Source organism: Drosophila guanche, unplaced genomic scaffold, assembly GCF_900245975.1.
Source record: "Drosophila guanche unplaced genomic scaffold, DGUA_6, whole genome shotgun sequence".
NCBI classification, from domain to species: Eukaryota; Metazoa; Arthropoda; class Insecta; order Diptera; family Drosophilidae; genus Drosophila; species Drosophila guanche.
This window is the reverse complement of record NW_022995764.1, coordinates 358,693-430,781: the sequence shown is the minus strand read 5'-3', so window position 1 is coordinate 430,781 and position 72,089 is coordinate 358,693. Positions and strand designations below refer to the sequence as shown.

The 72,089-nt window shown below is 41.6% G+C and overlaps 2 protein-coding genes and 2 long non-coding RNA genes across 4 annotated transcripts; 3 read left to right on the top strand and 1 right to left on the bottom strand.

Annotated features, from left to right (window-relative positions):
* The first annotated feature begins 16,757 nt into the window (after positions 1–16,757).
* Positions 16,758–17,681, top strand: LOC117591080. The gene is made up of 3 exons (XR_004574350.1): positions 16,758–16,784; positions 16,845–17,456; positions 17,543–17,681. It is a non-coding gene; the product is annotated as an uncharacterized LOC117591080 (long non-coding RNA).
* A 12,382-nt stretch (positions 17,682–30,063) lies between these two features.
* LOC117591079 (prolyl endopeptidase) lies at positions 30,064–42,242 on the top strand. Its single transcript, XM_034284182.1, has 3 exons — positions 30,064–32,307; positions 37,530–37,533; positions 42,224–42,242. The coding sequence occupies exon 1, from the start codon at positions 30,085–30,087 to the stop codon at positions 32,284–32,286; it is 2,202 nt and encodes a 733-aa protein (XP_034140073.1). The 5' UTR covers positions 30,064–30,084; the 3' UTR covers positions 32,287–32,307; positions 37,530–37,533; positions 42,224–42,242.
* Positions 42,243–48,709: 6,467 nt separating this feature from the next.
* LOC117591082 lies at positions 48,710–58,838 on the bottom strand. Its single transcript, XR_004574351.1, has 2 exons — positions 58,751–58,838; positions 48,710–48,754 (listed from the first exon to the last, which is right to left on the bottom strand). It is a non-coding gene; the product is annotated as an uncharacterized LOC117591082 (long non-coding RNA).
* LOC117591081 (phospholipase A1 2) lies at positions 50,403–51,824 on the top strand. Its single transcript, XM_034284183.1, has 2 exons — positions 50,403–50,513; positions 50,583–51,824. Exons 1-2 carry the CDS (start codon positions 50,468–50,470, stop codon positions 51,719–51,721), a joined length of 1,185 nt encoding a protein of 394 aa, XP_034140074.1. The 5' UTR covers positions 50,403–50,467; the 3' UTR covers positions 51,722–51,824.
* Positions 58,839–72,089: the final 13,251 nt, after the last annotated feature.

Sequence of the window (72,089 nt, the reverse complement as noted above, 5' to 3'; positions counted from 1 at the left end):
TGTCTGTGGCTGTCTCTCTCACTGTATGGGTGTTGGAGTTGTGTTTGTATTGCAGCTGGTCAAAACGATTGCCTCGCGGGTGGCGAGGAAATGGAGACTACGCTGACGGCGCTGCTCGCGTCTCTGTCGCTTAAATCAAGGTTATTTATTGAAATTGAAAATGAATCAATGCAATGGCAGGAAGGTGGGGGGGTGGTGATGTTGGGCAGGACTAGGGTTGGAAAGTCAGGTAGTCGCACGCATTGCTAAATTTTAAAAAGTTACCACATCACGATAAGGTGAATTAATGCCATTATTTTGCATTTGACTAAAAGTTTTCTACTCCCTTTCTCTCTCCACCACAAAATAAGTGAGAAAGGGGAGAGAACAATTGTTGCATGCAGGAGAATAAGAGGAATGTGTGTCATGTTAGAGAATGGGATATTTTTGAGTAAGGAAATATGTACAACATACATGCAAACTGGTCGGAATTGAAACAGGTGTGGGAAAGAGATTACGGGCAGCTTAAACGTTACTTTTAGGAGGTTTTACTCTGAAATGGACGTTTTCTTTTCGAAGTGGTTCAATATTTACCCTCTTCTCTTCATTCTTTCCATTCCCTCTGTTTCTTTTCATACGATTTTCTTATCCTTTTCGCCTACTGTAATTATTTTCCAATATTTGTGCGCAGACAGCCATTACGCATCTTTATTAGTTTCAGTTTCGTCTTCAGACCGTTTCATAAGTATCAAGACGGTGGAAAAAATAAGAGAGAAAAGCTTTTTATGGAGAACGAAGTTTCTGGTACGCTTAAGGATCTATGTATATCCTGGGTAGATGAATATGTATCTGTTTATGTACATATGTATGTAGGATATAGTCACTAATTTTGGCGGAAACCATATTTTCACATTAACGAATTTTCCAGCATAAGGTATACTGAATTAGATATGAATATTCAGCTATGTATACATATGTATGTAAATACTCTTTCTGAAGGGTATACAAAATAATTCTTAGGCAACCATCCGTTGTCTGACTTTCTTTCCTGTTCCAGTCTCATTGTTCCATTAATTATGAATAACAAGAGTGAAATAACCTTAAAAAGAGTATAAAATATAATAATGCATCCGTACTCGTTCTCTCTATTTCGTGTTCCCTTTTCATTATTCAACTAAACCATAGCCCTAAAAAAGGTTAAGTATACGCAGGGTTACATTTTATGTGTGAAACAGGATTCCTCGCAAGGATTTCCTTTGGCTTGCATTGCAATCCATATTAACTCCCCAAAACTCCCCCCATATTGCAGCCCTTTAATTTAATGCGTTCTACTTTTTCGCTTGGGGACTTAAAGCCACCCCACCCCATAGCTACCGCTCGCTTACCCCTCTCATAAGACTACTCGACAAAATCGAATATTTTTCCCGCTTCGAACCAAACCGATTTTTTCTGATAGACTGGCTGCTTTTCATTTTTTTAAAGAAGTATGGTTTTTTTATGGCAGAACTCTTTTTTTAAAGAATTTTTAAAGTCTGGTATTTTTTGTAATGTATAATGTATACCCTCTCGTTGGGGTTGAACAATTTTAGCTCAGCCGTCTCTCAATAGATTTTGAAGAGCAATACCTTAAACGACTCCCAATTATTGCACCTATTCATACAAAAATAGTGGACACATGATTGATTTTTTTTTTCGACTTTTCGCGAGTTATTGAATTCAATAATTCGTAAAAAATACCTCACCAAAATACACATTTTTTCATATCCAAGCTTAATATTTCACAAATGATAAGCTAAACCCACAAAGTGTTTGGGTACACTTTGTAGATGCGTTCATCAGCTTAATAAAATGACTAAGTTTATTACAACCAGATTTAAGACTTTAGTTGAGTGAAAAAAGAAGCACTATCTCTAAAAAAAGTGATAAAAAAAAACGGATTTTTTATATTGTATTAAAAAAGTCCTGCCATAGAAACAACAAATATTTGTATCAAACCACTTCTAAGCCCCATATCTTTCATAAAAAGTTGGTCTGGATCGAAGCGGCAAAATCGTGTCGAGTAGTGTAATCATACACTTTTTGACCATCAATAGAATATGTACAGATATATGACTCAAATCGCATTGACAGGAGCTCGAATATCTCGACACCTGACAATTGTGGCCAAAATACAGCGCCAACTGCTGTCACCCATCAAAACTTGGACAAGCTCTGCGAGTTTCTCTGTGTGAGTGCTTTTCACCCGGTACTCGAAGAGTAAATAGGGTATATGTTTGTATATATTTGTGCGAAATAACGGATGTATGTAACGCACAGAAGGGAACGTTTTCGACCCCATAAAGTATATATTTTCTTGATCAGCATCAATAGACGAGTCGATTGAGCCATGTTTGTCTGTCCGTCCGTCTTGTTGAGCGCCGGGTTCTCAGAGACTATAATAGCTAGAGCCACCAAATTTTGCATCCAGATGGCTGTATGCTCACACTGTTACAAGTGTAGTTCAAAATTGAGCCCCGCCCCCTTCCGACCCCACATCCTCAATTTTGAAGGTAAAAGAAAACTACCCATTTCGTAGGGAAGGACTATATGTATCAGATCGGCGAATTGGGATCAGATTGGATCATTATTATAGCCAGAATGAAGAAATTAATTTGCAGTGCCTGCGCCCGTGTTGGTGTGAGAAGTGTTGAAGATGTAGATGGCATACATATGAAGAACAAATTTACAATTAAAAAAAAAAAACCGGTAAGGTACAGATGTAGTACTGAGTACCGGGTATAAAAGTTGTGACGCGTAAGAAGCGTCTGAAACGTCCGTTCTCGTTTTTATTGGTTTCCTTTTTTGTACTATTGTGGTCTAGAAAAGTGACAACGAAATGCAAACCCCACTTTTGGAAGTTGCAACAATGTTGCAAAAGATGCAAATGGAGAGTTGAAGGATGGAGAATCGCAGATGCATTGAATGAAATCAGTGTGGGTTTTTCTTCAATTTAAACTCAATTAATTTATGTGTTTACATTAATTTTATGGCTTCTTTCTCCCAAAACATTCCTTTAAGTGAACCCACATCCTAATGAAAACCTCCCTTTATATTGAAATTCCCCTTTATTCCAACATAAAAACTCCTACTCTCTCTTCGCCCTCTCCGAAATTCCTTGCACTTCACTCACGAGTTTGCTGCAACACTGCAGACGGCCGACCATCCACTGGAAGCTGCCAATTCGCTGCCACAAAATGTCATGTATCGCGTCCGTTTTTTCTATTGCAATAGAAGAGGGGAAAAAAAGAATTGGTCGATCCGCGCTCCCATCATTGTGTAGCGTGTTTGTTGTTGTTGTTTAGGGAGCGGTTAACGTCTACAAATCGAATTGACACATGGATTTTTATCACAAGTTGCAAATTCCCAGCGACCCGTCCCGGCCTCCTCGTCCTCCCCCGACTTGCACCGTTATGGCATTGCCATCTCCAGTCCATCTGTCAAAAAATGCAGAATGCAAAAATATCCCCCAACACCTATCTACCCATCCAGGCAGCGCCTGGTGACGGACATCCAGACGACAACGAGAACCGGAACGACCAAAGCGACGCCACCATAAAAATCCAGGCGCCAGTTGTTCCTCTGTCACCCGCTGACTCTTTATCATCTGCACCACAGCTCTCTCTTTCTCCTGCCCCATGCCCCTTTATAAATTTAGACGCAGATATTATACAACTTTCAGATACATTCTGCATATGGACAACATTTTGAATGGCACGTGAAAGGAGAAGCAAAGAGAAGTAACAGTGGGAGTTGGAGTCAAAAGCTAAATATAATCTATCCAACAATTTACACACACAAACGCATGCAGAAACACAAACAATTATTGTTTTTGGCAATTGTTTATGAGTTGTGGTTAAAAGTATCTGTCAGAATTTTATGTAAATTTTTGTGGACAGCCGCGGGTTGTTTTTGTACCATACAAATGTTCTACTTCCACTCCTACTTTTCAATGGAGATTGCAATTAATTCTGTTACAGATGGCTTACCATGTTGATGTAAGGAAGGTTTGCATTCCCCACGTGTCATCTACTCTGTGAAAGATCAACAGTGCACGATTTGTGTGTGCTACTTTGAGATACATTTAAGGTTATGTTTTTGTATTTGTATATTTATGTTAAAATATTTATTCATACGCTCAGGTATATTTTTTATTAGTACGGAACAACTTTAAAGTATTCTTCAAATAATTGTTAGTAATTGTTTATATATTTTCTAAGATTTCTTGTGACATTTTAAACTATTTTCTGGATGAAAAGTTTTCAGGATATTTCTAAGATTTTTACTAATTTAAACATATACAACATACTTCGAAAATGTTCAAAGATGAATAAATATTCTTCCAGGAATTATTTTTAGAATTTATTTATTGGTTATGTTTTGTTTCTTCTCTCTTTTTTATTGAATTATATTTCTTTTTGTTTTTCTTTATTCCGTTATTTTATCGAAAAAATGCCCATTAAACATCCATGAAAACTTCATTTAAGATAGACAATACTACTCCCAGAAAACACAACCAGCCCCAATTATCGATTGGCTTTGTATAATCGCTCGGTAAAACAATTTAATATTAAGTTATACTCTACATAACCACAACTTATAGTCACATTATGGAAAGCTTAGCAAACAGCAAAAAGGATACCCAAGGATACGAGTATATCCACTGCATGCCGTCTGGCAATCCAGAATCCAGAGCCCCGACAAAAACACAACTCAAAATACAATTCATCTGCATAAACATTTGTGGAGCAATTGAAAAACAAACAACACGAAGGAACGAACGAACAGAGCCGAACAGAGGCAACAGCTACACGACAAATAACACAGGCCCCAAATTGCATGTGAGTGGTGCAGAATAGAAGAGTAGATGAATGGTCATCTGTAGCCCCCCCCCAGCCCAGCACATAATAAGCCCAAGTCCCCGGCCCAACATCTATCGCTAAACAAATTAACAGGAACACACAACAAGGAGTTGAAGAGTGCCCCGATGAATGGGTGTATGTGGTGTGTGGCCATTCATCAAGTGTGTGGTGTTCTGGCTTCTGGCTGGCAAGGATAGTTGTGACCGTTAACTATGCAATTGCCATTGCCAAAAGACAATGGGAAGCAAGGCGTTTGAAAGGGAAAGTTTATGTTCCACCTCCCCACCAGAATGTGATGAAATTCAAATGGTGAATAGGAGCGTGCCACAGATGAGGGTGAGGCATGCAGCAGAAGTGAGGAGTGGAGGGGTTGCATATGCTTCGCACACATAACGAGCCCAAAACACTAAACTCCAAAACTGAATGAATGAGTGTCAAGTGTGATATATCACCGCAAAAACATGACCATAAGCATGAGTGATAAACGCTGTTGAGCTTCGGTTAGCGCACTGCAGAACACACACAGATACACACTCATATGCACTGTCAGAGAAACACACACACACCATCGCACATATGGAGGCAGTCATAGACATGTCAACATGTTGATGATGGTAACTAACTAGAGCAAGAGCTACAGCTCCACTACGAAGTGGAGACCGGCTGACTGCTATCCAGAGGCTGGTGGAATTTTTGGATTGGTAGGAAGAGAGATCCCTGCCCAGTGGCTGTGGAAGTGGTACTACCATCCAGAGGCCGGAGCCAAAGCTGAGGCGCGATAAAGCGATGAGGACAACAGAAAGAGGTGGCACGGCTGACATTCAGAAGCGGGTTAGAGCATTGTAGAGGGAGTCATGGCTGGCAGGCAGGCAACAGAACGAGGCAGCTCTAAACACATTCAAAGTGGTGCACAGTGGTTTAAAGTCGGTAGGGAGTTGTCAAAGTTGCTCGGCACACTGCAAAATTATCTTCGTCTGTCTTGGGCTCTAAATCCAGCAACAAAATACACAATCTTTTTGACGTTTAAAAGTGTGAAATAATCATTTAAAATAAAGAAAGGGCAATGTGGTTTACAGATTACTCATTCATTTTAGAAAATAAATTATATTTTCTGGAGTGAGTTTGGATACAATCTTTGATTGGAGGACAGGATGACTCAAAGACGCTTCGAACGCTCTCATCCCAAGCCGCAAAGCAGCACCAACCGAGGTTATCGGGGCATAACGCGCTGCAATTTTTTTACAATTTGAAGCCACTTTTTGGGCCCTGTGCAATGTTGTGTGCAACATACTGCGGCAATCACAAGTGATGAACTGCAAAATGTCACAAAGCGGAAATGGGTTTTGAAGCGAGAAACACAGATACAGAGAGAGAGAGAGAGAGAGACGAGTTTTTGGAATAGAAAGCCACTGTGGCCGCTGTTGTGTGATGCCCTCTGATGGCCGCCTGTCCTTCAGTGTTGTTCCGTGTAGTGTTCTAGTTGATGTTTTTTGGTCGTCACAAAAAGGCGTCAAGGCGTTTAAGCCGAAAACAAAAACTGGAAACTAGGAATTCATTGGCCAAAAACAATGCAATTAATTTCACTTACCCGTCACCACCGTCACACAGTCACCATCATACAGTCACCGTGAATGATGATGATGCTGCTACAGTTGTCTGACGGAGTTTTTGCATCTACACCGTAGAAAAGGGAAACATTTTTGGGGGTGTTCATGGAGTGATTACCCACACATATCATAATTGTTTTGCTGAGTGTAGCATTGCCCTGATCCAAATCCAGTTGCAACTTTATACACTCGTCCAAAAACTCCAAAGCGAAGCGGAAGTGTCAACGAGGCTAGGCTTTTCTACTGCTACGACGAAGAGCGTTGATGAATTTCATGGTTGTTGATTTTATGATTGCCTGTTGTCGGTTGTTGCTGTTTGCTGCTCTCTTTCTTTTTCTCTGGCTGGTTATTTTCCGTTGCTTTAGCTGATTGTTAGCCATCAGTGTAGAGCCGAGTGTAGAAAATGGAGATTGGAGACTGGGGCAGTTCAGTTCAGTCTCTCACATGTGCCTTGACTTTTTACAATTGTCAACTTCAATTTTATTGCTGTTCCAGCCTGGTGGCTGTTGTTGTTGCTGCTGTTATCTGATGCTGTTGCTATCCTTGTTGCTGTCAGCACCAGTTTTAGTTTTGGATTTTATACCCGGTACTCGAAGAATAAATAGGGTATATGGTATTTGTGGTGGAAAGTGGATGTATGTAACGTGGATCAGCATCAGCTGCCGATTTGATATAGCCATGTCTGTCCGTCCGTCTGTCCATCCGTCTGTCCGTCCGTCTGTTCGTCTTGTTTGACGCCTCGTTCTCAGAGACCATAAGAGCTAGAGTTACCAAAGTTTGTGTTAAGACTCATGTAATACACACTGAATTTAGTTTCTCTCAAAATTTCGCACCGCCCATTCCGCCCCCACAAAAGGTAAAAATCTGCTGTATCAATTTTGAAGATAAACGAAAGTAAATTGGGATTAGATTGGATCATTGTTATAACCAGAATCAGGAAATTAATTTTCAGTGGCTACCCCCACCCCTTCGAGCAGATTTCCTCATTTAGTTGCTCATTCTCTCTCGCTCGCATTCGATGCCTCATGCAGTGTACATCACTGGGGGAGGGTGGAGAGCTAAAAGGGCGAAGGAGAAGTGAAGTAGATCTGGATGACAGATGTAGTAAAAAATTAAATATTAAAATAAAAAAAAACTACCAAGTTACAGATATACTGTCTGAGTACCTGTTATAAAAGTTGTGACGCGTACGAAGCGTTTCACAAACGTTCTTACTCCTTTCGTATCCATACCCATTAATTGTAGTTCTCTGGGGTGTCTAATGGATACTTAGGAGTGTATGCAACAGGCTTGCATACTTTTGACGGACATTAAGAACTGCATATGTTGTTGCTCTGTTTCAGTGAAAGTATCGCTAGAAAACTGTGGTATCCACACTTTTAAGGATACGGCGTTCCACTTTGTTAGATCAATAAATAGAAGAAACTTGTACATCAATATCCAAATTCTTTATAATTGGTTAATGTTTACAGTTGGAAAAATGTAAGGCAGCTTTAATATTCAATATCTTTACTTATAAATGATTACAGATTAATACCGTTTGCAGCCATATACATTAATAAATTAATACAATCTTCCAATGCTTAGCTTTATAAATTCCAAATGTCCACTAATATTTCCTCTTATATTCCTCCTTTACTTCCTCCGTTTCTTCCTCCTTTTCAGTAACATTTTCTCTTATATTCCTCCATTTTTGTATATTTGAACTCCTTGTAGAGGGTATTTTTTAATACACACAAATGCTTAGTTTTCCTTTTGTTTTTTTAATATCCGGTACTCGACGAGTAAATAGGGTATATTGTTACACACAGAAGGAAGCGTTTCCGACCCTACAAAATTTATATATATTCTTGATCAGCATCAATAGCCGAGTCTATTGAGCCATGTCTGTCTGTCCGTCCGCCTTGTCTAGCGCCTGGTTCTCAGAGACTATAAGAGCTAGAGCCACCAAATTTTAAATCCAGATGGCTGTATGCTCACACTGTTACAAGTGTGTTTCAAAATTGAGCCCCGCCCCCTTCCGCCACACAAAGAGCGATATAGATAAAAGAAATCTACGCCATTCCGTAGGGAATGACCATATCTATCAGATTACCAAATTGGGATCCGATTGGATCATTATTATAGCCAGAATGAAGAAATTAATGTGAAGTGTCTGCGTCCACTCCGACCAGCTCTTTTTGTTTTTTCACATTCTCTCATGCATTCTCTTCAGTGGCTCTGCAGTGTGCGGCTATAGGAGAGGGGGCGAGCTTAAAGGGCGTGTTGGTGTGAGAAGTGATGTAAATGAAGATGACATATGTAGAAAAAATGTAATATTTGAAAAAAAACTACTAAAAAGATTTCCTACTGAGTACCGGGTATAAAAGTTGTGACGCGTAAGAAGCGTCTCAAACGTCCCTTTCGTTTTGTTTCTATATTTTGTTTTTTTTTATCACATTTGCTTGTAGTTTAGCTGTGGAGCACACAACATTATGGCCGCATGTCAGGGGCGGACGGACATTGTCACATCGTGAATCCTTCAACGCCAACTGTGGACAGGCGACACCCATCTGGTTGGTGGGTCAGGTGTCCTGTCAGGTTGTGGGTATGGGTATGGGATCGGGTACAGGGGTAGGGGTATTGAGGCACCATGTCGAGTGTCGCTTTGTGGTCTAAACGAAACTCTAAGCCATTGGCATTGTTGTTGACTGTTGACCGACCTCAAAGACCCGCCTTCCTGCCTGCCTGCCATCAACCTCTGCCTGCCACCGTTCTGATTGTTCTTGTCGTCAGCATTTGAAATCAACATTTTCAACCATACTATGCGCCATTGTGGGTTGATGTTTTTGGCGGACAAACCCAGTTTTCGCAGCGACATTTGATTTGTCAAAGAGGTGAAAGAATAGTTTAAACAGGAATTGAAAACGATGAAGGTTTTGTGATTGACATGACGTGACTTTGAGCTTAGCTTGAAGGTGTTTGAACCAAGGTTTAGCTTTCTTTTTTTAGCAAACAGTTCTGCCAGAGCTGTAGAGCCTAAAGAGACGCCCGTAAAAGCATTAAACCCATTTTAATCTCTAGTTACAATGTCATCCTCTGTGATCTTTTGTGGCTTGCATCTAATATTTATAGACCACAGTGTAACGCCTACCCCAAAGACCTGGCTATGGGGTATTAATTTTACTCATAAGATCACCGCTTAAAGAGAAACCAACAGAGGCCAGATGCAAAGATCCAAAGCGACTCAGACAACACACAAACAGGTGACAAATGACATGCTGGACTCAAAGTAATTTCTTTCAATTAGACGATGTGCAGGCGCAAAAGATCTTTCTGTCGTCTTTGTGGCTGTACTTGGGCGACAGTGGCTACTACTGAGCACTTTTGTCTGTCGTTGACATTGACATAGCGCGTGCAGCGTGATCGCCCAGAGGACTGAGTCTCGGTCAGGTCTCTCCTGATGGCACGAATCAAATCAAGCCCCTGTCTGGCTGGTAGTTATTTATGTTGCACATTTTGCGCCTTAATGGCTAATTCAAAAGTTGACAGATGTGCGTAATTTATTTGCACCTCTCTCTGCAGCTATTCCTGATCCTTCTTCTGTGTCTTCTTAGCTTCCTTCTCCTCCTCTCTGTGGCACTTGATAAACGATCCTCGTACTGTGGTGTTGAAAAATGTTGCAGGCGCAAAAAATAAGTAGAAGGCAAATATGGCTGCAGATAACCAATGAGACATGGGACCACAAAATGAAAGAGAAGAAAGATCTTTTGAGTTGAAAAATATCAAAATATGGCAGAGGAATAAGTGGAAGCAGCGAAACGATTACTAAGAGGAGAGATTGCCCCTTCTTTAAGCGAATAAATTGTGAAGAGATATTCTGAAGGAATCCATCATTAAATCTTCAACATATTCCATGCAAAATGAAACCAAAATAAATTCAAATGTTACCATTTATATTTCTTAAATTTCCGCACACACATACTTTACACTTTCTATTCCACATTTCCAATGCAATTTTACGCACATTAACAATTCCACTAAATGTGATTTTCCCCATGAATTGGGCGCATATTTAATGTAGTCAAACTGAGGTGAGTGCCTGGGAGCTGAGTGGTGTGGCTGTGGAAATGCTAATTTTACCATCAGGGCCAGTTAAAGGATGGAAAAGAGCGTAGAGCACACTCGAAATTAAAACCAGAGTGGTTACAACTTAAATTAAAACACTCAAGAATGATTAAGAAATGCGCAAAATAAATGGGGAGCGGGGAGGGAAGTGCGGGAAAAGTGAACACAAAAGCAAAAAAAAAAAACCCAAAATGAAATGGGAAAGAGATCCCCAAGACCAAGCCAAGTCAGTGATGGAGCGGATGATATGCCCGCGGGAATTGCTGCTGCTTAAGAAGATGAGAGTAGACCAAGGACCAAAAAGCACAAGGAGGGGCTGGCCAACCTTCCTTCAAGCAGCCAAAAAGAAAACCAGGAAAAATGCAAAAAGCCAAAAGAAAAACGAACAACCAGTGGAAAATGAGAGGAACGAAATTTTGTAATAATTTCATTTTGCAAATGACGTGCGAGTAACGAAACAAAAGAAATTAAATTTAACATACAAAGGAAAATGGGAAGAAAGTCTCTCAAAATAGGAATGAGAATTAGGGAATACGAACGGGGAATGGGAATCGCTGGCATTGCCTGGGAGCCTTATGCATTATGAATCGGTATGTCTTGGAAGCTTGCAGCTTCGGGGCGTTAACAAAAACTATTTCTGCAGATGAAATGCGGAACGCGAATTGCCTCTTCTGTTTTTTTTTTAATGTCAACACCGAGTGCCCTGTGGGCGAGACATTTAGAATTTTATTATGAATGAAATATAAATAGAAACATCAAACAGCAAAAGCGTGATATGGAGGACGGTGTGGAGAGCAACAGCTCCATAGGAACAGAGGTGCAATAAAATTTTGTTTCACTAATGTAACCCCCTGACGGACCCGTACCGCGGCCCTCTCGCCAATGACCACCAGATGTGGCCACGGCGATAGCCCACAGATAGACGTTGATAAAAACTCATTTCAACTGATGGCCCCGAAGTTCGCAGTGTGGAGTTTTTTTGTTTGTTTTTTCTACTAACCAAGAAACGGTGGGCGAAGGCTATGAGAAGAGTGTGGTATTTGAAAAACTATGTGAGTATTTTAAATTAATTTTTAAAAGTTGTTTTGATTTTTTGATTTTAACCTTGTACTAAAATCTTTCTGCATAGACTATTTATTTATTTTTTAGTGTAGACTTGTTGTTTGAAATATAAAATTAGTGATAAATTATTTTATTATCATTTAATATTTTGATAACCAATGTATTCGATTCAAGTATATTTTTCGACAGTAAAACCCTAAGCAATTTATTTCTGAATTAAAATTTAAAATTATTGTTTTTACTTAAACAGTTTTTCCTTTAAATTCCATAAGAAAATATTATCTTAAATTTTAAATCTAAAATACTTTTTCAAAATTAAAAACTGCTACTTGTCATTAAATGTCCTTAAAATCTTCACACTTCTTTCCCATTTCCCCTTCGGATCTACTATTAGTTATACAATTAATTCAATTTTCTATTGCCTTTGTACCACTGTGCACTGGGCAACCAATGGACCATGGACTCCTTACGCTTGACGTACGAATGCTGGTGGAGGGCACACTTTGACGACTACTGACATGACGGGTGTGAATGACCAATACTAGTAACCAGTACCAGACGTTGGCTCGCCCAAGACCCCATGCTACACACACACCCCTTGCCACACTGTTGCTGCTCCTGCTGCTGCAGCGTTGGCAACGTGTTTTGCTCTGGTTCTCGTCCTTGTTCTGGTCGTCGTCGCCATCGTTGCGTTATATTTTAATATATTTGATACAGACCATTACTTTTAACGATTATTTTCTAAAGTAATTACGTTTCAAGTATGAGAAATATGAAGAAGCAAAAGTCGGGACAGCGGGCAGCGCCATCATCCACTCTATAGACCCCACCCAACCTCTCACATGGCCTCACAGTCGCCGCATTAAAATGAAAAGAGCTTAGAGTTCAGATCTCTCTATAGCCTCCTGGCTCTGTTCCTGGCTAACGACAGCATTACGAGGCACAAACCCCAAACCCCTTTGACGAACCATGAATTAAATTTGTAGACAAAAAAAAAAAAAAAAAAAAAAAAAAAAAAAAAAAAAAACAACAAACGAACGAGCCAAAAGATAGGTAGAAATTCTCATCAAGTTGCTGGGCTCGTTTTTATTAGCATTCTTAATTAATATTGCTTTCGGTTGTTAGTATTTGATTGTTCAGAAAACCCTCAGCTGAAGGTATGAGTGGGATTAGCTAAACGTCCTGATACCTTAAGACACTCAAACTATTTTGAGGAGGACTTTATTAGCAATTGAGGTGGTGTATGTTTTGAGGTGAGAACAGGTCATAACTGCAGATGGGTTTTGGTAAAAATTTGTTGGGTGTATTCAAAGCTCAAATAGTAAACCTAAATTGTATAAATTGTTTTAAGAATACCCATATATTCCACCACTTTAATTCCTCATATCGATTTATTGAATACATTTTATTCTCTTCCACTGCCCAAAAATCGTTCGCCTCAGTTGACGGGTCATCTCTCAAGTGAGAGCTGACAAAAGACCCAAGCTCTAAACTGAAGCTTGAACATAAAGAAAAAACTAAATAAATATACGAGTATGGGATGGGGAAAAAATTAGAAACAAAAACGTATGTGGGATGGCTTGCATGTCTCCGGAGTTTGATGCAATGGGTAAGGTATAGATAACCAAAGGACTAACAATGAAGGAAGCATCTTAATTATACCGCTGAGAGTAATTTACGTTGCCTTCCTTCTTTATTATATGTACGGCACAAGCGAGGAGATAGTCCAACAACAACAAAATAACCAAACCGAACTCCGAACCCTTTTTACCCACAACTTCGTCCAGTGCCAGTTAGTGGTCCAAAAATTTCATGATGTATTTTTTGTCCCCTCCAGGTCCAGTCCGGGCATGCCAGCCTCACCTCAAATGTCCATGTCGATGTCCATTACCTCTCCTATAGCCGCCTGTGTCTGAGTCTATCCCTCTCTTTCTATCCCCTCTCTCTGTGGTGGGGGGAGGGCGGTGATTTGGGCTTGGGTGTTGTTTATGGTTGTGTGTTGTGGGTGATTTACAGACCCTTTGAGGTCCGTCCAGGGTGACGCTTGACCCATTAGTGGGCGAAAGCCCAAAAGAATCAACCCTTGACTGGAGTGAAGGTTGTCTTTTGTTGTGTATGAATGGATTCGTATGTCGAGCAGAGACTGTAGAGTGTAGAGACCAAATCATGAAATCATTGTTCATGATGATGACCAATACATTATCCATTCAAACGGACCTCAAACGGCTTTTGCTGTTCTACAACTATGCACGAAACTGTCTGTGTGTGTCTTTGTCCTTCTGACTGTGTGTGAGTGAGTGTGAATGATTTCAGCTGGCGTCGGTCCTACTGGGACCCATTCTGCTGCTCGTGTTGCTGTTCTCTGGTGCTGCATACTCGTAAAAATTGTATGAAATGTGGGGTGGAATAATAATTTGAAATAAGTTTTTGGGTTTTATAACTTTGGCCCAAAATGCCAATGGTTTTTGATTAAAACGAAGTCTATACTTGGCTTAAAAATAGTGTACCAATAATTATAAAACTCTCCAAATTATTTAAATATGAAAAAACTTAACTGGACACTCTGAGCTGAAGGAAATATTTTTCGACCCTCTTCCAAGGCACATTTACAATCAAAAATTAATTGTAAATAACACTATATCCCTTGGAATTTACCACCTATTTGAAGTAGTTGAAAACTAATTCTTAATAATACTCGAAGAGTAAATAGGGTACATTTTATTTGTGGGGAATAACGGATGTATATATGTAACGCACAGAAGGAAACGTTTCCGACCCCATAAAGTATATACATATATTCTTGATCACCACCAATAGCCGTGTCTATATATGCATGTAAGTCTGTCCGTTCGTCTTGTTGAGCGCCTGGATCTCAGAGACTATAAAAGCCAGAGCCACCAAATTTAGTGTGAAGACTCTTTTGATATCACAACGCTACAAGCGTATTTCAAAATTTCGTAAGCCTCCTTCCGCACCCACAAAGGGCGAAAATCTTCCACAGCTACAATTTTAGAGATAAGAGAAGAAAAGATAATTATAGAGAATAGCCATATCTATCAGATCATCGAGTAAGGATACGATTGGATCATTATTATAGCCAGAATAAAGAAATTAATTTGCAGTGGCTTAACCCACCCCGTCCAGCAGTTTTTTGTTTTGTTGCACATTCTCTCACCCACACTCTGCTTCGTGTAGTGTGTGGCTCTATGGGAGGGGGCGAGCTAAAACAGCGTGTTGGCGTAAGAAGTGATGTTGATTTAGATGACAGATGAAGAAAAAATGTAAAGTTTGAAAAAAACCGCTTAGGTACAGATGTAGTATTGAGTGCCGGGTATAAAAGTTGTGACGCGTAAGAAGTGTCTAACACGTCCCTTCTCGTTTTAATTAAAAATTGTATAACACTAATTATACAATTCGCCAATTGATATAACTGCAGTTAAAAAGCAGCAACGCCACTCAGTTTATGTAATTTTACCTTGACGCGTATGCGATATAATTTGTGAGCATTTGGTTTGCTGGGTAGTGTGATACATAAATATGTATTAAGGGATTTTTTCTAGGGATGGGGATGGGTGCTAGCCACTGCAAATGCATTTCGTCACTCTGGCTATAATAATTGTCCAATCTTATCCTTATTCGGTGATTTGATAGATTTGGATATTCTCTATCTTTCCCTTCTCTTATCTTCTCTTACCCCTCAAATTGTAGCTGTGGGAGATTTTCGCCCTTTGTTTGGGCAAAAGGAGGCGGGGCGAAGTTTTCAAATACGCTTGTAACATTGTGATATCACAAGAGCCTTCACACTGAAATTGGTGGCTATAGCTTCTGTAGTCATTGGATCCAGGCGCTCATCAAGACGAACGGACAGACTTACATAGATATATCGACACGGCTATTGATGCTGATCAAGAATATATATACTCTATGGGGTCTGTGCGTTGCATACATACACTAGCGGGTACAATAATCAGATAACAACATTATAGCCCCTGTATTCTCCCACCCATCCAAGGTACTTAAAAGGTCTAATTCCCATACAAAACCCCCCAAGAAACTGAACCTCTTCAGTCTTAACCTCAATCTATTGTCTTGCCCCCTGTGTTAACATCACGTTCATAGTGCTGTGGCTCAAGACAAGACAATAGTTCAAAGCGCCAGACAGGTCACAAAACAATTGGACTTGAACCTTCGTTGGAGGGGTTTGAGGTTTTCTTCTGATATGGGAACTGATTGGTAGCTGGCGACAAAGCCGTAGACGTTTTCGGTGAGACAAAAGGCAACATCTTCGAGTGCAATTGGCTAATTGATTTCGATTCGTGCCCTTGCATTGTACGGTTCACACGTACCACTAACGCAGCATTGTAAAGGGGGAGGGCGATAGATAAAAGCAAACGTTAGCAGGACCTTTGGCTTGTCATTATTTGTCCTTGTCCATCTGAGATTTGTCTTCATCTAAGAGATTTTTTCCCACTTTTTTTGTTCTTTTTCCCCTTGCTGATTTTATTCTATAGCTAATTCGGCAAAAGACGCAGACACGGCAGCAATCGTTAGATATCGGTTACATGTTCTCAAATATTGAGATACTTCAGCGTTACCAATCAAAAACTTTGCGACACATTGTCAATGCTCCGTTTTATGTATCTAATGCAAATATCCACGAAGATCTTAATATTCCAACCATTAAAGAAGAAATAAGAAAAAAATAGTAAGAAATACATCGAAAGATGTAGGGGCCGAAAGTAGGGAGATGGCATAGAGCATCACTGATAAACATAATTGCATGTTCAGTAGAGCTTAAAAGTGCATTCCGAAAGAGAACTCCGAAAGTGGATCGTAAGCGCAAGCTTTACGCTGAGCTTACGAAAGAGAGTCGCTGCAGTGTTAGAAAATGCAAGCGAGAGCGTGCGCTTATCTTAAAGAAGAGAATAAGGTATCGAGAGCATAGAATAAGCCCTTGAAGTTTGACCGAAATTCCACTCAATTCAGCGAAAGATCATACGATTGTCCCGTTAAAGCTCTTAAACGTCATCAGATCTTCGAGCTTTATGTTCGGTACAGCATAGCTTCACTGGGATGAGTTTTGCTGGAGTTATTAGCAAAAAATCGATCGACAAAACCAGACGCGATTGTGGTAAGTCTTATATATGTAGATATAACCTACACTAAACTTATATAATCCCTCGTGGTGAAGTTTTCTTGCAAGCCATAAATTCAAAGGAATCTGTGTTGATCTGTGCTAGTGCCTAGTGAAAACAATAATCAACCAAGGACAAAGGTCAGGAGCCCTATCTTTCTTAGCAGCCTAAGTGCGCATAAGTGCATATACGAGAGGCGTATCACCGAAGTCATCCCCAAATCCACAAGGGGTATAATTCGATTCCCCCCTCTTCTGCTCCGAAACGCCGAGCATCGAAAACCTCTGACTTGGGTCAACTTTAGTGAGGCGTAGCATCCCTTAGGAAGCTCAGCGCGTTAGGCGGCGCCTCGGAACCTTTCACCAGCGCCACTGAGACCACCAGTTTGTCGCGCACTTTAGTGCTTATGTAAGCGGCAGATCGACATCAAGCCGGATGTTCCACATTTTAGCCCAGTGTCCAGAGCTAGAACATTGGGCGTGATTTTGACGGACCTGACTACAGAGGAGCCACTGCCAACAGCAGGACAGATGTCCGGAGTTATGCTGTGTTAATTTGCACATTTTCTGGGACTAAGTTCAATATGCCATTTTAAGGCCAATTCTCTGGCGGTTACGTATATGTATATTCAAGCATCGGGAATCATGAGTGTTTGTAGAAAAGAGTGGGTTGAAATAATAAATTGAAATTATCAAATCGTACTTGCAGGTACATTCGTGTGCATATATTGTTAAAACTTTATATTTTTCCCCAGATACCAGCACCTACGTCATCCTTGAGCTCAACGATTACGAAAGGAGTAAGGGTATTAGAATACCAAAACCAAAAGAAAACTGTGAGTTTGTAAACTTAAAACCATATATGCACAGAGTATAAACGTAACCTGCGTGTTACTAAATATTTAATCATAACCGTAATGGGTTAATATATCTCGCCCCCTTTTATTCTATTACCTACCTATGATTTTTAGTCTTTATACGCGCAACAGACAAGCAAGGTCGAAGTGGTAGGATGAAAACTGCCTGATTGTTCTAGGGTCTATACGGTTCAATTTACCAGTATAGCATAAGTTGGGAGGGTAGAGAAGAGGGATTCTCGACGACACCGGAGTTTCCCGTGACTTGAAAAGAGTAGTTGATATCATCATCCCCCTTTTTCTCAACAACAAATAATTAATCCACTTCCCATACATTCAGTCCAGTTTAACCTGTGTTCTGCTTTTGATTTTTGATTATTTTTTAAATGTGCACCTAAAACATTATGCGAGTGTGTGTCAGTACATAATATAGGAGAGAGTAGAACGAACCCCGACAATCCGGCGAGCTTAGCTAGAGCATAGCTATAGGTGCACACGAAATCTCTTTGTACTTGCTTGGGTAAAAATACATCTATCCCACACCTGCACGCTACAAAGACTCCACAACTACGAAAATAATTTAGCCGTAAGTCTATTAGACAATAGCTTAACAGTAAGAAGACTGAAAAGATACCACATTCTCGATCTCCCCGGTAGATAAATCCAACAAACTGAAAATATTTTATATATAATAGCAGGGCTCATTGGAAAACTGCTATTTCTGTTAATTTAATATTAATTATACAATTTACTTATTGTTTAAACAAACAGATTGTAAATATAAAGAAAGAGAGAAAAAATAAATAAATGTTCGCCGGAAAGGTACTGTCCGATCCGGTCGAAAATAATTCGTCTTTGGGTTGGTTGCTCATTGATTAAAATGCTCTTGAGAACATTCCCTCGCCTGTCTGTCTGTGTCTCTGCTACGCTTCAAGTTCTGGTTTCCCTCTTAACATTTTGGCTGAAAGAATGTGTTGGTACAAGTTTTTCTTTTAACTGAAATTGTCATCAAGTGTCTGAGCAATTTCGATGTGTGCAAACAAGTGCATGTCCCGCCGAGAGTCTCTGTCGCATCCTCATCCAGATTCGCATTCTCAAACCCTCAATCTCCTCTCTTGGCCAACATGTTCACTGCACTGCTTTTAATTACAGTCGACAACAACTTGAATCGCATTGGCCAAGTCCAAGTCAAAGTCCAAGTCTAAGGCATCAGCGTCGTTCGGTTGCATCATCAGCAAAAGCACGAGACATAGAAATTGGAGTGGAAGAGAGAGAGGAGTGTCATTGAACATCTGTGTGTGGCTTCTAAGGCAGGCAGAGACATGGCAAAAAGGGGAATAACGCAGGAGTGCAGCGGTTTGTATGCACTTATATATTTTCTTAGGATATCATCTTGGAATATATTGTTTGATGTTCTCATATTTGTGATACAAATTCATTAAATGAGTGGAAACAAATGGGGGGTTGGCAGTGGATTCTTATATATGGGGAAGGGAAAGGTAAGGTTTCTTTGGTCTTTGATTAAATTTATTTTTGGTGCACTCCTAAGGCTGTATATGAAGGAACTTTAAGTTTCTTACTATTTTTACAGAGTTAATAAATGTTTTTGTATTTACTACATTAATTTTCCGTTTAAGAACACTAGAAATTATCAGCTTAACAGTGGGTATTTAAATTAAAAACTAGAAAATATTAGAAAATTATGTGTTAAATAAACATAATTTTCTTGTCATTTTAAAATAATATATTTATACCACTCTCCCAGAAAATCCCCTTCGTATAACCGTCCCTGCCTCTAGGAAAACAATGAAAAGTAAGTGCAGATACATACATATGTACATATGTATATGTATATATTTTCAATTTCATTTCCCCAGCAATCTTCGTCTTTCGTTGACTTTTGATGGGGCGTAAACCCAAAAGCAAAGAAGATTCTATTCTGGTTACTTTCGAAATTCTTCCCTTGTTCACCCATCCCCACAGCAACTTCCTTGTGCTATGCAGGTCCTTTCAAACATTTTGCACAGGGGATAGGGAGAAGCAAGCAACTGGGAGAACTGGAACTGGAGATGGCATTTCATTTCACACAATACCCACGAATTGATGCGAAAATTGATTCAGTTGCATGTGACATGTTTACCGAATTGTTTCATTGCTGACAGCAGCAACATACAACAGCAACAAAATTGAAAAGGATCTCTTTTAATTATTGTGAGAAATGCAATCCAACCGAAAAGTTGCCCCTTTTCTTCTCCGTGTTTTAAGGTATCGCGCGCAAATCTTTTACAAATCAAAAGCATACCAAATGTGGCATTGAGGCTAATTAGTGCGGTCACTCGGCTCGTTTCCTATTTCCTTTTTCCTTATTTTTAATTAGAGGAAAAAGAAAAGACAAAGATGCGTTAGGACAGTGGCAGGCGGGGCAGCCAGGCAGGCAGGCAGCAGGAGCGTGTGGACAAACAAAAGATATCAAGAATTTCATGGCTAAGACGGCAATTGAATCTGTGAAGAGGAAAGAGCAAAACGACGACAACGGTCATCACTAGAGGAAGTTCGGGTGCTACCACTACGCATTTGGCTAAAATAAGGGAAATGCCAACGAATTAGCAGACAGCCACAAGAAGGAGGAGGAGCAGGCAGCGGAGGCCCACCAGACGGAGTATGTATTTCCCATGTCCAAAGTCGTCTAACATTCTTCTTTTTCTTGGCCTTCCCTTTCCTCTTTTTTGTGTGTTTTTTTGTCGAGATTCGCTCTAAAATTCCACTGATAAGAGCTAAAGGCGACAGGCGGACCCACGGCGAACCGAGGAGCGGACTCCAGAAGGCGTCAGTGTCAGCGGCAGGCATAAGAAATGTGTCCCAAGCAATTAGTGTCCCCATTGGCCCCTTGGTGGTGACTGGAACACAGGGTGCAGCAGTAAGTAGAGGCATCTTCTAAATCTCTAAATTCGCTAAGATCAGTGGGAAGTAGGAGTAAATATGATTGAAAAGTGTTTGTGGGGTGCAGAATGGTATAGAATAGAAAGTGATTTTCGTGATTGAAATGTTGGAAAGCGCGAGGAATTGGAATTTAAAAGGTTTCATGAGCAGGGATTGGTGTAAATGGCTTGATTAAGCTAATGAAATATAACTTTTTTTTCTCATTTGCAATAGTTTCTTAACGGTGTTACGATGTTGATGTGCTGTTTACCAGTCGGTACCATTTTCAATGTTCCTTAATGGAATGGAAATTGTTATAACTCTTATAAATAATTTTTTCTTCAACGATTTCTCTTTAAATACCAACACTCATATTTCTTAAATAAATTCTGGCAAAGCAATGAAAACAAAACGCAACAAAAATCCATCAGCACAATCAATGGAAAAACTCAAAAGATTGATACACTTGAGCAGTCCAAAATCCACATTCATTGGAAGATCAATTTTAATTGCTGTTTTATATCATAACGATGGAGGGAACGGCTGAAAAGTGATTGCCAAATGCACGAATAAATTATAATTCATAAATTAAGAAAGAAAAATACTCATACGGCTCGCACTTTCGCTGGGGCATGTCTGCTTGCCCCCCAAAAATTATACAGACAGAGATCTCGACAGACACACACAAATATTGGCATAATTTATCCCTTCTCTGGGGTGCGAAGCGATGTTTGCCCCCAAATAAACAAATCATCAATCAAGAGATCCACCAGGCAGCGGTAGGAGCGAGTGCCTCTACTGCCAGTGGTGGCAACAAGCTGTGGAGATATCTTTTACAGTTTGGACCCACTAAAATAAGCACAAGATTTGAGAATACCACCAGCAGCTGCGATACTCAATTCCACTAAAGCAATCAACAGGAGCGCGCGCTCCTCGAAGAGTCCCAGCAATAACATTCCCTCTCGCATTCTTTCACTGTCTCTCTACAGCATCACATCTTAGGTGGTTATGTGTTGTGGGAGCTGCACCGACATCTCTCCATGGCGATCGACGATCCGCAATTCATGGATGCTCCACAGCAGTTGGCACTCTTGGCAGGAATCACCATTCTCCACTGATAGATGTTCGCGAGTGTGTAGGCCAAACGAAAAGATGCTCAACAGTGCGAGACACAACTTTAGGTAAGGGAAATATAATTGCTTTAGATTTAAGATATGCAGAATATCAAGAAAACGGAGGGGCGCTGCTGCACTACCGTATGAATGCTCATACATACAATGCATGATGAATTTTGACGTGAGTAGTCAGAGAAGTATTTAAATTATATTTCAAAAAAATGTATTGCATGTATTCAAAATATTGTAATATATTTTTAATTTAAGCGCAAATCTCTTTTAATAGGGTCAAACATTTTCTTTTCTGATCTTTATTTTATTTGCACATTAAAAATAACCCATTCCCATTCGAATTATTTCTCTTACTCTATTGTCCCGCACTGTTGAAATTTCCGATTAAACACATACACTCACACAAATCTATGGCCTGTGGGATTTTTTTTCCCCAGCCACAACAACAACATTTTCTCCTAGGAAAAACACCCAAGTTTCCACCGCAAGACATGCAATTATGAAAACTCAAATCAAGTGCCTCGACAGCCCTCACAGATGGATGGCGGAAAGGAGTGGAGTCGCGGACGGGACGGGACCTCAACCTCGTAACAGTCCTGACAGCCTTGGCGATCGAATCAATATCGCGCCTCGTATGCGTGTGGTCACAAACGGAACCGGCATCGGCATCGGCATCGGAATTGGAATTCTCTTTCTCCATCCACACAGACGCGAAATGATTTGTTTATTATTTCTCATAGAGTGTTTTTGTTTGGCATGCGATTACATTTCCTCTCGGGGTTTCTTGCTTTTTTTCTGCTGTTTCTTTTAACTCGGTGATGACAACGAGACAACGAGACGCAAGTTCATATCGACAGAGATGGAGCGAGAAGGAGAGGTCCGGTTAGATTCGATCCAGGAATGAACAATGTTCAACCTAAGTCCGAGGCTACACGTATCCACCAATAAGATGCGGCTACTGCGCTCTACTAGGAAACATCTCAAAATGTTGACATTTGGGCTGGTCCCAAAAACGAAGACAATGGGGAGAAGAACATCCCATCAGGGCAGGTCTGCTGCTCCACGAACAGCCCATCAGGGCAGTGCTGCTATATCCTATCAGGAGAATGTTGCTCTGCAATGCCATCAGCGACTGCTGGTGCTCTGCTGGCCAATGGGTAAAGTGCCTCCTCAGAAAGTGGCACCCATCCCCCCATACCATTGCCCATTGCCCATTCTCCTGCTTGGCATTGATACATTGCCGGGCTTTAACTTTTGATCGCTTTGTGGCTCTGCTCTGTAGCTCTGCCATTGTTACAGTTTTGCGGCTCAGGCTCAGGTTTTTCACTCTCTCTCTCTCTCTCTCTCTCTCTCTTTGTTTCGCCCTCTCTCTTTGCTTTTGCGTTGCGACAAAAGACACTCGACTGGTTTTTTGTGCATTGGAATGCTACTGTTTTGCTGCTTATTGGCTGCGATCCATAGGCACTCGATCCATTAATCGAAGGTTTTGGTAGTTTGAGGCGGAAGAAACATGAATAAGGTTGGACCCTGCAATTGGAGGAAGAACAAAACTGATTGCAGCTTCCTACGGTATTTGTGAGTTTGGGAATGCAATATACTTGGAGGATTGAAAAGAAAATCAAATCATCAAATAACACCAAAACATTGCCACTTGAGAACTTTTAAAGGCAACATAAAAGGCGTAATTTTGTCTACAATTTTCTATGGTTTAATCAGCTTTCCGAATCAATATTAGTATGCAAAAAAATGAATGAAATATTTTAAATATAGGCATACATATTTATGTTCTAATTAACTCTAAAGAATAATCATAATTCCATAATAAGTATTAACAGACAGAACAGACTTATGTCTGTAAACCATTATATTTCCATGTATTTCTTACATTGAAAATAAAAATATTTCATAAAATAACATATGACAGGATTCCCCATCTCAATTAATCGAATTTTAAGTTAAAGTTATTTTCGTTACTGCGTTTTAATGGCATTTTTCCGTGAAAAGCTTTCCCCAATTCCACACTTTACACTCTCTGCCACCCTGCAGATTGATTGTTTATTAGAGAACACTCCTGTAATAGGTCGCTGGTGTCAATGATGATGCACTTGTACATGCCTGCCCCTACTGTGCTGTGCCTTGTGCCCGTGCCACCGTGTGTCCGTGCCCCTGTGTGTCCGTGGCAACTGTTTTGTCGGATTGTAAACCCATCGACAGCACATTAGGGCACTCAGCGTCCAATTGATTTACAACAACAGGTGACGCTCCTCGAATGACTGGGGTATGCTGAAAGGCTGGCTCGGGGCGCGCTACACACTGCACAGGCCACACAATTGTGGCCAAAAAGTGGCCCACAACAGCATCATGGGCATCCCCCCTGCGGGCCCAAGTGGCGATGGAAATAATTCAAATATCGACAAAACACACATACACAGACAAGCAGGAGCACAGAACGAAACAGCGGCAGCCACAAATCGCGGCTTGTTCGCATCCAAAAGATCCACAAAACTGCAATATACCAATCGCCCCTATCCGATTGTGCTGTTTATTTCTTTGTTTCAAGTGTGAAATGTTGGATTGACTGATGGCAAGGCAGGTCTTTGAGTTCTGTGTCGCCTGTGAGGGACATACGCCTGGAGATATATTCCCTATTTTCTTGGAATGAAAAGTATCTTAATTGCATTCCAGGAAATCTTTCACGTGCATTCTCTTTTGCAGAATTCGCTTGTGCAAATCGAATCGCTCTTTTGTTATTTTTGCAATTCTCTGGCCTTTTCTTCTACACAATTTCGCTTGTGCGTGTCGAGCATAAATCTGCCGCAGTTCTAGAGCTTTCAATGTTATTTTCTTGGAATGGAAAGAATCCTAAAACCATTAAAATTTTTCTAAATAAGTAAAGTAAAGTAAGTAAACAATAATCTTTCCCATAGCAATTCAAACCCTCTTTAATCCTTTGTTTTCATAAATATTTTCCTCAAACCACACCCAAATTTAGTAACCCCTTTCTTGATCTATAAACTATCTTGTTTAATAAATGTTGTTTTTAATGAAATTCTCAATTTTTGCTCGTATAGTTTTAACCTTCGAATATGTTGCAATAAATTGTGCATCGTAAAAATTATTATTTATCGTTAACGCGTTAACGTTAATTTTGGTCTGTTGTTGTCTGGAACCATAAATTGCCGTTACACTCTCTCTCTCCCCCACTTTACACATGAGATGGCAAATCTTCTCGCCCTGGCCTATTGTCAGAGGCAATTTTGCTGAGATTTTCCATGCACGAAATCTGCGAAAAGCAAAAAAGAAAAAAATAGCAGTCGAAGAAAGGAAGGGAAATATTTATGTTTACAAACTGATTTATTTCAACTGCGTCTCGCTATCTCTCGAAACGGAACGGAAAAGAACGGATCTCTGTGCTCGTTTCATGCCTCAAATTTATTTTGACAGCCACAGACACAGTGTAAATGTATCTGTAAGTGTTGCTGTAGCTGTACCTGTGAGCCATGCACATGTGCATCTTGCATCCGTTTCAAATCTGACTTGGCATCTTTGTGGAGTCTCTTGTATAGTCTATGCAAATTGTGTTCGTCCACCAAGGAATTTCCGTCTCTAATGGTTACCAATGTGTTCTTAAATTGGTTCACAATAGATTGACCCAAACGACTGGCCATATTGTATATACCTATCGATCGATCTAAAATTTTAATCAACTTTCTCGAGAGCGAAAGAAAAAAAAAACAATGGAAAAGTGTGCTTTCCTGAAATCCCCCGATCGATACAGCTCTCTCTCTCTCTCTCTTGTTATCTACTGGATTTTACCATTAAAAAAGTTAACCATCATAAAGTCAATGCAGAGAAGGACCCAGTGCCAAGCATTGGCAAATCCAGTGCAAGTGGCAGTGGAGTGCCAACCAAAACCCAAATACAATGGACAATGAGCACATAAATCAGTGTAATTAATAGAAAAGCTAGTAGCCAAAAGACCGACCCCTAAACCGAAGCAAAACGAATCGAACGAAACCGATCCCCACGCATGACCACCACGTTTCCAAAGTCCACTTTTGGTCATTCGATTGCCAAATCTTTCAGCCTCATTAAGAGCCCCGATCCAACGCAGTTTTCCTCCCACGCAATGAATGGAAACTCCATGTATCAGTCGTATATTAACATGTTCCCTATCGATTCTCGATTGGGTTTTCTACTCGATTTATCTCACAGTTTGAGGCAAACGCATAAATCTATCAGCACTTGAGAGCCCCGCACACCCCATCCCACCCAACCACTTGAAATAAATATTTAAAATGTGTATTTTAAGGCAAAACAGTAAAAGAAAAAATAATGCAAATAATTGTAATGCTGGAAAATCAATCTAGAGGGAAAGGGCGTCTCCAAGGAACTAATTTATTCATTTGGACCTGCAAATTCAGCCAAATGTCCAGCTCGATCTAACGGAAATGGACAGCCCAAATGGATCAGAAAACTTCCCATGAAAAAAGGGGTGAGGTACGGTAAGGGGTCAGTCGTATCGTAAAAAAAAGAGTCACCTGCAATAAGTCAAGAGCAAAACTCGAGCAGTTTGATGATTTCGTCTGCTTTGTCCTTCATATTACAGCCTGATTAGACTCCAGGGACAGTGCGAAACAGGACAGATAGAGAGAGTTCTGCTCACTGTCCAAAACTATTCTCATCTGTTGTGGCCAACTGCGAGAAAATTCTCGTCTCGTATCTCTAGGGAGGTGAAGCTTGGGGAAGAAGGGCTGCCTGCTGCTGCTGCAGATTGATGAGCTCTGCGGCTACCTCTAAATAGCATCATCCTGAGCAAGTGAAAGTGATAAATATATGGCTCTGATTTGCCTTAAATAAAAATAGAGGAATATTAATGAGTAGACATCAGAAAGCATATACAAAAGGGATAGATGGATGGATAGATACGAGTAAGCTAAGCAATACTCCATGCATTAATTAATCATTAAATCCAACACCCTCTTAATTAATGTGCGATATAATGCCTCCCAAAAACTCTTTCGCTTTTATAGAGTAATTTGAATTATGATTGAAAATGTTTCCTTTAAGTTTCTGGCTATTTTGAGTCTTTTATACTTATAAATGTCTCAAAAATGCAATCCATTAAATTGTGCAGAAAGGAAAATATCCCAAATTTGATTGTTTTTTCTGTGAGTGCTCAAAAATATTTGAAAATGTTTGTTAGAGCATTACATATTTTTGTAACCATTTGTTTCAAGTAAAATGTAATGTTTTTTCAACGGCAATGCTACCCCAAGAAAGCCGTCTCTAAAAAAAAATTGTTCATTTAGATAAAAAAAACTGTACAATTTCTGCACCTATTTTCATCGCATAAATTGCATAAATTTAATGCGCAGCCCAATCGTGTGACAAAGTTTAGGGCGCACAACAACAACAACAACAACAACAAAAATCTAGAGCTTATCGAAAATTATCGGCAGAGCGTTAATCGCACATATAACTCGGTTCAGAGAAGGGAGAGGGGGATTGTGTTGGATTGTTGCAAGGGAAATTTAAACGTTTGGCAAATCGTAGCAGCAGCCGCCACAACAAGAACAACAATTTTGTTCCAATGCGATAACAATCATGAATGCAGGAGCAACAGAAGCAATCTCATCGATTTTCTCGCTGATCCAGAGCCAGTGAACAACGCAAAAAAGAGTGAACACAAGTGAGAGATGCACGGGTAGGAACATAGTCAGCAAACACAAATAATTCGCTTTAATGAGATTGCAATCTTGGCGATTTGCGACAAATACACACGCGGTTTCCATCTGCATATAAACTTGTATACCGAGTTCGAGTACCGAGTCTACCCATGTCCAGTGCGTGCCTCTCGTATCAGAGTGCGGAGAGGAAGATGAGCGCAAAAGTTGACAATCTCGATCGGGAGACAATCCCCCAACTAACGATCATTGGGTTCAGCAGCAGCAGCAGCAATCGATGCCAGCCATGACCCTTGTTTTACTCTTCCATAAGGAGTTCCCGTAGCCCTAAAAGTCTGTTGTCTTCCAGCCATTCCCCATATCAGCAATCACTTGACAAGGGTATCTGCAACTTCGCCTCAAAATCCTTTATAGTTTCCATTCTTGTTATGGCTGTTCGCTGCAGATGTTGCCCTCATGTTGGCTGTCAGCGCATTTGACTTGTTACTTCTCTTTCGTCCGCTCTCTCTGCCTGAGTTTCATGGGTTCTCTTCGTAGTTCTCGTCTTGCTTCTTTTGCTCACGAGGTTTTTCAGCTTGTTGACATGCTCAGCATGCTTAGGCTTACAGCCAGTCAACCAGCAGCATCAGCAGCACCAACAATAACAATCACACAGCCAGAGTGGCCCGAAGATGTTAACGTGTCGTGTGGTTGGGGCCTCCACCCAATTTGGTCAGACATTTGACACATAAGACGGGGAATTTCAATAATTTAATGTAGACCTTCACTAGAACACAGTCTTTTGAGGGGAGACGTTCCATTTCTCAGTCTTTTGAGAGCAGACTTTTTATACCCGGTACTCGAAAAGTAAATAGGGTATATTGTATTTATGCGAATAACGGTTGTATGTAACGCACAGAAGGAAGCGTTTCCGACCCCATAAAGTATATATATTCTTGATCAGCATCAATAGCCGAGTCGATAGAGCCATGTCTGTCTGTCCGTCTGTCCGTCTGGTTTGGCGGCTAGTTCTCAGAGACTATAAGAGCTAGAGCCACCAAATTTTGGCTCCGGACTTATGTATGCTCACACTGAAACCAGTGTATTTCAAAAATGAGCCACGCCCCCTTCCGCCCCCGCAAAAGGGTGAAAACCTACCAAATCTACAATTTTGAAGATAAAAAAGAAAACTAAAACATTCCGTAGGGAATGGCCATATCTATCAGATCACCAAATTGGGATCCGATCGGATCATTATTATAGCCAGAATAAAGAAATTAATTTACTGTGGCTAAACCCACCCTGTCCAGCAGCTTTTGTTGTTCCTTTCACATTCTCTCATGCACATTCTGCTTCTGCTTCACTCGGCCCCTGCCTATTTAAAATTTGACAAAACACCGCTGAGGTGCAGATGCACAATTTTGTCCCAATGACCAGTTTTGGTGGCTGTTTACGCCAATTAGCCGAATTATGGCCCGGAGCAATTAGTATTTTGTATAAGTAAAATGAATTTGTAGCATTAAGCTATTGAATTGTTGCATTTACGACATACTGACAGAAGCTTGTTGCTATAGAACATACATGTGATATGTGAATACGATAGAGAAAGAGGAAGAACATGCATTTAATAGGTGAATATCGAAATTGTAAAGAAGAAGAGATTAAATTGATGTGAATTCCGACTCGGTCGAACCAGCAGCACTTGGCTTTTTATTTCGAGATTTTGATTCCGAACTGGTTGCGAGGAGTTGCGGAAACAGTGGCCAAAAGCTAATTTTTAAAAGTTAAAACCAAGACTCGGTTTTTAACGTTCTGTCTTAGAAAAAGAGTGACCATCAAAGTTGCGTATAAGAAATTTTCATAGATAGCGGTCATTATTGCACGGAATGTGCAGGGAAAAAGTACCAATTTTATTGCTATTTTAAATATCTCATAAATTGGAAAATACGATTAACTGATCCAATTATTTTGATGCATTTTATTTAGTAGGCTTTTTACTACGTGTTCTGTAATGTGAACGATATCTAGTGGTTGGCGATGTCTTCTACATGTAGATGTAGTCCTGAGTGCCGGGTATAAAAGTTGTGACGCGTAAGAAGCGTCTCACACGTCCCTTCTCGTTCCTTAAGTGGAGGCTGTAGCGCCCATGCTTTCTAATTTCCTCTTTGCAATTCTTTGCACTACTCACTCCCATTTCCATTGCTTGGCAGATTTACTCCTCACACTCTTTCTTTCGATTGGCAGCACCACCAGCCTCCCACTACGTCCATCGATTGGCAGCTCTGAAACTTTTACTCATCTCGTTTTCTTTTTTAGGAAAATGAATTGCTACAATTAGTGCGACATGGCGCCTGATTAAAGTCGCAACAAAGAAAAGAAAACCTTACAGAAAAGTTGTTCCTCACCAGCCAGCAAAAGGTAAACCAAGGAGAAAATAGGTTCCAGGCTACATAGACATATATTTCACATATTTCTATGGCCTCTAAAAACTTCCGAAATCGTAGATGACCTGTAAATATCTATCCAAAATCCTATACATCTCTCAGTTTGCCTTCAAGCTCCGGCAAAGTCGTATCCGGAGATAAATCAAATGTATGCTCCGCTGACAACAAAATTAATGTACAAAATTTTTTTTCAATCTGCTTTACAACAAAAATTTATAAACAAAATTGTCTCAAAAAATAATCTACTTTTGTTTAAATTTCCTAGCCAAAAAATCAATTCAGTCATGTCTCAATCACGAGTGTCGGTTAACCCTCCGACGAACCTCAACGCTTCGTCGATGGTGAAGCAAAATAAGCTGAAGATTGCATATCCTGTGGCCCATAAGGATGAGTCTGTGAATGAAACCATTCATGGTATCGGCGTAAGGGATGTCTATCGCTGGCTGGAGGATCCTGAGGCACAAGAGACTCATCGTTTCATCGATGCACAGAATGCCATCAGTCAGCCCTTTCTGGAGAATTGCGACGAGTGGCAAAATATCAATATGAAGCTGACGAAGCTCTGGAACTATCCGAAATATGGCACACCCATGCGCAATGGCTGCTTTTATTATTACTACAAGAACACAGGGCTCCAGAATCAACATGTCATGATGCAGCAGGACTCTCTGAAGGAGGAGGGTCGAGTGTTTATTGATCCCAATGAACTGTCCCCCGATGGCACCACGGCCATAACGCAGGCCTCGTTCTCCGATGATGGAGCCTACATGGCATATGGCCTCAGCGAAAGTGGCTCTGATTGGGAGAAGATACGCATCCGCAAGGCACAGGACTGCAAGGACATCGACGAGGTGCTCGACAAGGTCAAGTTTACTTCCATTGCTTGGACTAAGGACAACAAGGGTTTCTTCTACGGTCGCTATCCATGTCAGGATGGCAAGACCGATGGCTCCGAGACTAAGCAGAATGAGCATCAAAAGTTGTACTATCATCGCCTGGGAGAGTCGCAGGAAACGGATACAATGGTTTTGGAGTTTCCCGAGCAACCGTCATGGCGCACCATCAGCGAGGTCTCGGACTGTGGCAAGTATCTGATTATATATATCAGCAATACAGTGCGCGATAATATGCTATACTACGCGAACATCAATGCGGGTGAGGAAATCTGCGGCCCGATGAATGCCCATCCGATTGTCGATAAATTCGAAGCCGATTATGAATTTATCACCAACGAGGAATCTCGGCTATACTTTCGCACCAATAAGAGTGCCCCTAATTACCGCCTGGTTATAATTGATGTGGAACATCCTCAGGAAGAGCATTGGAAAACGGTGATTCCCGAGCACGAGAAGGATGTCATGGAGTGGGCTTTGTGTGCCCATGATAATAAGCTTGTGGTTTGCTACATACGAGATGTGAAGAGTGTCCTGCACTCGTACGAATTGGCAACGGGCAAAATGTTGCAACAATTTGATCTGGATATTGGCACTATTTCAGGGGTTTCTGGCGAAAAGAAATACTCGGAGATTTTCTATAGTTTTTCGTCCTTTCTCACCCCTGGCATCATCTATCAATATGACTTTGCCAAGCCCGAGGAGGAGCCGAAAGTTCATCGTGAAATTAAACTGAATTTGGAGGAATTCTCGAGGGACTCGTATGCCGTTGAGCAGGTGTTCTACAAAAGCAAGGACGACACCGACATACCCATGTTTATTATTCGCAAAAAACGCTACACCCTAGAGCCGCGTCCTTGTCTACTCTATGGATATGGGGGCTTCAATCACAGCTTAATGCCTTCCTTTGGCATCACAGCCGTCACGTTTATAGATGCCTTCGATGGGGTTGTGGCATATCCGAATCTACGCGGCGGCGGAGAATATGGAATCAAGTGGCACAATGCCGGAAGACTACTGAAGAAACAAAATGTCTTCGATGATTTTCAAGCTGCAGCCGAGTACTTGACCTGCAACAAGTACACCTCCAAGGATCGTTTGGCCATCCAGGGTGCTTCGAACGGGGGTCTACTCGTTGGGGCATGCATTAATCAGCGTCCGGATTTGTTTGCCGCTGCTGTTGCCCAAGTGGGCGTCATGGATATGCTCCGTTTCCACAAATTCACCATCGGACATGCCTGGTGCTCCGACTATGGCAATCCCGATGAAAAGGAGCACTTTGAGAATCTCCATGGCTACTCGCCGTTGCACAATGTGCACACCCCAAAGGAAACATCGAAGGAGTATCCGTCCACTTTAATTCTAACTGCCGATCACGATGATCGTGTCAGTCCTTTACATTCGCTGAAGTTTGTCGCCGCCCTCCAGGAAGCTGTACGTCAATCGGAGTTCCAGAATAATCCGATACTCCTGCGGGTCTACACCAAGGCTGGGCATGGCGCTGGCAAACCCACAACAATGCGTATCAAAGAGGCCACCGATATACTGTCCTTTTACTTGAAGAGTTTGACAATGGATACAGTCAATCTTTAAGCAGAATATACACACTAACAGGCACAAAAATCTGATACTCAGATACACACAGAGGGATTTGTATCTTTAAAAACAGACCTTTTAGCAGCAAAAGATACCACAGCAGCAGCCTATACGAAAATCAAACAATGTTGCCGTAAATGGGCTGACAATCTAATACAATTTCAATTAAACTGAAAATTGTTCATGGAAATTAAATATCCATGCAGATATTCTCCAAAAGCTGTTCTTATTTAAGGTTATTCAAGTAGTAATAGTCTTATATTTCACATCTTTTTAAGATAATATCCAGCTTTGATCAGGGTCTAGGCAAAATGAAGATGAGCATCTTCAATTTGAGAGAAACTTTCACTTTTTGACCAACGTTCATAATTAAGTTTCTAGTTAGCATTTATCTTTTACCACTTTTCCTATGTTTACATTCAGAAATACGACATTCCCCTATATTTAAAGAGAGTATACCGTCCTGGAACTTATAAAACCATTTCTATGGATCTTTAGAAACACTGCTTTTGTTTTACAGCCATCAACTTTTTCAATCGCTTATCAAAATGATGCCGAGCTCCAGCTTAACTAAATGTTCAAAGAGACTTCTTCTTAGTAAGTTGTTTGATTCAAGAAGCTTTTCCGTTGATCAGAAAGCCCTAACACAACTAAAAGGTCTTAAAAGAGCCTCTTTCTGTTTTGATCCGTCTGCATTTATTACTTCTGTATCTTCAGAGAATTTCTCATCGGAATTCACTCAAAAAACTACCTTATCGGGGTTTCCCTGATACTACTAGAGGCTTAATTTTTTCCGAAACAATATGTTAAATCCCAGATCAAGAGGACTCCGCGGTCTCAAAAGCGATGGTTATATTTCGATCCTTAAGAACCTATACTTTCTTGGACTGCTTGAGAATATTGCCTCATTTGAAGCTTCGAGGAGATTTTTTCAGGCCCATTTATTCACTACCTATTTTAGGATTTAGAAGGATCGAAGAAACTGTCATGACGGCGATGGCTAAACCCAAACTCCCCCAACCAAGCAAACCCCACATATAATCACATGATGGTCGAACGATTAACGCTCAATACGGTCGCTGATCATGCGATGTACGCTGGGGGGTTACAGGCGACAGAGACAGACCTTTGGATCCAAGAGACAGACCTGCAAGGCATGCAGACCTGCAAGACCTGCAGCCCACTGCCCACAGAGCACTTTTGGTAGGTAGCTGGCTGGTTCTGGCTTCTGTCTGCTGATCTTCTGTTGTGTAATGTTTGCTGCCAACTGCAGGCAGGGACCCAGCATGTGTGCGAAGACCTCTCCCCACAGCCCCTTTTGGTATCTGCTGCTGCTGTCTGCTTGTTCTCGGGCGCTTTTTTGGTATCGAGGCAACGCGATCGAAAATGGATTTGTATCAATATCGACTCACTAACATGATTCCAATAAATTAATATGCATACCTGGCAGGCAGGCACCACAGACATCGCCGACAGCGACAGGAAAACAACGACGACTCGAACGACTGTTGTCTGGGTACTCTGTCGCTGTCTCTGTCTCTGGGTTGGTGCCTTCCTCTAGTCTTGAGAGAGATCTCGATCTACAAAGCAACACGATGATGCATGTGCAGTGTCTCTAAGTTGTGATCGTGTTAATGTAAATAATTGCCATAGCAACAGGCAACCAGCCCAATATCCACTGCTAAAACTGCCACAGACCCACAGACATCGGGCATCGGTCGTAGAGATGTAATTAAAATCTCTTTCTCTCTCTCTTCTCGCTTCTCACTTTCGGCCTTCTTCGATGGCGGAGATCTCTGTTGACTGATATGGCGAGTAAAAGACATACACGCAAGGTTCAAGCATGATTGCCGGGGCAGCTTTAAGGGCAGCTTTTGCCTGACAGTTTTGGTAGATTTTTTGTATAATTTTCTACGGCTTGCTAAGTGTTTAGAGCTAAGTGTTTCTGGTAAATTTAAGTTTGTGGCACAATCATTTGCACAACCATCGATTTGGTGGCTGCTGCGACTGCAGATTGCACGTGACCCGAAAGGGGTATGGGATTGGATGACTTTTGTGCCTACTTTACTTACTCGTATGTCAAGCGAGCAGGCGAGGAGGAGGCAGGCCCATGCCTTTCTTGTTTTGAAACATTCTACTGTCTTTTGAGGGTTTTATTTATGGCCATTGATGCTAAAGATATAGCACACAGACAGCCAGACCCGACTGGCATGGACTGTTTTTTGCGGGGCTTATTTTTCAATACAGATATCGGGATGCAAGCCATGGCCATGACATGGGATGAAGTGATGGCAGTTAACAGGAACAGAAAAAGAAACGGCCAAAGCCATAGCAAAACCTGAAGCATGTTTCTGCCATTTTCCTTATCGATGCATTGTTGATTAGTCTTAAAAATAAAATAAAAAAATATGTATATATTTTTGGGTTAACTTACCTTCACGCACTCACACTCCGATCCGCTTAGTCCTTCAATCAGAGTTGTCAGAGTTGTTTTCGCTATGTCATTATTTGTGGGAACCAATCCATGAAATTCTCTCTGCAAAAAAAAAGTAAAATCATGACTTGAAGCCGCACAGCAATCAATCAATCAAAGCCTCAAATCAAAAATGTCAAGAAATCCCAAGACTCTGCCTTGAGTGGCTCTCTGTATACACCAAAATAATAAAACGCTTCGTACGCATCACAACTTTTATGCCCGGTACACAGTAGGACATTTACCTTAATATAAGCTGCGGGACGGGGTGGGCTTAGCCACTGCAAATTAATTTCTTCATTGTGGCTATAATAATGATTCCATCGGATCCCAATTTGGTGATCTGATAGATATAGCCATTCCCTATGGAATGCCGTTTTTAGTTTTATTTTTTCTTCAAAATTTTGGCTGTGGGAGATTTTCACCCTTTGTAGGGGCGGAAGGGGGCGGGGCTCATTTTTGAAAAATTCTTGTAACAGTGAGAGCATACAGAAGTTAGGATGCTAAACTTGGCTGCCCCATCTCCTTTGGTCTCGGAGAACTAGGCGCTCATAAGGACGGACATACGGACAGACAGACAAGGCTCTATCGACTCGGCTATTGTTGCTGATCAAGAATAATGATTCCATCGGATCCCAATTTGGTGAGCTGATCAAGAATATGGGGTCGGAAATGTTTCCATCTGTGCGTTACATACATTCGTTATTCCCCACAAATACAACATACCCTATTTACTCTTCGAGTACCGGGTATAAAAACGAGTTCAAAACACCATTACACAATGGCGCACATATATGACAGATAATCGAAAGACCAGACGAACGGATCGATACATACATTATTGGTTGAACTCCTCTCTCTGTACGTATCTCTACCCACAAACACTTGAGAGGGATTGCTTTGGGTTATTTTATTACGAGTATTTATAATATTCATTGGTTTCTTTTATTCCCAGTTTGTGGGAGAATTGGAGTGCACGAACTGCTTTGGAGTACACACAAATAAAGGTTAATGAGCTTTGTGGATAAGTTTTTTGTGATGACAAATGACATAGAGTTGGTCTAGATATGATTTTTAGTTCATTAAAAGAAGGAAAGCCATGGAAAATATATTTAAAATGGGGAAAATAATTTTGTATTGTGAGTTTTATTAGGTTTGAGGTTTTTGAAGTCAGGTACTAGTTTCCGTTCAAGTTCAATAATATATAATAGATATAATGGTTTTTGGTCGTTCTATTTAATCAATAAATGCAGTAAAACCTCCCATAATCAGCTCAAATCATCTGACTGATATTTATCCTGGCCTCCACTCAGTGAAGTAAAGGGTGTTCAAGTGTGTTCTATATGAGGAAATGTGGCCACAATCAGTTGTCATACTCTTTTTCTGTTAATTTAACTCTTCATATCTCTAGAAAGTCGTCTACCACCTCCCGCTTAACCAACGGAGGAGCACTGCTGCATGACTTATGGCACTAGTTATCATAAAAAGTGGAGCTCTAGAGGTTATATTAAAATGTAGTTTATTATTTATTCATTATATAACAACACATCTATCATAATCAGCTCTTTTCATCTTTATCCATCCAAAAGAACTATTTTCAAAGAAAAGAAAAATACCTCTTTTAATTTCTTCAAATTTTCACTTTATAACACCTACAAAGTACTCAAACTTTAACACATAATTTTTAAATATTTTCTTTCTGGGGTCTGTTTGTTTTGCTCTTTCGATGCGTTGCGAACGCGTTGGTGTTCTGAAAGTCAATTCGTATTCTCTTACAATTGAGAGCTTTCAAGTGTAATTTCCACGAATATCATGGATATGGGATACGCTGACAAGCAAAAGATTGAGATGCAGATGCTACACGGGGACTGAGGCACGGGCAGCTGTTTGCTGTGTGATGTGCTGTGTGCTTCTAGGCCCATTTTGTGTTGTTATAGTCCCTAAAGTACTTCGGTGCCACAGTTCTGTTGCTGCTGCTGGTTCTATTTCTGGTGCTGTTGCTAGTGCGAGTCTGTGTGGGGAGTGCAGCAAGCAGTATGTAGCATGCATCAGTGTTGCATCTCTGAAGCATCGCTCATATCACATCAAAATAATCAAATTTTTGATTGAGAGCAGTTAGTGAGTCTTTGTTTACTCGATCAAAACCGACTGTTCAGAGAGAGAGAGAGAGATAGAGAGATCGATATCCATATATGAGATCGAGAGCTTCGCTTCGACTGCGTTTCGCTGCGTTTTTACTTTATGTCCAATCATGTTGTTGATATTGATAATGACATTGATGGCATCGAAATCGAGGGCCTGAACGGAGATCCGTACACATCCACCACAACTCGATCACCAATCTCGAGTGCGAATGCATTCGATTGTTGTTTGCCCGCTGATTTACACTGCTGTTACCTGATCTCTGTCTGTATGTCAATCCGTGTAGCTGAAATCCGGCACAGTTCGATGGAATTCGATATTCGAAATCAATTCAAAGCTGTGTTGTGCCTTTTCAAGTTGAATGATGATATTGACATTACCCCTAAGAGGAGGAGACACTTCAAAGCTCCGTTTGCTGTGCAACACAAATTTCATGTAAATGATAAATGTAAGCAAGTGCTGGTGCCCCAATGATTTCTTCAAGATACTTATAATACCCGGTACTCGGAGAGTAACTAGGGTATAATATATTTGTGCACAAAGTATGTAACACACAAAAGAAAACGTTTCCGACCCCATAAAGTGTATATATTCTTGATCAGCATTAAAAGCCGAGTCGATTGAGCCATGTCTGTCTGTCCGTCCGTCCGTCTTGTTGAGCGCCTGGATCTCAGAGACCATAAAAGCTAGAGCCACCAAATGTTGCACCCAGACAATTTTGAAGATAAAAGAAAACTGAAAACGCCATTCCGTAGGGATTGACCATATCTATCAGATCACAAAATTGGGATCCGATTGGACCATTATACCCAGAATGAAGAAATTAATATGCAGTGGCTAAACCCACCCCGTCCCGCAGCTTATATTTGTTTTTTTCACATTCTCTCACTGCCTCAGGCGCGAGTGCTGGTATGAGAAGTGTTGTAGATGTAGATGACAGATGAAGAAAAAATTTAAAATTTGACAAAACACCGCTAAGGTGTAGATGTAGTACTGAGTGTCGGGTATAAGGTTGTGACGCGTAAGAAGCGTCTCACACGTCCCTTCTCGTTTTTGTTTTATAATGTTTTCTCATCATTAGACAGACAATATACTCTGAGAGTGGACTCTCTACACATTAATCAGGCTTGTTGACCGATCCGTTGGCATTCGAGTTTGATTGATTCGCTGCACTTGAGAGAGAGCAGCACCAATACCAGTCAATACCAGTCATTCCTCTGTGAAGATTGATGGAAGTGAGAGCCCAAAAGAGGCCAATTGTTAGTGGAGTCTTTGAAGTTAAGAACTCGACGTATTTTAGGTAGATTTTAGGGTAGAAATATCATAGAGTGAATTTGTAATAATAATTGGTAATAATTATAATTACAATTATTTCTTTAATTAATAACTCCTCCATCGGAGGATCTGTTGTCGAAGCAAGCCATAGTTTGCTAAAAATCGCACTCTAAATAATTTTCCATCAATTATTTTAGTTTCCATATCCCTTTAGAAACGATGTGAAACTTGATAAAAGTGTGATCTACCATTACCCATCTACCAGAAACCCCTCAAATCCTTACCATGTGCTACATTTCAGCCTGGAAAACACAAACAGTCAGCCTCACAGTGCCAGCCATTTCGAACAAAGATAAATAGCTACTAGCATAACATATTCTACCTAAACAAATGGTTTTTAATGCTCAAAGAATTCGCACATTTACAGAACGAATGATCGACACAAAGGAAACCTTCTCCGGCAATTAAATAAACAGTTGCCGAAAAACAATTTGCCAGATTGACACCATATCGACTGTGTGGACTATTTGGAGTGTCGTCGTCTGTTGTATTTCGTCAGAAAACAATGAAACGCGAATGGAAATGCTGAAAAATAGAATGAACAATTTTCTTTTGTTTTTGGCACATGGCAATGGGAAAAGAGCGAAAAGAGGGAGAGAAGAGAATGTCAACTGTGTGCAGCAACGTGACTTGGAATTCTTTTGCGGTTTTTCTTTGATTGGCAATTTTTCAAAAATCGTCAACATCTCGTCGCTGCCGCCGGACAGGCACGCCTCAGGTCACTCAATCTCTCAGCTCTCTCATTCAGTCACTCATCCAGTCAGCCAGTCAGGCAGTCGTACAATCTGGCAATCGGTCGGCCCCGTTTGAGGTTTTTGGTTATTTATAATTCGAGGCGATTGATTGATGGAATCGCTGCAAAGTCGGTGACACTTGGAACTGAGCCAAAAATAAATAACCGTCGGGCGACTCAGGGCGAGGCATTGACAGCTGATTGCAAAAGTCCATTAAGGGACGAAACTCTTCGGAACGCTGGCTGACTGGACGACGAGGTGCTGCTGCTGTTGCATGTAAGCATAGCACCGTGGCTGGGACAGGAACAGGGACAGGGACTGCTGGCAGGGTGTGTACTATATTCCGCTGCAGCAGCATCTGCATTGAGGTTTTGTGTGGCACTGGCAGCGAGCATCAAAAGTGCAGTCAATCAAGTGAACAAAATTGGATAATTTACTCCCACCCCCGCCCTGCTACAAATGGAAAAAAGAACGAGAAGGGACGTATGAGACGTTTCTTACGCGTCACAGCTTTTATACCCGGTACTCAGTACCTTAGCGGTTTTTTGTCCCATTTTACATTTTTTCTTCATCTGTCATCTACATCTACAACACGCTCCTTTACCTCTCCCCGCTTCCCAAGACCCACACACTGCAGACTCACTTCAGAGGCAGATACGTGACAGAGGCAGCCGCACACTGCGTGAAGGCGTGAAGGCTGCAGGGGGCGTGGCTCATTTTTGAAATACACTTGTAACAGTGAGCATACAGAAGTCTGGATGCAAAATTTGGTGACTCTTGCTTTTATAGTCTCTGAGATCTAGGCGCTCAACAAGACGGACGGACAGACGGACGGACGGACGGACAGACAGACATGGCTCAATCGACTCGGCTATTGATGCTGATCAAGAATATATATACTTTATGGGGTCGGAAACGTGTCCTTCTGTGTGTTAAATACTTTGTGCACAAATACAATATACCCTATTTACTCTTCGAGTACCGGGTATAAAAACCCAAAACATTTTGCGTATTACAAGAGCAGAGAAGAGCCCTGCTCTGCCCAGAAAATCATCAGAAACATACTCCAAAGTGTTTTGTACGAAGCTTTGCCTCAAATTATACACTTTTGGGGTCTGCAAATATCTGTTGCGGACAGTCGGCTTAATAGAGAGAATCAAGATTCTGCTGCTTTGGCTTCTGTAGCTGCTGCTAAATGTGGCTCCTCTCTCTGGACACTGGAGTTGCAAACAAATTGTTTAACAAATGAAATTCAATTTTCACCATTCTGTTGATGGCTTGTAAACGATAGAAATTTAATTTTTTCCACATGTCTACTGCAAACAGTCCAAGTGGAGTCGTCGATTGTTTGAGCCAAATTGTGTGGGGTAGTGGTGTACTCTGACTTGTTCTTATGGCTATGGGGATTGTCGGATATATTGGAATGTAATGATTAGTAACCAAAGTACCGAGAAAATACCGGATAGTACCATAAAATAATGTAAAACGTGTAGGGACGTTTGAGACGCTTATTACGCGTCGCAACTTTTAGACCCGGTACTCAGTAAAACATCTTCATAAAACATCATAAAACCTTAGTTGTTTTTTTTTTTAATTTTACATTTTTTCTATATATGTATGTATGTCATCTACTTCTAAATCACTTATCATTCCAACACGCCCTTTTAGCTCTCCCCTAGAGCCACATACGCACGAAGCAGAGTGTGGAGTGAGAGAATGTGCAAAAAACAAAAAAGATGATGGACGGGGTGGGCGCACCCATTGAAAATTATTCTGGCTATAATAATGGTCCAATCGGATCCCAGTTCTAACAGTAAATAGGTATAAAAAATTGTATTTGTGCACAAAATGAATGTATGTAACGATCAGAAGGAAAAGTTTCCGACTCCATAAAGTATATATATTCTTGATTAGCATAAATAGTCGAGTCGATTGAACCTGTCTGTCCGTCTGACCGTCTTGTTTGTCGGCTAGTTCTCAGAGACTATAAGAGCTAGAGCCACCAAATTTTGCATCTTGTCTGCTGTATGCGCGCACTGTCATGTAGATGTAGATGACAGATTAAGACAAAATTTAAAATTAGAAAAAAAACCGCTAAGATACAGATGTCCTACTGAGTACCGGGTATACAAGTTGAGACGCGTAAGAAGCGTCTCACACGTCCCTTCTCGTTTTGTTATACGAAAAAGCAAAATGAATGGTTTTCCTCTGACTGTTTTTTCCGGTTTTGGGCGCAATTTATGCAACATGAAATATTCATCACTTTATGTTTCATTGTGTGTACAGATTGTGGGCAAATCTGAAGCTTTGTGCTTTGTATAAATCAAGGGAATGAAAGAATCAGTGCAAATCTCCATACTTTCTTGTATGTAGACGCTCCCTTGAACCTTTTCCGTCTGGTTCAGTTACAGATGTATCAGGTGTTTGTCAATATTATGACACAAGATAATATATTCTCCACATACACAGAATAGTATCCCAGTATAGTGTTCTTTCGGTCCAGACAATGTTTATTCTCTTAAGATGCATTTCATGATGATCGGCCAGAAATTGATGAGACACAAAACTGGAAAGGCAGGCACCTCTTATTCAGCTAAAAGCATAATCCTTGAATGATGTCCGCCGAGAGCTAACTTCAGGTATTGTAAATGTGGATATCCATATAATTGCAAATAAATGATTCATGATTTATGAGCAATTGATGCGCCAGCTAGAAAAATAAGCAAACAAAAAAAACAGAAAAACTCAGAAAAAAATAGAGAGGGAGCCGTGAAGATAATTCCAGCTGGACGACATTTAGTGTCCAAAGGGAAAACGCGCATCTGACATTTACGACCATCAACTACTACCAAAAAGCAGGAGTAGTCAGTCCGAGGAGCAGCATCCAAGTGAAGTGTGTCCCTGGTCTGTGACATGTGGAGACTGGATTGTGGACTATGGCCAATGGCAGTTAATGTTCATGATGCCAACAAACAGCAGCAAAAAGGGAAAAATAAAACCCTCGACTCACCAGAGTTACATAAATTTCAAAACTAGCCTTGCAACACACACGAGCGAGGGCTCTGGCTCTGGTTCTGGTTCTATGGGCTATGGCCTGCTCTGCTCTCTGCATGTCCCTTCATTCCGCCACAAACATTTCACGCAGTGACGACATGACACACAGAGCCTCCGCTCCGCTGCCACTCTCACACAGGACACTCGCACAAGCAGGACATCATCGTGGCCAGAAAATACACACTCAAAATATTAGAGCAAGACACACACACACAACAGAAAAAAATACCAAAACACATAAACGGGTGAGAAAAGGCAAAGGCTGACCTCATCCCTGATATAACACAAAAAAATGCAACAAGATAATGCTGAAATAATTCAGCACATCGAATTAACGATGCTCTAGGAAATATTAGATGGCTGTAGTTTGGAATCTTCCAATCTTCAAAATTCCTGTGGAGAGTTTATAGAAACATTTTTAACTAAGTTATTTTTATAAAAGTAAAGTATCAACGTATGATTTAATACCTAGCAGAAGTGCATCATTCCTTTATAGAATTGACTGAATCTACTGCCTATAAATCTGATATAATATATAGCCTAATTAAAGGTCAATTTTTGTATGGATAATACAGAATATGTTCATTAAAGAAATTTTAGAAATTCTAGGCAAGCTATCAAATTTCATAGCCAGAACTGATGGTTGTCATTATTTTAGTAAAATTTCTATAGCAACAACATATCTTAACTTCAATAGTTAGCATGATAATGAAAAAAATAGCTCATAAGCAGAACCCAAGTAGGAATAATTGATCAAAAGATACCCTAGCTATCAATCCCCATCGAATCTATGTAAAATTCCATTAAAATAACTATCGAAAAACTAACAAACTGCTTTCAAAATCTCGAATACTCTCTCATTTTCTCACAAAAGAGTAACCCCCAAAAAGTATTTAGTGGGTGCGTGCAGCGCAGCGTCAAGAGGCCAGTGTGCAAACGGCCAGCGGCAAACAGGACCCCACCTACGAGGACGCGTGTTCTGCGATGCGTTCTCTGCCCACCAGCATTGTCGTCTCATGGACTTTATTCCCACCCCGCACCAGTCAGTGATATGGCAGTCAGAGACTGCTCTGGACAGGGCCACGAAGAGCACTGCGTTTAGAAGGAGGGAGGAGTGGCAGTGGCAGTAGCCGTAGCACTGGCCTGGCGTGCAGCCGTGGCCAAATTGGTTGATAGCTTGAAAAACAGTTTTTGCACACAGATCCGTCAAGTTGTATTTTGTGTGACAGACCGCAAAATGCATCATCACCAACATGAGCGATGAGATGAGTGTTGTTCTAGTTGTTGCCTCTCGGTTGTTGTTCTTGCTACTGGTTGTTGTTGGTCTGCTTATGCTGCTGTTGATGTGTATATTTGCAGCAGTGTCCTTCTGCATCCTCCTGCTGCTGCCACTGAGCGTCCCTTCATCTCCAATCACCATCTCAATTCCACATTGTCGAGTAATTTACGAACATTTTTCGGCATGTCCACAGGAATGGGAATGGGGCCTGGAGTATGGGAATGCAATGTGTTGCCTGCTGCATTTCACTTTGGTCAGAATGATGATGCTGATGGCAGGCAGGCAGGAAAGGAGGGGACAGGGGACTCTGGTACATAGTGTGACTGAGGGGTATAAGTGTTGTTAAAACATGGGGTTAGGCGGAGTGCAGATCATTTGCTGTTGTGTAGAAAAGTGTTTACGAGGCTAAAACTTTTCAGTATACTATTTTTAAAGCACACGCGCTTAACACCAGTGAAACAGTATAACAAGATACATTTTTATGGATTTCAAGTTACAGAATATATGGGAACCTTTGGAATATACTTTAATACTTACTTACCATTTGATTCTTAAAACTTTAACTTACAATAGTTACATTTATTATCCATACATTTAATAGCTTTTCTGTTTTTCTTTACAAGTATTTCGATAATGAAAAACTCCAGAGTAGTTATAGTCTTTAGCACTGTTGTCTTTGGTCGCAAGCCCAAGAAAGTATGGGCAGGCGTGAATATAGCCATCGTTATCAAGTTCATTAGAACTATAGATGGACCCATTAAATGAAAGTACAGGTAGGATTAAAATAAATGAAAATATTTAACACTTTATGCACAATTATAGAATTTTCCATTATGTCCCACGTTGAATACAATTTCTTTGCTTAACAAATCAAAATCGTAATTTTATGGCCACTTTGCCCCAATGTGGCACAGTATTGGGGACAGGACGTTGGGTAAACAACTTCATTCAGTTTCAGTTCACATTATTGCATCGTGAATTAAGTGTCAAGGACATTTTTTGGTTTTCGCAAACCAGAAGGACGGAACACAGCAGAACGCAGTATGCAACATGTTTCCAGTGTCTCTCTGCACGTCCTTGCCTCCTAGTGTGTGTGTCTCTCTGTGTCACTGCGTGTGTGTCTGTGTTTTGGATGACCGAAAATGCGTTGCAACATTCAAGTTAGTGACGTAAATGCATCACGAACACAGCATAACACACACACACACACACACACACACACACACACACACACACAGAACTCGCTCCACACACTCCACAGATGAACGGACATTCGGACTTTGGACTTCATCACCATCATCATCATCATGCTGCTGGTGGGGCACACACACACGCTTGGTGTGGCTGTGGAAGGCAGGCATCAGAGGCAGTTATGCCTGTCAAGATGAATGCCATATCATCGCCGCACCGAAAATGGTGTCAAAACGTCACCAACGGCAGTTCCCTTCAGTCTTCCCTGCCAGCAGTAAAACTCCAAATAGAAAACAGGAACCTCCTCGTTCGGTGTTGCTATCCGGATGAATTATGAGTTGGGCAGCGGCTCCATGGGATCGAGGGAGTGTGGTGGGCTGCGAAGTGTTTGTGCGTGGAGTCCTTCATCTCGTCTCTCTCTGTGCATTCCAGCCAATTCGTCACGTGGTGGTCCACGCACGCATTGAAGCAGGTCCTTCTGGGTCCTGGGGAAAAACGAGGAGCCAACGACCACAGCAAAATTAAATGCTAAACGAAGACATTAACAATGCAGGACAATCGAGGACACAGGACAGGTTCAGCTCCTCCTCCTCCCTGCTCTCTGGCTGCAATGCAGATTGAGGTTAATGTTGTCTGGTGGGCGTGAGATCCATGTTCCATGGGTAGGTAAGAGTCTGTTTCATGGAGTTGTTGCAGTGGGAGGCTCTTCCTGAGAGTTGATGTTAAGTTGTACGAACTTTTGTGGGTAATAACCGAAATTATAGCACAAACTTTTGGTTCTGAGATTTTTAAACTATTTGTATGATTAAAATTGCACCTTATGGCGTCACGATTTAAGCTATTTTAGACCCTTGGCTTCACTTTTATTACAAAAATATACACATACAAATACTCATAAGCTCGACTAAAACCTCTTTGCAAAATCTTCTTTAACCCAACATCTTCTTTTCCATTCTTTGTAAATTTCTTCTTCGATTTTCTGAGACATTTGTCTCTGTCTTCATGCGTTGAAACTCGATCCACATGCCATAATTTATTGTGCGCTGCTCGTTCATCAATTGAGACAACGGCTCAAGTAATTCCCTCGGACACTCTACGCCAAACTGAACGCAGACTACACCCAATCAAATAGCCTATTAACCAAAAAAAAAAAATAATAGAATAAAGCCAAGCAAAATAATTAAGAAAGGCCAACGAAAGCGAAGAGTGAAGCGCAGAAGCTGCAAGGAGACTCCGATTCGAGGTGGAGTCCTCTTCAAGCGGCTGACATTTATTAATTTCCGATTAGCGAAATGGAATTTATGTGCTACCTAATACTTTTTTGGGCAACAAACAAATGGGATTATCAGTGCCTTACGATTTCTTTGGTTTTGAATTACCTTTAGCTTTCGGTAGACGAAACCAACCTACGGACCGACATCTCCTAATGCCGCCTGACACTTGCTGCCAAGTGTAAACGGCTGCGACGCCACTTTATGCTACATTTGCCATTGACCCTCCTCCTGCTCCTCCTCTGATTTATGCCTAATAAATCCATAAATCACGAAAAGGTTTTCGCTTTTTCTCTTGATCTAAATATGCCTTAAGAGCGTCCGTCAACTGTTTAGCGTGAGGAGGTGGTTCGCATCGCGAGGCATACTGCTGGATACTGCTGATCGCTTAATCGAGAAGCCTGCAATCGAATCGAAGCGAAACACAATTAACCCCATTGGGCTATGCCACATAACAGACAGACAGGCATCCGCTGCTATCGTTAGCAGTAATCACGAGGCCCACGCATTTACACGGCTGCTCTTGCAACTTAGAGCTTAGAGCTTGCTAAATGTGTAATTGGATTGTCAAAATGGGATTGAAATCATGACTCTATTATGGCAACTAGTTGCTAAAAGAATGGCCTGTGCTTTGACTGCTTTGAGGTGTGGAGCGAAAGAGTTTACTGAGATATATTCAAAGGTATATTTGATAGGCTCTTAAGGAAAGATATTTTTAACTACAAAAGGTTCTATGGAAGCTTTTAAGGTAAGTTGCTGGTCAAACCAACCAACTGTTAGCCGTTAGGCCTTTAGCCCTTTGGCCTTTTCCTTACTATCACATAATTATTGCCCCATAAGACTCAAATTGTACTCGAAACTCCCTGCTAGTACATACTCCTCACATTTTCAAAAACGAGCTACTCATGGAAAATACCACACACAAAAACGCAATTCGCTCACATTCGTGGTCTTAAACTCTTTAACGAAAAAACCCCTAAACCAAGCGGAATAAGAGCTAAAAGGAATTTTCGACGCTGCTTTAAAGAAGTGAAGAGCCAAGGCAACCAAAAAAAAGGGCACACAAAAAGTCACAGCCATTACAACAAAATCGATTATTGATTTCCGTGGAGCACAGCTTAGTTCGCTTGAAAATGGGGGGAAAAAGGGAAATGAAAGCCACACAAAACAACCACAGCGAAACAGAGAAAAGAAAGAGGGACGGAGAAAGCAAGAGAAAAAGAAACCGAACGCCAATGAAAGGCGAAATTGGTTGGGCTTTTGTGAAATGTGAAATTCATACCAAAAAATCAACAAGTTGCCATTGGGTTCGATGAATGGAACGTGTGGCAGGATGGGGGGGATTTTGGAGGTCGTATAGGTTTCGGCTGGGGCCTGGCATGGCGTGGCGTGGCGAGGCGCTCTTGAACTCTGAGCAGAAAGGCGAATACCAAAAGCTGAGGCAAGGCAACATTTCAGGCAGCAGACGGCAGGCAGACGCTCGCTCGGTAGCCTGGCTGCTGCCTACCTACCAAAGCCCCTCCCCCAGCACACGCGCACACATAAAGTATATCTGCATGTGTGTGTGTGTGTGCTGGGGCAACAGTAAAACATGTAAAAATCGCTATTCAGAGGTTTTGTGCCTCGCCAAGAAGGAAGAAGAAATTCAACTCCAACTCCGAAACGGACAAACTGCTGGAAAAACAATTTTTCCTCAACTTTTTCTTCTTTTTCTAAGATCCTTTGTTGGGCTTTTCCTTCAGTTTTTTTCCTGCTGAGTTTCCCCTCCCGACCTCTGCCCCTCTTGCGACAGGGTGACGTTTGCGTGGCCTCTTCTGCCACACGGCAGACCATTGCGACATAATTTCGGTCTACCACGGCCTTGTCCTAGTCCCCATTTTTTTCTGCCTCTACGTCTCGTCTGTTTGTGGAAGCCTCTACCCCGACGCTCTTCTCTCTCACCCTTTGTCTGTGGAAGCCTCTACCCCAAAAGAGCCCTGACAATATGTGCGTGAGCGTTGGTGTCTGTTTATAGGCATTTTCGGAAGTATTCCCACGGTCCTTCCTTAAGAAGCAACAAGCGAATGAATCCCCAATTCCAGGGCTTCTCCACGTTTCCGTCTGGGTTGGCTGTGAAGAAACTTATTTGCCTCTTGCTTACGACGCCCGATTCGTCATCAATCAATCAAAAAGGTATCTCGAAACGGCACCGACCCGACATACTTACTTCCTGTGGCCCCGACACACTGAGAAGACAGCCAGCGGATGCACATATCGTCCTTATCATCATCAATAAAATCCGCAACGAACTGCTACAATGAATTAGTGCCCCAACTCTTAGACATATCTGTAGCTTATGGGAATAATTGGCCCTTCAGCAAAGTACTCTATAATAGCGGATTTTTATACCCGGTACTCGAAGAGTAAGTAGGGTATATTGTATTTGTGGGGAATAACGGAAGTTTGTAACGCACAGAAGGAAACGTTTCCGACCCCATAAAGTATATATATTTTTAGTCAGCATCAATAGCCGAGTCGATTGAGCCATGTGTGTCTGTCCGTCAGTGTGTCCGTCTGTCCGTAATTATTAGGGCAACCATGATTTGCATCCAGACTTCTGTAATCTCACACTGTTACAAGTTTATTTAAAAAATGAGCCCCGCCCCCTTCCGCCCCCACAAAGTGAGAAAACCTCCCACAGCCACAGTTTTGAAGATAAAGGAAAACGCCATTCTGTAGGGAATGACCATACCTTTCAGATCACCGATCCGATTGTAATCCGATTGGATCATTATAATAGCCATAATGAAGAAACTAATTTCCAGTGTGTAAACCCACCCCGTCCCGCAGCTTTTTTTTTGTTTTTTTGCACATTCTCTCATCCCCACTCTGCTTCGTGTAGTGTGCAGCTCTAGTGGAGGGGTGCGAGCTAAAAGAGTGTGTTGGCGTGAGAAGTGATGTAGATGTAGATGACAGATGAAGAAAAAATGTAAAATTTGAAAAAAACCTCTAAGGTAGAGATGTAGTACTGAGTACCGGGTATAAGATGTGTGACGCGTAAGAGGCGTCACAAGTTCTTCTCTTTTTTAAGGTCTAAGACCTTAACTAACTAAGATCTTGTTGTTAAGAACTTTGTTTTTCTAAAAAGCTGATTGATGCAGCTAAAAAGGGGATCCAAACACTTTGTGATTTTAGCTTACCATTTAAGCGTTATTTTTAAGAAAATTTCGATTTAAAAACTCTGTTACTCAGTCAGTATATCTGTCCTTAGTGTTTTTTTTTCCAATTTTTAGAATTTACACTTTTTCTACATCTGTTATCTATATTTACATCACTTATACCGCCCACAAGCCCTTTTAGTTCGCCACCCTCCCATAGTGACGACACTGCATGAGGCAGAGGGTGCGAGCGAGAAATAATGAGCAACAATAAACAAGCACAAACAAGTTGCATTTTTAGTTTGATCTATTAGTCTTTTATCTTCAAAATTGTGGGCACAGCCTATTTTCGAACAATGCGTGACCGAAAGGGGCCGTGGCGAAATTTAAAAAAAAAAACTTGATTCAGTGTAATTTTACATGTGTCTTTACACAAACTTTTGTGACTCTAGCTCTAAAGTTATCTGAAAATGAGGATTCGAACAAGACGAATATGTATGTACGTGTTTGTATTTTAATATCTAGTATTTGTATCTATCTTGAATTATTAAGTGAAGAAAAAGTTTCTGATGGGAGGATAATCTTTCGTATTCCCCTTTTGCCTTTGGTTTGATTATAAATTCAGTCGTAATTTAATAAACAACGTTCAGCTGTTAAGTTTTAATATAATTTTGTTTCAGTTTCTATAGCGATATGTCTATGTTTATATATGAACGACCGAAATCTACCCACCGAAATATCACAATAATAATGCGCCCCAAGTGATATTTCCCAGGTTTGTACACAATCCACATAATTGACTGCAAAATGCGGCACTTAACAAGCCTGATGAACCTGAAATGTGAACCGGTAGATGTAAACGCCCAGATGATAATTGTAATTGCCAATAGCCGTGCTTTTTTTGCCCACTTTACAGCTACGGTTTTAGTTGCACTGAGAATTTTTTATACATACGTCATCAAATGCATGTGGAAACGGTAATACAAAAAGTAAAACCAGTCTCAGTTAGCTAATTGAATGGGAAGCGTGCCATTATAGATGCTCTAATTAAAGCAGTGGGCAAAGCCTCAAATCAGCTGGGAACTAGACTGCTGGCCAGGGGCTGCACTGAAAGGGGTCTGAATATATTTTATTAAATATTAAAAAATAATACAAGTAATGATAGACTTGCAATGGCCACGAGAGGTGAACCACCTTACCGCATTAAAACTAACTAAAATTAACTCCAATTCAAATTATAAACGAACTACGAGGGCACAGTGCTAAGCATTTCAATACATCTTATTGTTAACAAAATCCCCTTCGCTGACCACAGCTCTGTCATAAACCTGGGTTCGCGCTCTTTTTCCCAATCGATGCTGATCTGTTGCTAATGTCAGGGAAGAAGGTGACGTGTTGAACTATCAGAACAGCCAGCGAATGCATCTCATTGGCATATCTCTCTGGCGGTGTATAAAACGAGCTGGCAAACTAAAACAGCACAACAGAGTGCAATAGTCAGTGAAATTGATTGCTTCGCTTCGATCGTTGCAGCTGATCCAAAACATCAAATCAGCTTGAATATGTGGACTCAACTATTTGCCATACTACTGATGCTCGCACAATATGGTAGGAATTAGCTTTGTGGGAATATAACAGGCAAAATGTGCTAACAATCTACATCTAATCCCACTTTAGCTCAAGGCAAACCTTCCCTCAGACAGAACGATGTCGAGGGCGATTATGACACTGAGATGAATGCATTTATGGATAAGCTGCCAGCGGAGGATGAAGTGCCCGATGGATTCGGCTCGCGTTCATCCTTTTCCGAGGAGACCGAATCGGATGATATCTTGGCCTCGTTGGACGATGAGTACGAGGGCGCCAAGCACTGTGAGTGGAACACCTGCGACAAGGATCTACGCGAGTCGAGGGGCATTGGATCGTTCTTGGATCTGAGCTTCATCAAAAAGATTGCCGGCAATTTGAACCCGTTCGGCAGCCACAAGCTTCGCATGCAGTTCTACCTGTTCAAGCGGGAGTTCACCGAATGCGGCCGAGAGCTGGACTTCGGCAGCGAAAAGAAGTGGCGCCACTCGGGCTTCAATGCCTCGCTGCCCACCAGGCTGATGATACACGGCTGGATGAGTCAGTCGCGCGGCTCCTTCAATCGGGACGTGAAAAACGCCTATCTGAAGCGCGGCGAATACAACGTGATTGTGGCCGACTGGAGTGCCTCGTCCGCGAACGTCAACTACTTTTCGGTGGTGAAGCTAATTGAGGTTTTTGGCGCCCAATTAGCGCAGTTCGCGCGGAGCCTGAATCGCCGGTACGGCGCCAGCTTCGACAGCATGTACCTCATCGGCCACTCGCTGGGCGCACAGATTGCGGGTTCCGCTGGCAAGCGACTGAAGCCCGACCAGGTTAACACGATTTTTGCGCTGGATCCGGCGGGTCCCAAGTTCCGTCATCGCAGCGCCGAGTTCCGCATCGATCCCACGGATGCCAAGTATGTAGAGTCCATGCACACGAGTGCCACCTTCGGCTTCCGGCGTCCCACGGGCAGTGCCACCTTCTACCCCAACCATGGAGCCATTCAGCCGAGCTGCTACTATCTGGGCTGCTCGCACATACGGTCCTATGCGATGTTCGCCGAGTCCATCAATTCCCCCAAGGGATTCTGGGGCACGCCCTGCTCACGGGACAATGGTCGCTGGCAGTGCGACCAAAGCCAACGACAGACTGTCCAAATGGGAGGCGAACCAGCGTTCCACAAGAGCGGAATTTTCTATGTCAAAACCTCAGCCAATGATCCGTTTGCGTTGGGCAGGGATTAGAATCTAATATCTGTACTAGATATACGGATTTAGTTAGTAGAAGTGAAATGTGATGAAAGATTTGCAACTAAGAAACATAAAAATGATTTTTAAGAATGCTAAATGTATGCTGTACTCTCTCTTGAAGGAAAACTCAACCCATTTACATGGGTTTTCAACCTGCCTGCCACACATACAGAAAATAAATACGTGCGAGACGTCCCGTTCCCTGAAAGTAATTGAAAAACTCACAGTTTAAACCATAGCCGTGATTAATATATTCGTATAGTTCTACACAAAAAGCTGCGGGACGGGGTGGGTTTATTATGTCTGGACGTTGATATGCAATGACTTCACCATCAAGAACCAAGCAGAACGCAGCCCTCCTCCCGCGCAACCGACCGAGGGGCGCTGCCGCATGACGCGCGGCGCGATCAACCGAACCGGTCACGAGCATGCAGGAAAGTTAGATGGTAGTCTAATATTTTAGGAAAATTAGAACTAAACACAACTAAACTAGAGCAAGTATAGCTAAGCAAGCAAAACTAGCAAAGTCAGAAACAAGACAAAGCTAAAGTGAAACTAACTACGGTAGAGGTAGGCTAGTATTAGATATTTAAGAAGAGGAATGGAGTTAGTCGAGGATATAATGTGACAGAGGGAATTATACTCCGAGCATAAGACACTAAAGGGTTCGTGCAAGGCATAATTCGATCTGCACAGTGGAAGGAACAAAGGAATATAGTTATATAGTTAGTTAGTTATATAGTGGGTCTAATGGGAATCGTAAAGTTTACGCGGCTTGATCACCCTTGATCAAGTTGTGCATAAAAATTACACCACGCATTTTTTTACGAATAACAAAGGATGGAAGATTAATTAAAAGAAGTCTACTACGGTAGGATGGCAGTCTCACAGTTGCATCCCAGTTCAGGCCCCGTAGGGCAAATAATGATGTATGTTGTACTGAGGGTGTACTGAGTACATGAGCCGTATTCTAAAATCGGACGAACAAGCAAGATATAGAGAGTCTTCGTTATATAGGGGTCATGAAATTCCTTTGACCACCTCTTTATAAACCCAAGCACACCCATGGCTTTATTCACCATGGTAGAAATGTGTTCAGAAAACTTTAACTTGGGGTCTAGTTTAACACCTAGATCATCATCCAATGTAATTCTCTCAAGAGAACTACCGCAGAGGGTGTAGGGATCCAGGAAGGGGCTTCGAGGCATTAAGTTGTAACATATTTGCACAACACCATGACTGAAATCTATTGAGATCAGATCGCAAGCGAGAGTGAAATGAAATGTCCTTATACTGGACACAGAGCTTAACATCATCCGCATACATAAGGACTAGAGAATTTGTTAATACAGAAGGCAGGTCATTAATAAAGAGTGTGAAAAGTAAGGGGCCTAAATGGCTACCCTGTGGTACTCCAGAAGTAACCATAACAGGTAAAGATAAGGAGTTTTTGAAAAGGACCCTTTGAGACCTAGAACACAGGTAGCAATAAATCCATCTCAACAGATTGGGCGGAAACCCTAGAAGGTCGAGCTTTTGTGTAAGAAGAGAATGGTTTACAGAATCGAATGCCTTACTGAAGTCAGTGTAAATAACATTCTTCTGCGCGTTACCTTGGAATCCTTTGATGGCAGAGGAGGTGAACTCTTAAAGATTAGTGGTTGTTGATCGTCGCCGTATAAATCTGTGCTGAGCTGGAGATATAAGTGATTTGAAGAGATGCTGCAAGTGCGGAGTTACAAGTTTCTCGAACATTTTAGGAATAGCGGATAACTTAGATATACCTCTATAGCTTTTAGCGTCAGACTTGCTACCTTTCTTATGGAGAGGAATTATAAAGGATTCCTTCCAGCTGGGGGGAAAGCTAAAATAATGGATGGATAGAGTGAATAGTTTAAGCAAAGGTCCGCACAGAGACTCGGCACAGTACCTAAGTACACAGCCGGGAACACCGTCAGGGCCCGGTAAAAATACCGGCTTAACTAATTGAAGTTCATGAAGTAAGGACATTAAACAAACGGTAGAAAATGACATTCGACCTTGGTAAACTATATGGATACACATGACCTGGGTAGCTTTCCTGGGAATGGGTTGTTTGAAAAAATGTTGCAAAAAAATCGGCGATTGCCTGATTATTGTTTGCCGACATATTCAAAAATGATAACGAGGATGGATGTGCGGACGTTCGACGCTTACTGTTTACAAAGCTGTAAAACTGTTTAGGGTCCTGTGAAAAACGTATCCTGCATCGAAGGAGGTAGTTCCTATAGCATTGAGTATTAAGAACAGTGAAATTTGACCGATCTATTGAGTAATTAGAAAGAGAAGAGGGAGAACCAACTTCTTGAGATTTTTTAAATAGTCTTTAGATAGCCTACCCGCACGATCCGATACAGTAGATCCAATATCTACGGACACTTCGAAAGTAGGATGATAGCAGTCTTCAGGTATAGTGAGCGGGAGTGCTCGTGTTAACAACGCTACGGTCGGATCCGAGACAAAGCACAGATCAAGCAATCGACCCAAGGAGTTTTTTACATGGTTGACTTGAGACAGGGACAGGTCTAATAAGCCATCAATAAAATCATGTCGTGACATGAGCACAAGGTTGTTCGACTCGTTAACCGAAGGCCAGACAGTACCTTGCAGTTTGAAATCCCGAAGAACTATTAAATGGTCTTTATCAGATAGCGAGGAAGAACCAGTTTTTAAGGCAGACAAGTGTTCTTGGCTGGTCGTGGGTGAACTGCTTCTTGCAAGTCTTAGCGGAACACACAACCACGTATTCCATTATTTCTATTATTTCTATTATTTATATTAAATATATAAATAAGAAATAAATAAAAATTATTTTCTGAAAACAAATAGCAATGGGACCTGTGTGCCGACAAAGTGCTTAAAGCAATGCTTAAAGCGGGATCGAAAACATATGAGCGCAGAGAGGAGAGAAGAACAAGCGCAGCGGCAGCTAAAACAGTGAGCGCGCGCATGGTAGAATTACTAATAGGTAACATCATCAGCTGAGTGGAGGAGCACCAGCTTATTCACCACGCTCTCTCAGCTCTCAGAGAGGAAAGCGCTAGAAAAAGATAGAAAACGTTTTAAGTTCTACATTCTTCGCTTTTATTGTTTCTGCTGACAGCAAAGCAAAGATGTTCGATAATAAATAAAACGAAATAGTTCAAAACACATAATAAAATTGTAATATTTATATGTTATAATAGTTCTCTTGAAACTAAAATACTTCCATGCAAAGTTTTGAATCGGCATAGCAAACAATATGTTGCAGAAATGTTTATTTCTAAAAATAAAAAAATACACATCCACAATAGAATAGTAGTTGCATGTATATTTCATTGTCTTCATCTTACGTCTTCATTCGTAAACAAAGAAGAAAAGGAAGAAAAAGACAAAGAAAAAATCGTGCGCTACACAACCTTTTTGTCAACTATTGGCAAACGACTGTGGTGACACCGTCACCTATTAGTAATTTCACCATGAGCGCGCGCTACTGCACAGAAAGTATTGAGAGAGAGAGAGGGAGAACAGGTACTCGAGCTACAGAGTGTACACAACTAACAGGCGCAGAAATGAATACGATCTAATATTAATTTTAAACAAATATTACGCATGCACTCGCTTATTAGGATATGTAAGAAAAGTGGCAAGTTATTCAGTAATTATCAGAAGAATTATTCCGAAAAAGAACCGGTTGTGTATCCAAAATAGAAAGGAAAATACGGAGCTCAGTACAAAAACCCGTCTGGTCACTACGAAAGAGAACGAACCACTGCAAATTGATTTCTTCATTCTGGCTATAATAATTTGGTGATCTGATAGATATGGCCATTCCCTACGGAATGGCGTTTTTAGTTTTCTTTCATCTTAAAAATTGTAGATTTAGGAGGTTTTCGCCCTTTTGCGGGGGCGGAAGGGGGCGTGGCTCAATTTTTAAATACACTTGTAACAGTGAGCATACAGAAGTCCGGACAGACGGACAGACAGACGAGGCTCTATCGACTCGGCTATTGATGCTGATTAAGAATATATATACTTTATGGGGTCAGAAACGTTTCCTTATGTGCGTTACATACATTCACTTTGTGCACAAATACAATATACCCTTTTTAACCTTCGAGTATAAAAAACGCCTACATTTTCAAACATTTAAAACGCAAAGTATCAGTTTTCCTCCTTTCAAAATTCCTGTAAATTTCTCAACGCCTACGACCTGAAACTAAATTACAAGCGTCCTGAGTCGATACCTGCCAGAAGACCGCTTTACGCTCTCTGAATTATGACACTTCAATTTTATTAATTGCCAATAAATCAGGTGGTATCGTATCTAAAAAAAAATTAGAAGAGATGCTGCACTGTGAAACGTGCGGAAGATTGAGAACTGAGACTGAGAACAAAAGCCACCGACAATCATTCAGTTTGCAAATTGGCCAACATTGAAACAGACAGGATAAAGCTGCAAGCGAATTGGAACAAGGCTCAGTGCTCCCGGCCTGACAGATCTTCCATCAAACGTGCTCTCACGTCAAACATCAAAACATCGTCGGGCGAAGAGGAAAAAGAGGCGAGAGAGGAGAGTCCAGGCCTTGGACAACAACGGGCGCGTCGAAGGCCATATCTGAACCGCACGAAATGGATGGATGGTTGGCTGGGAAAGTGTTGTGTGAGTTATGACTAGGACGTGCGCAAGTTGATCCATCAAACTGTTCAAATCCGATGCATTGAACAACGATGACGATGAGACTACGACGAGGACGCCAACGTCACCAGTCATGACGGATGGCTGTGACTGTGGCCGACACGCGGGTTGACGGGGTCCCAACAGCAAAGAACAGCACGGGGCTGTACTGGGGGCCTAGAGCTTGGCCATGTCCAAACGCCAGACATGACGAATTTCTCACGCTGAAAATAATGTGATTTGTTGATGCAAAAGACAATCTACAAAGCAATTCAAGACAAGAAAGCCTTATTAATATGGTTTTCCACTGAACAACACTGCAACTACATCACTGTGGGAAATCGCGTTAGGACTTCATATAGCAATATGTTAGACATCTTGTTGTTGTCCCAAAAAGGTATTCAAGGAGGAGCTGAATTTAAAAGAATAAAATTATCCTTCCATTAAAAATAACATTAAAACAGGTCACTTGTCATACATCAGTACCTCTCGTTGGCTAGGGCTGGAGGAGCGCTGAGTTTCTGCCTGCTAAGAAGCTACTTCTTCATCTATTAATATAATTGTTAAGCAATTGAGCAAAAAACCAGATGAACACACTTTCCACAAGTTCTCTTCCATAAAATGTATCTGAATGTGCATAAACCCATGCAAGATTTGAGTTTGCCATTTACTCATGTAATCCTAAAGGTTTCATGCCTTCTAATCTCTTGGCTATTTATTTGATCTGTCAACGGATTTTAGAAGGCCCCGAAAAACAGAAGTTGTCGTTCTTTTTGAGGGGTGGAGGGGGGGGGGAAACCTCCTTTAATTTTGACAAGACGTAAAGTCTATTAAGAAAGTCAATCAATGTCTCTCAAGCGACTTGCAGGAGACGATTCTGAATGCTGACGCTGAATGCCACAGGACGAAGACGAGAACGACGACTTCTGGAGGATGAGGCTGAGAGCTCCAACAAGTAAAGTTCTGAAGTGACAGACAGAAAGACAGGCTGGCAGGCAGGAGTCGGGCAGGCGGCAGCCCAGGCAGTGGGTGTGACGTGTGGGCGAAGGCGTCGGTTACTTGACTGACAGTTGAACGCGGACGTGGACGTGTGATTGTTGCAAGGGTTTTTGGATTCTTCTCCTTTCTCCCTTCCGTCTCCTGGGGTGACCACTTGATTGAAAGGACGAATTCAATGTGTGTGTGTGTGCGAGAGGAAGCATCAGAGATTATGAGAAAAAATGGAATTCACTTCAGGAGGAGAAGTTCGAAGGTAAAATGTTGACAAAATGGATTTCAATAGAGAGCGCAGAGTAAAACCGAAAAGAGTGTCCTGGACCTGGGACAGGTCATTGAAGCGGACAAGAACCCACGAGAGGAAGAAGAAAGACGAAATTCCTCCTCCCTGATAATGTCCGGACAGGTAAAAGTTTTTCTCCCCCTTCCCATCAATTTGTGTAGAAGTGTTTTCCATCAAACAGGAATTAATTAAGATGCGCCAAAAGTTTTCCAAGCCCAGCAGCAGCATCCCAGCAAAATCCCTCAGAGTCCGAATGCCAATAATAATTGAAAATCATCACTCGAGATTTCTTTTGCTAATTATGAGGGAATTATCTCGTCCCATCTCAAATGTTTGTATTTTTTCCTTCCCATTGCTATGCATTTTTCCATCCTTGATTTGGGCGCAGAGAAATATCCTCTCTAATTATTTTTATACCCGGTATTTGTATTTGTGAACAAACTATGTAACACACAGAAGGAAACGTTTCCGACCCCATAAAATATATATATTATTGATCAGCATTATAAGCCGAGTCGAGTGAGGCATGTCTGTCTGTCCGTCGGTCTGCCCGTCTGTCCGTCCGTCTTGTTGAGCGAGAGCGTCTTGTTGCGTCTGAGAGCGTCTTGTTGAGCGAGAGACCATAAAAGCTAGAGTCACCAAATTTTGCATCCAGACTTCTGTATGCTCACACTGTTACAAGTGTATTTCAAAAATCAGCCACGCCTCCTCCGCCCCCGCAAAATGCCGTAAACCTCCCACATCTACAATTTTGAAGATTAAATTATCTATCAGATCATCATCATTAGGAGCCGATTGGATCATTTTTATAACCAGAATGAAGAAGTTAATTTGCAGTGGCTAAACCCACCCTGTCCCGCAGCTTTTGTTGTTCTTATCACATTCTCTCATTCACACTCTGCTTCTGTTTCACTCGGCCCTGCCTCTGCCGTCCCTCTGCTTCTGCCTCTGCCGACTTTTAACTCACCCCGTCCCGCTGCTTATATTTTGTTTTGTTTCTGTCATGTAGATGAAAGATGAAGAAAAAATGTAAAATTTGACAAAACACCGCTAAGGTGCAGAAGTAGTACTGAGTGCCGGGTATAAAAGTTGTGACGCGTAAGAAGCGTCTTACACGTCCCTTCTCGCTTTTTTTGCAATCGCTCAGGTGCGATTATGAGCAAAGCTTTTGAGGATTTGTGCGAGGGTGTGTGTGCCGCAGGCTATCAAAGTCGTCTCTCGTTCTCTCTTCTATCCTGTTTTGAACTTCTCAATTAAACGAATGTATAAATCATTTGGAGCCTGTGTGGCACGTCTGCAGCATAATTCCCAATGGTTACCCAGTCCCAGTCCCTTAACATTCGATTCGGCCACACACACATACATAGACGCATGCACTAAGGACCCTCATAAATGTTGGCTAATTAAAAAAATACGCATACTCCATCATCATTCTGCTGCGCCTGGACTCTGGACTCAACTGAGATTTATGCCCCCATAATCCATAAATATGCTTTTACCCATACACCCTCCTAAGAACTATCTGTATCTCATGGATACATCTTCACTTACATTTTCATACACACATCTTCATAAATTTGCTAGCCAAAGCGTCGGAGTTGTGTCATTCCATGACGCATTAATTAATAGCCACATCCACAACTTATAAGATGGTAGAGACCAGAGAGAGAGAGAGAGAGAGAAGAGCCCTTTCCTCCCCACCCCTCACCATCCACTTCTCTTTTTCGCACTTCACTATGTATCCTGTGTGACGAGTCCCTGGGGGGACGAGCAGTTCTGCCTCGCGCCTCTCGCAACCTGTCAATTTATGTTGCTGTTGAGCAGTGATGGTCAAGGCGTAGAGAGATATAGTTCAAGAGATAATATTGACTTAATAGAATATTAAAGATAGGAACTGATCCAAATAACGGCATTTACGGCTCTGGCTCTTATTAATCCGTATTACTTAAAGCATAGGACCATAATTAATATTTTACACAAAATCCCTGATTTTTACTTAAGAAACCAAACTGAATTTTTCTAATAGAATTGTGGCATTCAAATGTTTTAATGAATTATGTATTCTTTCATATAACAGAACTTACTATTTTAAGAATTAAAAAAACTGATATTTTTTGTTAATATCTTTGTCAGAGCGGCTAGACATATTAAAATTTTTCATAATAATTTAATAATAAAATAATTGTAAGATAACTGAAATAAGATTGCCAAGTACCCAAAGAGGAAATTTATTAATTCTCTGCAAAAGACAGATCTTAAATAAAGTTGAAACACGGCTAAAAAAAAAAACGAGAAGGGACGTGTGAGATGCTTCTTACGTGTCGCAATTTTTATAACCGGCACTCAGTACCACATCTGTACCTTAGCGGTTATTTATAAAATTTTAAATTATTTCCTCATCTGTCATCTACATCAACAACACTACTCACGCCAACACGCTCCTTTGCTCGCCACCCTCCCCTAGAGCCACACACTGCAGAGTCAGGGCAGAGACGCGGCAGAGGCAGAGGCAGAGACTTGTCTGCGCGAAGCAGAGTGTGAATGAGAGAATGTGCAAAAAACAAATATAAGCTGCAGGACGGGGTGGGTTTAGCCACTGGAAATTAATTTCTTCATTGTGGCTATAATAATGATCCAATCCGATCCCAATTTGGTGATCTGATAGATATGGTCATTCCCTAGGAAATGGCGTTTAGTTTTCTTTTATCCTCAAAACTGTAGGTTTGGGAGGTTTTCGCCCTTTTGAGGGGGCGGGTCTAATTTTTTAAATACACTGTTTTCAGTGTGAGAAAATAGCAGTCTGGATGCAAAATTTGGGGGCTCTAGCTCCTGAGAAGTCTCTGAGAAGTAGCCGACAAACAAGACGGACAGACGGACCGACGGACAGATGGACTGACAGACATGGCTTAATCGACTCGTCTATTGATGATGATCAAGAATATATATACTTTATGGGGTCGGAAACGTTTCCTTCTGTGTGTTACATACATTCACTTTGTGCACAAATAGAATATACCCCATTTACTCTTCGAGTACCGGGTATACAAAAAATCTTTGTCAGAGGTAGCGGCTTATTTTTCCACATAACTATCTTAGATATCTTAGAGTATCTTAGTATCTTAGATCTGGTTGGGAAGAACATAGCCATTCTGCAAAGCTAATTAATGCAGCTCAACATGAAAAAAAAAACTTTGTGGCTTTAGTTTGCCGTCTGGGAAATTTTAAGCTTTGAAAGGGAACAATTATTATTATTGTGCGGTATTTTTAACGCACACATCACATCTCTTAAATTACATACCCAAATGGGTCAAGCAGACACTAAATGAATCTTATTCCTCTCATACATGAGTTTTCCTACGAAAATAAATAACCAAATGATAAATAATAATTTCAGCGAATACATCAGAGGACGGGATTACTAATTGGAATTGATTAGACACCCGAAAACTAACCCAAACCCAAAGCCAATGCACGTCCAGCAAATTTATCCGCATCTATGGCATATGTATGAATGTGCCCCGAAAAACACCAAGCCCGAACACACAAAAAATAAATACATTTACGGAGATGTAGAAATAGATTTAGGCGTGAGGGCGTTAATAACAAATGTGCTTAATATTAGTGATCGATGAAAAGTGCTTTGTTCTATTTCCGCCTGGGTTGCCCTTCTTTTTTCAAGCCCAAGTCGAAGACTTGAGCAATTTATTACGCCCACCTCTCTACCTTCCCCCATCGCACAAAGTTACCTTAATAAGGAATATTGCTTGGAGAGGCGTTGCACTAATCACTTCATTAGCCAAAAGCAAGGAAAGGGAATTGGCATCGGCAGTATCAGGCGCTGAAGGCAGTGAGCCTGAAGCCGAAGCCGAAGCCCCAGACGTATTTATTTAACATGCACAAATCACAAATTCATCCATCATCCTTTATGCCTGTCCCTGTTCCTGTCGCCGTGTGACTGACAGACAGACTGCCAGACGGACGGACTGCCAGCCCAGCCCAGCCTTTGGGCTCTTGCTGCTGGCATTCCCGAAAATGTTCTTCCGTCTTCATCATCATCGTAGTCATCGTCTTTTGACTGACATTTGACTTCCACGCTGACGAGGTACGGGCGACAATGAAAGCGACAAGTTCATTGTCCTTGCCCCTAAGTCGAGACACCGAGAGTATCTGCCTCTGCCTCTCCTGTTCTCCTTTGGCGTATCTGGCCTTCCACTGACTTCGTAATAAATCCGCCCTTGTGCACAACAAGGACTAAACCACGCACTCTCCTTGGTTCCTTTATTTTCCTTCGCTTCTTCGTTCCTTTTAGCAGGAGAGAAGGACGCACTTTGTTCGCAATTTGTTTTGTTTGCGTATCTCCCCCAAACCGCTCTCTCCCCTACCCCACTTCTCTTGTCTGTTAAAGGCGTCTGCCGGGGAAGAGCGGTTACTGTGTGTAAGCCTTGCATTCCCTTTTTTTCCCTTTGCCCCACCGGTGTCTGGAAATGTGTGCCGGGCCGAAAGACGCTTTCAATTTGGGTTAAAACTTAAAGCTTTTGCCGGTTGCGTGTTTTATGGGAATTTCTAAGATTTACGAGTCACTTTTTTAAGGCGATGTTTTAAAGGGGAAATGTCTGGTAGGAAATGGAAGTAAACCAATGAACATGGGCTGCAAATATGTGGCATAATGGTACGTACTTATGTACATAGATACTTGTGATGGAATTAGATTGTTGGGTATACATATACTTCATTAATTCTGTTGAAATGTGAAGCAAAAATGTTTCTTATATAATTGTGCTACAAAATAGGCATATAAATCATTGAGAGTGACTGCAGCAGCAAGAAGTAGATGTAAGGAATTGCTATTTTCTAGAGTTGTTTTTAGGCACACTTTCCTTTGAAAATAGGAAAACCTAAAGCTTTTTGACACAATTTGAATTTACGCTAAATTGTTGTAAAAATCATAGAGGTTCTCCTACTGTCTGATGTAGTAGTTATCTCTATCATAAAACCTTTTAAACTGTTGCAAAATTCCACACCAATCTCAATAAACTGTCCTTTAAAGCTGCAATCAACCCATGGGAGAGATCTTGCCGCACGTGCTGTTGCAACCTCCGTTGATATTCAAACCTACAATGAATCAATTTGCTGGCTAAGACCACAACACACACACTGCACAGCACAGAGAGAGAGAAACATAGAGTGAGAGGACGTCGTGGCAAAAGCTCATTCCGGAGTCATAATTAGCTGTTCATGTGACACGCAGCAGCAGCAACAGCAGCAGCTACCGAAGGCAAAGCAACAGACGCTGCTGAGACGTGAAGGAAGATGACGACAGGAGGAGGCCATTGCATAGGCAAGTCCGTTTTTGGGTGCCCCTGTGAGACTGTGAGATTTGGCGTCAACAGCCAATTTGGGGCATTAGCGAGAAACCGTTGGGGCAATTACTGTCAGGCATATGCCTCCGTCGTGGTATTCGCCGTTGGGCGGGGGGACTCACCACTGGTATCAAGAATTACCAAGCCGAAAACGGCGCTCATACGGCATGACCAATGGAAAAGCAATTGTCTGTTGATGAGAATGGGAAGGTGAGACGGAAATCGCATGTCCCCAGTATTCTAACTCAATAAATATCCTGCTGAACGCATCCCTAGTCATTGCCTTTAAAATTGGCATTGTTTTATGGTCCCAAAACTTTAGGCGAATTAATCAGCGGGGGAAACATCATTCGACATTGTTATCGAGACGTCATCAACAGGACCGCAGTGAGTATCAGCGGACAACACACCAACTAAACATACATACAATATTATACTCAGCAGCAGGCAGACAAAGGACCCACGCATTTCGCTATACAAACAACGACTGGGATAATGGGAGGAGAACGGGGGATGGGAAGGTTCTTCTCCCCATATCTGTCGTCTGACTTTGATGTGCGCCTTTGACAAGTGAGTTGACAATGTCAACGTCAACAGTTGACAACCTTATTATGGCATTATGCGACTACAGACTACAGATATAAACATATATATTTATATTTTTGTTTGTTCTTGGTTCGGTAGGAGCCCTTTAAAGATATGCTTTTGGGACTCAACAGACGGGCAAGGGTAATGCACTCAAGTCGAAAGCCTACACCACGAAATGATAAAGTAAGGGACATGCAGCAGCCCTTAACTGTCGGTAGACCTGCCACTACCACTCTTAATAATATTAACCATCCAAGAACCATATTCTATCCTTTGATGCAGTTTATTTAGTGGAAAAATGACTTACATCGAAAGCTACTCTATAAACGATCTTCTAACCTTTACATTTCATATTGCCTTTCCCAATACTATTTCTATCTATAAACCTTCTACCCACCTACAACCATTATCAAAAATCGCACCACACTCTATAAAGCCATAAAAGTCTTGTCCTTCATCTGCCACAGACTCATAGATTCTGTGATCGACAGATGAATCAATAATTTGGGACAGCCCAAAGTCCACATGCCACATGGCACATGCCACTCGTAACCCAAACTAATTACATGTGCTGAAAATTTATGAATGATTTTTCTATATTTTCAGTTTGGAATGGGATAGAATCTGGCCATTGTTATTCAAATATTTTTGGGTTTGGGAGATGAAATGCGTCATTTAATATTTCATCTCCGATGACAATAAAAAATTCTTCACCCAGACACACAAACACATCCATTCGAGTATTGACTCTGTGTGTATCCCTCATCAACGCTCTGCGGTCTGTCTGTCAGCGACCGAGCGACCCACCCACATATTGAATAGGCTTCAAGTGTAAGACATGTCATGACCATCGAATGGTCCATCGAATGTCCATTGCCTGAAACACGTTTCGGCTAGGGCCCCGGTCCAGTACGGTTCGGTTCAGTTCGGTTCTGTCCGGCACTTGTCCGTCACATCAAAAGCATCAAAAGTTTTGTCATGTCGATTTGTGGAAAGTTTTTTCTTTGTTTTTTTTTTTTTTGCACACCTGCCCTCCCATACACACACAGAAAATGTCAGAAAATCGTTGACATATTAATCCTTAATATAAATTTCATCAACAATGCCCGAAGCATTCGAAATGTATATGACAATGACAGCAGCCTTGGAATTGTGGAGAGACAGACAGCTTAATGGCATTGGCATTGGCATTGGATTGGGCTGCATATAAAAAGTAGATCAATTCTAGGAATATGTGGACATGATGGGACATAAAATGTATCCATGGAGAGGCTCTAAAGTGGAAAATAAATAAATATAAAATAGATTAAACATTACTCTATATTAATCTCCTTAGATTCACAGCTGTCACGCATCAGTGCCGCTAATAAAGTGTAAGGTCTATAAATTATTTCCGCGGTAACTACAAAACAGGAACAGCCAAATCTACATTTAAGTTAATAAAAAATAAACCATCTTACAATATGTAAAAAAAATATCCCATTGCAGATTTAATGAGCTCCCTCTCTACACATGACACCCGGCAGGGGCGTTGGAGATGAGCGGCTCATGGACACGGGGTCCACTCTCAATGGGTACGTTATCCGGAGGCCAACTCATTTGTCGCATTCGGTCCCTGACAGGCGATTGACAAACTGTCATGGAATGCATTTTGTTGGTTCCCAACCCAAAACCAAACCCCCCCCACCCACCCCCCCTCCCCACCACTGACACCAAATTGACAACAACAAAAAAAAATGGAAAAATTAATTGAGCATATTAAAGGAATTTTTGTTGTCTTTACTGCTCGGCTGTCCTGAACTCCAACGTCCAACCGTGTACATATGTGCATCGTGGGGGCACCGCCTGTCAGTGTCAAAAAGGACATGATGGAACATTTGGAGGGGAGGCTACTCTACTCCAAAAAGCCGAGAGAGTAAGTGAATGAGTGAGCAGGCGAGCACGAGTTGGCAAACGGAGTGCATGAGAGAGAGATTGTTTTATTGATTTTGCATAATAAAAATGTCACACACACACCCAACCAGTACGTGCGCGTATGGGTCTGCCTCTGTGTCAGTGCGAGTCGGCAATACAGCAACAATAAATTAATTAAGCCGATAGAGACAGTTTAATGTCATTTAATAAAATATTGACGTGTCACTGACGCTGACGAGGACACAAACGCAACCCCCCCCCCACCTTTGGCTTTTATTTTTTTTAGATACGGTATTCATAGAGATCAAGGATATGTTGCAGTTGTGGGTCGGATATTGCCAGTAGCTCTTTGGTTTCTACCAAAAATAATGAAACAATTTCAAGAAACAATTACGTGGTTTGATTTTAGCTAAGCAGATAATGCTATTATCTCCATATTCTCCTACATGGTTACAATTGGATAAATATAACAAATAAATTGAAAGAAGAAACTGTGGGAGATACTTAATAATAGTAATAATCATAAGAGTTACTCAGAAAATCAATACGTCCTTCCTATTAAAGAAACCACTAATATCAGCAGCCCATACATAAAAGTCTCTCCTTGCAATGCTCTTCCAGTACCAGGGTATCCCCATGTCTAGACCCCCCATTAAGAGCCCTCTCTTCTTTTTTCCGACATTGATGTCTGATGGGTGTTAAAATCAATTGACGAAATCAATTGGAATCGGTGGTCATTCAGGGACGAAAGAAGACTAAAGCGGGAGGGAGAAAAAACGGAGAGTACTCAACGAAGCAGCCCCGAAAAGCGCATGTTGATTGATTGACAGGCGACATATTGGCAAGCGCTAGTCCCTAAGATTGATGGTCCCAAATGAAAGCTTTAACCATTTGTTGAGGGGGCAACACAGGGGCAGAGACAGAAGTACGAAGAGAGAGAGTCCTGGTTAGAGTTGCATTTGAAATGCATCAGGCGTAGGCAGACCTCGCTACACACACAGACAAAATGTGTATATTGAATTGTTAATTTTGACACGTCATTAATATATTTTGTCTGGCCTCTCCTCTGGGACGAAACCAACCATTGAACAACCATCAACCACGACCTCTATCTGCGCCGCCAAAAGCAAACTCAACATTTTCGGGGAGTGGCATTGTATGTTCGAGTCGGGGCGGTGCGGCTCAATTGACGTCCAGCGATGTCGTAATTAGTTTTGACGTTTCTCGTTGCACAAATTAATTTATTTGACAAGCCCCGACGTCATCGGCAATTGACAATCGACAATCGACAGTCGTCTACCACTGCATATGTGTATACATATGTATGTATACAGCTTCTGGCATAAGCCACATACGTGTATGCGAGTAGTTGCATGTCTCTCATCGTTTTTCAAATGTCACATTTATTGGATGAGCCACAAGACCACAAAATTATATGACAGCAGCATGGGCCTTTCCCAATGCACATCCATATTCGATTGGGTTAATCATGAATGGCAATCGATCCCAAAAATTGATATGGGACTATGGCAAATGAATAAGAACGAAGTCAGAGAGCCCACAAGGGACAGAGCTGCAATTCAATTAGAATTACGAAGGAGTAGTGGTGGAAGGCGTTAAGGGTAATCAATTGATTGTGACAATATTTGGTTTTTTTATTTTTGGTTTTGTTTGGTAGATTTGTATTTAATAATAGCGGGTACTATTTTTTAGAAACCGAAATGTAATTTCTATGAGGTTCTTGTATACCCGAATCAAGTCTGCCCAAGATCCATCATCTAACTTCCCTGACATCTCAGAAGCTTTAAGTCTTAATTTTTCCCGCCTCCTCTTCTACAAAGAACCTTATTTACTCCTTTCCGTAAATGGTCAGCGCACCCTCTACTCTCTGTTTTCAATTTCTCACTCACTCCAGCCAAGAAGTGCCTCAACTTTGACATCCTGTGGGCTTAATCCTATGCTTTCTGTACGCCCACTTTGCTTTCTTTTCGTTTCTTTGGAGCACAGCCATCAGTTGACACTTTGCATCTTGTGCAATCACCAAATATTGTCAGAAAATGTCAACGTCGTCGTCCTCGTCCTCGTTCTTCGTCCTGATAGTCGGTCCCAGCATCATTTTTGTATTGAAGTTTGCACACAATCAGTAAAATATTTTGGCCAACCCTTCGGGATACGACCTCGTTTTCTTTTCTCCTTTGTAGTCGCTCGTTTTCTGTAGCTCTGTCGTTGTCTGCTAGTGCTCTGCTTTCTGCTCTCTGTGTTCTGTGCTCTCCCTTTTTCGTTCTTCTATTTTTCCTATGGACTTTTTCCAGTTTTTTCTTTTTAATCTTTTGCTTTTGCTTCCTGGGTCCAAGGGGTTTCGCCTTTCGGGGGGTAGCATTCTTTCCTAGCCGCTCTCTCTCGCTTTCTCGGAGGGCAAACTTTTTTGGCGTTTCATCTGCAGCACATCAATTTTTGTTGCTGACGAGCAAAAGTTGCAATGGTCTACGGGTCCACCCACAGTCTCACATCTTTTCACTGGTGCAACTATCCTAATTTTGCCACCCTGTTTCCTTCATCCTTCCATATATGGCTGCTTTTACTGCTGCCCTTCCATCTACCCACTGTCCTCCAAATGTTATTTTTACTTGGGTAGCAGGTTGTCCGCCTGTCCGCCTGTCCGTCTGCCTCAAAAACCCTTCCCCTCCCCCATGTTTCCTCGTGGCCCTCAGTATTCTCAGTCTCAGAGTCTGTCCTGCTGTCTGTCCTGCTGTCTGCCTCCTGATTGACGGCGACTGACAAGTTTCTCTTCGACTGCGCATTGACTTTTTCTTAGTTGTGCAGTCGTTGCATTTTACGAGTATGTTCCAACTTCTGGCTCTGGCTCTGGCTTTTTCCTACGAGACGAGATATAAGCAGAAAGAAAAGCATTTTCAGTAAATTTCTAATCCTTAAGTATAAATGGCAGGAAGCGTCAGCCGACGACACAGATGTGTGTGTCCTGCTGCTGATGCTTCTGCTGCTCCTTCTTCTTGGAGATTGCATAAAATACTTTTGGTATTGCCCCCAGACTGCAAGGGCTGCTGGTCATTTCGTCAGTCTGTCTGCCAGTCAGTCAGTTCATATGTCAGTTAGTCTGCTTGTCTGTCTGTTTGTCAAAGAGTAAGTCGGTGGGTGGCTGGATAACTTCCACTGACAATGTCTCTCCGACAACAGCAATGAACAACCAACCTTCCCCCGCACAAGTCGAGTCTTTATTGCATTTTGGCGACAAAACTCCTTGGCTTTAGGTCCTTTTTCCTACAAAAAGGATTTTGCATGTTTTACTGACAACTTCCAAAAGCAAATTTCTTTTTGCAAAATGTACACCCGCCCCCTCCCATGTTTGCCTCTGGCTTATTTGCCAGCTCATGTACAATTTTTGGGATTACTTGCTAGGATGACGATTGTGTTTTTTTAAAAGAAATCTTTCCTCTGTTTCTTCTTTCAACATATTCTAACCAATAGTATTTTGAGGCGCTCATCTTTAGCGCTGAACTTTCCACTCATAAGTATCTGCCATCAATCAATATACAGACATCTAATGAAATATACATGGGATTCGATGGAGATGAGATGCGAGCGATGAGAGCGTCTACCATGGCGTCATTCGCAAGAGTTCAAACCTCAAACTTTCGCATGTTCCGGGACATGAAGAAACCCCCGGGACTACGAGGCTCCGGTACTCGCACAACAAATAGCGCATCAGTCAAGAACTGTTTTTGCCTGTCATCAGAAGACTTGTCACAGTCCAGCCAAATGCCAGTCTAGCACGAAAAGAAAGAAGGAGACGAATGTGGAGTGGAAAATTGTGGAAAAGAAAAGTTCAAGATGACCCAAGAAAGGAGGAAGTCCAAATAAAACATTGGGACATGGAGATACTCTTATGATTGGAGGGGGGTTAAGAACCATTCCTTCAGCAAGTCATGCAGCAGAGCCCCTCGGTCTATTTTTCTAAGGTAGTAGAAATTATACAAATCATTTAAGGACTTTCTTAAGGAAAATAAAGTGATTTCCTCGTTATCGTTTTACAACCATTAATGACACGTATGTCTTGCTTGAAAATTACATCGATTGAATGTGATTGGAAAGAGTATCAGACCACTGGAAAGTGGTCAAAAATGCCACGCTCTATTCAGCAGCTCTCCGCGGTCGGTATATTTTAATTACTAAAAGAACTGCGCTCCATTTATGCCTTTTCTTGATACAAATAGATGTCGTTAGACGCACACAGACCGACACTAAGAACCTTTCCACGTAAATATTGGAAGAAGTACGCGGGCTGATGGGTAAATAACCGTAACCCCCCAAAGATAGAGTATCTGCAACAAGAGCCAACTACTATAACCATTCCAGACAACTCCATACGCTGTCCCGCTGAACTGCCGCATTGATGAGCGACTTGTCACGACAGCCTGGAGGTGGGAGTTGAAGAAAGGAATGGTCGGACCCTTAAGACAGGAGATGGCAGAGGACTGGTTTTGAGTCTTAGGTTTTGGAGGGTTTTGGGTGGTTTCCGTGTGAATGGGTATCTCTCAACGTGAAACAAAATGTCGAACAAAAAAAGATCAAGAAAACGTTCAGAGAGAGAGAGAGAGAGAGAGATAGAGAGGGAGAGAGAGAGAGAGAAAAAGAGAGAGTCGGAGCAAGAGGCGCCACGTCAGACTAATCCTTGAGCCATCATATTACAGCATAGTCTATAAAGCCAACAGATGAACCCACTCCTTCTGCTAACCTGCTCCGCCTGCTTACCTACGGAGCAAAATCTTGTGCAGAACAAGACGGCAAGAGAGGGCTTCTATCTCCTTACATTTTCTGCCATGGAAGCCATCAATCGTTTTGTTGAAATGTGCAATAAAAGGAAAGTCATGAAAACTTTCTGCTCTGCTCGCAGATTTCTGAAGGAAATGCGAAGAGAAGCAGAGGAGCCAAAGGGGACGTGGTGGAGTTAGTTTCCTAACGTTTGCAACAACAGGATGGGGCTCTAGGGCTCGCTGCTCCAATGCCACCTCTATTGGCCCACCCTCAATTTTCCTTGCATTTGACAGCATCGTCGGCGACATTTGACGATTGACGAGGACGTCGAAGACGTTGGCTCCCGTCCCCACAGTATTTTCCTTCCTGACTCCAGGAACTCCACCCTGGCCCACAACTTCTGGTTTGTTGTTCTTGTTGTCAAGTTTTCGTCTCGTTCTGTGCTCTGGGTATAGTGGTAATGGGCAAGACGTTGGCCAGACCAGGACAAGAGAACAGTCACAGTGGCAGCTAAAAAGCAGGAGAGGATTCCAGGATCTTTTTACTATGACATGGAGAATTTTTTAATAGTGTTGGGAGATCCATAAAAATATGTTTTAAAAAAACATTTTAACATTGAAAATCTTTCTGTTCGATCGACTTTAATTATCATCCATTGAGTGCTTTTCACTCTCAAAAGATTGTTGGCTTTTAAACCAGTGTTTTCGATCATTTCCCTCTTTAAAATTAAGTTTTTTTTCTCTAAAACTCTTAATTTTATTACACTTTTAAAATAATATCTCCCACTTGTCAGACACTTTTTGTGCCCCTTTCGACACGTTTCTCTGTTCAATACAATGAGCTTCATCAGCCAGGGCTTCTGGTTCATTCCGCTCCTGACTTCCTGATGATTTTTCCCCCTCCCAAAAAATAACCAAAAAGAACTAAAAAAGAAAGTCCCTTCTCCCTGCTCGACTTGGGTCAAACTGTCGTTCGCACGTTGAATTGCGGTCGGGTATACGGCACTGGGGTAAGTACGGAGTTTGGGGCAGGTCTTGTGTATTGGATGTGCTGCTGCTGTTTCTGGCTTGACGATTGCTTTGGGGTTGTTGAGCTGGCTGGCTGGCGTCTTAGTGTCAGCGGCCGAGCCGTAACTGCACACGGGCGGGAGCTCCCTTCTCTCCTGTCACCCCGTTCGCATGGTATGTTCTTCCTCTTTCGCTTCCGCCCCAACTGTAGGCGACAAGTGCAGCCTCCTACTGCAACTGCAAAACCTTCTTCTGTTCTGTGTGTGTGTGTGTGTGTGTGTGTGTGTGTGTGTGTGTGTGTGTGTGTGTGTGTGTGTGTGTGTGTGTGTGTGTGTGTGTGTGTGTGTGTGTGTGTGTGTGTGTGTGTGTGTGTGTGTGTGTGTGTGTGTGTCGTCGTGGCAGCTTTTCCGACCTCTTGCCATCAACTTTGTCCTCTACCCCCACGTACGGTCGACGGTTCGCTCTATCAATCCTCAGAGCGCATTGAACGACAGCGTCAGGATTTTTGCAATTTGAGAAGTTGCTACGTGACATTTCAATAATTTTTGAAAAGTTTCTTACTTTTTGCCCCCCATACCCAGGAGAGTATGGACTACCAGGACTACCCCACCACCCTATTCCTTATATTCCTATATATTTTATATTTTATTTTATATTTTTATAGTGTATTTTGTCCTTGGACACAAAAATCGAATCGAAGTGAAAGGAAATGAAGGGAAAGGGCGGCAGACAGGAGACAGCAGGC

Bases quoted from the DNA above. Each gene is read 5' to 3' on its own strand.
- LOC117591079 (XM_034284182.1), top strand. From the start codon at position 30,085: ATGTCTCAATCACGAGTGTCGGTTAACCCTCCGACGAACCTCAACGCT.
- LOC117591081 (XM_034284183.1), top strand. From the start codon at position 50,468: ATGTGGACTCAACTATTTGCCATACTACTGATGCTCGCACAATATG. The intron at 50,514-50,582 runs GTAGGAATTAGC...ATCCCACTTTAG, and splicing joins ACTGATGCTCGCACAATATG to CTCAAGGCAAACCTTCCCTC.